This window comes from Chlamydotis macqueenii, chromosome 6 (genome assembly GCF_036417535.1).
Source record: "Chlamydotis macqueenii isolate bChlMac1 chromosome 6, bChlMac1.mat, whole genome shotgun sequence".
Classification (NCBI taxonomy): Eukaryota; Metazoa; Chordata; class Aves; order Otidiformes; family Otididae; genus Chlamydotis; species Chlamydotis macqueenii.
Window position 1 is genome coordinate 42,250,001 of NC_141561.1, and position 60,948 is coordinate 42,310,948.

At 49.6% G+C, this 60,948-nt stretch overlaps 1 protein-coding gene across 1 annotated transcript; it reads right to left on the reverse strand.

Moving 5' to 3' along the window:
* Positions 1-33,027: 33,027 nt before the first annotated feature.
* On the reverse strand, positions 33,028-47,169 carry ASB1 (ankyrin repeat and SOCS box containing 1). Its single transcript, XM_086751150.1, has 5 exons — positions 47,040-47,169; positions 46,778-46,919; positions 44,564-44,866; positions 39,735-40,120; positions 33,028-37,760 (listed from the first exon to the last, which is right to left on the reverse strand). The coding sequence occupies exons 1-5, from the start codon at positions 47,101-47,103 to the stop codon at positions 37,627-37,629; spliced, it is 1,029 nt and encodes a 342-aa protein (XP_086607276.1). The 5' UTR covers positions 47,104-47,169; the 3' UTR covers positions 33,028-37,626.
* Positions 47,170-60,948: the final 13,779 nt, after the last annotated feature.

Here is a 60,948-nt window from a genome sequence, read left to right on the forward strand (position 1 = left end):
CCTAAGGTGGTAGCTTCTGTAGGAAACTGCTAGAAGTCGCTCCCCTTTGTTCAGGGGACTTGGCCAGGCCTAGGGCGGACCCGCTGCTGGCCAAGGCCGAGCCGATTGGTAGCAGAATGTCCCGTGATAACGCCTCTGCGATAACGTATTTAAGAATGGGAAAACAGAAAAAAAAAGAGAGAGAAGAGAAGATGTGAAGAAGCTGAGCGGGGGCAGAGGTGCAGAGGGGGAGGCGCAGGCCTCATGGGCCTTGCAGGCCTCACCCTCTGGCCTCTCGCCAGGCAGCCGACTGGGCCTGACTCGGTCCAGCCCGGCTGCAAGAAGTGGAAAGGAGATGAGAAGTGAATAAGATGTAAAAAAGATCCTGAGAGACATCTACCAGCCTGTTGTGAGGAACGGCTGCAGACACCAAGGTCAGTTCAGAAGGAGGGGGAGGAGTAATGCGGCTCCTGGCCAAGATTCCCCTGCAGCCTGTGGTGACGACCATGGTGGAGCAGGTTGTCCCCCTGCAGCCCATGGAGGTCCACGGAGGAGCAGAGATCCACTTGGAGCCCGTGAAGGACCCCGTACTGGGGGAGGTGGATGCCTGAAGGCAGCTGTGGCCCGTGGAGGGCCCGCTGGGACAGCTGTTCTAGAGGGACTGCACCCGTGGAAGAGATGACCCACGCCGGAGCAGTTCCACGAAGGACTGTGGCCCATGGGAGGGACCCCATGATGGAGCAGGGGAGGAATGTGAGGAGTTCTTCCCCCGACCATGAAGCAGCAGCGTAAAACAACGTATAATGAACTGACTGCACTGCAACCCCCATTCCCTCTTCCCCCCTGTGCCGCTTGGGAGGGGAGGGGAAGGTAGTAGAGATAATGTTAAGATTGGGAAGAGGGAGGGGTGGATGGAGGTTATCTTGTTCTCTGTCTCATTATCCTGCTGTTTGTAGTAATAAATGAATAGTTTTCCCCAAGTCGAGTCTGTTTTCCCCGTGACGGTAACTTCAAGGATTTCTCCCTGTCCTTATCTCAAACCTCGAGCCGTTTTTCCTTATATTTTCTCTCCCTGTTCTCTCGGAGGGTGGGGGGAGTGAGAGAGAGACTGCGTAGTCTGGTCCGATCGGGGCTGAAGTACGACAATTGGTTATGCATCAACAGCTAGATCTCTTTGTGCCTTTACCTGCTCAGACAGAGCTGTCTGCTGTCAGAAGCACTCCTGACCTAAGATCGTACACTACTCTCTTAATCAGCTCCACGTATACAATTTGGTTCCCGATCTCAGGTTGTGCCCGTCTCTTTTCTGCACTTCTTGTGGCATCTTCATTTCCCAGACTCACCCCTATCCATCCATTACACTCCTGTCCTAGCCCTTGGCCAAGAAAACATCTCTTGGAACTAGTCATGAGAGAAAAACTGTTATTCAATGCCTTTTTTTCCCCTTCAGACATCATCTACTGCATCCAATTCTGCAGCCTTCCAGCCACTTGGTTCTGCCCTTGAACAATACTGCAATTAACTAAGTGTGGGAATGACAATGTGGCTCATTTGAGGTTTTGTTTTCACTCAGATGAGAGTTAATCTCCCCTGCGAGTTCGAACATTTCTTCTCCTGATGAATTGTTTATTTTTTGATTTTGGATGATTTCTAAGAATAGCAGTTTGGGTTCCATAAAAATTTACTCTTGTGCTTTGATTCATTGCATTTAAAGACGCTGTTGTCATTCTCCCAAGTGTTGGCATGCAGTATTTGACAATCTTCAATGGAGAAAATTCCTAGAATATAAGAACAAGACCTTGCACTTTGACTTCATTTTCTTTTCCTTTTTCTGCAGATGCAAAATGGATGTTTATTTTTCATTAGCAATGCCACAGGATTTTTGAAAGTGTGTTCCGTTCAGTTTTTATATTGACTCTTTTTTCCGGCGTTAGATTTGCCCAGGCTTTTAGGCTTTGTTCTCTGCGGATGTTGTTCTAGTGGGCCAGCACTCCCGTAGGAAACACAACCATGGCCTTGATGTGTTGTGTAGTTTCCACAGTGGTATGAGTTTGTTGAACTGAGGGAACTGGTTTGGGACTAAGCAGTAGCCAGCGACTCAACAGCTACAGTGGTTGCCTTGAAGGCAAGCGCCTTCTCCTCCATCTGTGTAATGGCATTGCAGGGTCAGAAGACAGCAGGGCAGCCTGTGTAAGCCCGCTGATGGGGATGGCACCTGCAGTGGGTCTCTTTGTGGTCCCAGATCCCCTTCCATGGTGGAGCTCTTTCCAATTCTACACAGACTGGAGCATCACCTGAGCAGGACATACTGTGCAGCAGGAGCTCAGAGCAGGAGGTTGGATGGAGCAGCCGACGGTCGGCATTGCCCCATGGTGATCCATGGAGGTGCTCCGGCGGGTCTGCAACCACCCTGTGAGATCTGTCATCGCCATCGGGGCTAGCCCTGACTCCAACGCTTGCACAGCAAATGAAGGAGATGCTAAAGCAGGGGTAGCATGAGCTTTTCTTGCCCTTTGCTGGCAGAATGTGCAAGTGGGAATCCCTTCACACAGCCTACACATGAAGAGCAAAAATTATCACAGTAGAGGTTTCTACCCTGAACCCTGCAGATTTTCTCATAACTGATGTAAATCTCTGGTTTGTCTGCCCCCTACTTCCAGCACCAGAGACACCTTTGCCATGACATTTACCACACAGCATTAGCTCTGCCCACTCATTTTTTTAATGCCTTTTGACCCAAGTAACTTCATGAGAATCCCCAGTCACCCAAATTGTTTTGACTGATGCCATCTCACCCTAGCACCAAAGGTTTTATTTTTGTTTATTTTTGTTTTTAAGACAAGCTTTCCTCATCTTTCACCCTGCTGGGGTAACATCAGGTTCCTGCAAGTGCTAGAGAGCTTCCTGGTGGCCTGATCTTCAAGCCAGCATCCACCCACATTTGTGGCGCCTTTGAACCGCTTATAAATAGACCGTGTTCATGCAGCTGCTTCATGTGCAACCATGGGACCAAGGGGAAGTGGCTCAGTTCTCAGGCACAATGTACAGGCCCTGGTGTCATCCCGGCCATCCATCAACGCTGAAGCCCTTATGAAATCCAGAAGAGATCCTGACATGCGATTTGCTCACTCCATCATAAGGGACTTGGGGGTGGGGAGAACATTTTTTTTAGGGAAGCGAGCGAGCAAGCAAACTGGCAGAACTCCTGCCACAAGGAATGAATTTGCACACACACTTTGATCCCTTTATGATTTTTTTATTTGTGTTAGCCACATCCTCTTCGCTGCACCACTCAGCAAAAGATGCTTTAAATTACATGAGGCTTGGAAAACACTCTCTTTGTGGCTCCCTCCCCCGCAGCCTTGCCTGCCCCCAAGGCTTAGTATTGGTCTGGTAGCCAGAGCCTTGCCTAACATGAAACTGGCACAAATGAAAAGGCGGATAAATAAACGTCCAGGAATCTTGTTTGTCATATTTAATCCATCACGTTTCCCAAACAGCCTGGTCAAAAAATTCTGCAGCAGTGTTTACATCACCCTGATTGAAAGCTACATCCGTGCATATAAATACCATTCCTGGATGTAGTTTCACATGAAGGCAGCCATAGTCCCATCTGCCCTCATCATTGGAAAAAAAAAAAAACCAACAAACCCCAAACCCTTCTTATTCCTTCTTTCTCTCATTGCTCCCCAATCCAGCCTCCACCACTTGCACACTCATTTTTTTTCCCCTTCTTTTTCTCAACTCTTCCGGTGAGGCTTGCCCAACTCTGTGATTTCCTGGTATACACAATGGATGATGAGCAAGTGGAATTCATGCAACCGTGAGGAGACGGTTAATCACCGTGCTAAGGAAGATGGCACAATGCAAGCACTGAGACATGCAACCTCATAGAGCTGTGCACCGTCACCAGCCACGTGTCTGGTACCGTGCGTTGGGGCTGGGAGCAGTGACCCTGCTTCGAGGTGGGGAAAAACCACCAGAAACACACGTCAAGTTGGTGCAAATGAGAGATGCTTTCCATTCAAGCAACTGGAAGGTGCAACTGGAAAAGGAAAAAAGCTATTTTAATGGTAGATCAAGGAGTGTGAGGTAGTCACTGACCCTCCATCCAGGCGATCAAGGGCAAGCGATTTCCATTTAGAAAGGATGTTTAGAGAGTCCGACACCTCCTCATGCCGTGGGCCACCGAACGCTTCTGAACAGATCCAGCTCTTCACCAGAATAAACAGCTAAGAAAAAAAAAATTTAAAAAGGAAAAGGAAATTCCAACCTGCTTGGTTGATCAGATGGTATGTTTTGTCTCCTCCAAAACAAAGTGTTCATCTTGTTTCATGGTCTTTTTCTGTTAAAAGAAAACCAACCAAAACTGTCCTTTTCCATCCTCACCTTCCCCCCACCCCCAACTTTTTTTCCTGTGGCCAAAATTATTCATCACACTGGACACAAATCATCCCCTGAAAATTGTGGGTTTTCTGCGGTAAATGGTTTCACCAGAAAACATCACACTACGTTGCCTCCAGCGGTTCTCATCCCACTCAGATACAGATATTTCTATAAAATATAAAACACTTTGCGCACTCAACTCCCCTTATAGAATGAGCCTGATATTGCAGTGCACTTTGACACTGCCACACAGTTAAATAACTGCAATTTAAACCTTACCCTGATTTGGTGGCATGATTTTTAATCTCATTGTCCAGAGGTTGGATTTTGCAAAGGAACTGGAGACGAACATCCTAGGAGTGAAAGGCTTTGAAAAGAACAGGCTCTGACTTGGACATGCCCTTGGGTCTGGGGCAATTTCTGAGCCCTCGTCATTGAAAATCTCCACCCCCAAAAGGAAATAGCACCTGTTTTATTCAGCCAAGCAGCACAGACATTTCCCAGGTGCCTCTTAACAACCCTTGGAATGAAAATAAGGCTGTCGGATGATGCATCACAGATAAATCAGTGTTTTGCCTGTAAGAAAATACCCGTCTTTCTATTTATAGGTGCTGCTAGCACCCCTATTTCTGAAATGAGGGCCTTGCGGAGGAGTAAGACACCACTGTTTCAAGCAACAGCAAACCATATAACTTTATAAGAAGGTTTTAATCCCAGTAAAAAATAAAAGAGTGTAAACCCACTTTTACCCTTCCTCCTTCACCTCTTGCCTACCCGAAAGCAGGAGCTGCTTCTGGCCTCCAGATGTCAAACCCACAGGCTCTTCTCCTCTTGCTATTTTTGCCGTCCACTTTGATCTTTTGCAAATGGCTGCCTGGGGAAGCGAGGGGGAGGCACATGGGGCTGGTGGGGTGGTGGATGCTGCCGCGCCCCCTCCGAGCCCACGGGCTTCACCCCCTCGTTTCCCTTTGCTCTTCCTATGGAGGGGAGGGAAACCTACCTGAAAGGTGGGGTGGAAAAAAGGGAGAGAGGTGGGGGAGCAGTGGGGGGAAGAGATGGACGGCAGGGCTGGGAGGATGCGAAAAGGGAAGAGTGATGGGCAAGAAGGGAGCTGCTGGGTGGGCATGGCTGAGCGGAAGTGGGGCATCCCAAAATAAATCTCACCTGCTTCAGGGACATTTGATCACCCTGGGCTTTCCTTTTCCCAGTACCAAGGGTTAAACACCACACCACTAAAGACAAGGCTATATAGACACATAGCAGTGTAAGTACGGCAACATATGAATCACTCGCTACTGGGGGGGGTGCTTGACCTCCAGGCATTCCTGAGAGAGATGGGATTCCCTTTCAAAGGTGGCTGAGTGATGCCCAGAGCAGTGTCTCTGTCATAATTCATTGCACGATCAATGGGAGGAATCACCCCATAGAGTCTTTGACCAACTCATACCTTGAAATCCACCCTCTCTCCAATAAAAAAATAAAAATTACATCTTTTTTCATGCAATACCATACAAGGAAAATGAAATTACACTGTCAACGGGACTCATTCCTGGAGCAAAGGAAGCAATGATCAGGCACTGTCCAGGCTGCCCAGGGCAGTGGTGGAGTCACCATCCCTGGAGGTGTTCAAAGAATGTGTCGACATGGCACTGCAGGACATGGTTTAGTTGGCATGGTGGTGTTGGGCTGCCGGTTGGACTTGATGATCTTGGACATTTCTTCCAACCTTAAGATTCTATTCTGTTCTGTTCTACTGTTCTACAACTGGGGACTCAATGTCCAGTTCAAGAGTCATGAATATATTTTTTCTGCTTTCCTGCCAATGCTTTATTGTTGTGGTGTGTAATGTAGGAGAGGTTTCACAGCACAGCTTAGCCTGCCTTGAGAGCCTCATTCAACAGCTCCAGGCTGGCAATAGTGCTGAGAGGACTGTGTGTCTTGATGCTTTTATTGCCAAAAAAGAGACAGCAGAGAAAGCAATTTTTCATATGGACACCTTTGCCCTTTAGTTTCCAAAGAGATCACTGCATTTTAACAGCAAATATTCCGATTCAGTGTGCTCCAGGAAAAACTTCTTTCCCATGGACTTTTCAACCTTTTTGGCCAGTGAAAAAAGTGTTGGGTCAAGTTCATGTGCATTTTCCTCAGGAGCAGCAAATTTAAGACCTGACTGTGTCATCCTTGCATTGTCTGACCTGAGACTGAGGAGGTGACTTCAATGCTCTAAGTCAATGGGAATAAATCTTAAAAACTCCACTTGGCTGAGCCCGACTCTGAAGGCTGCACAAATGACCTAGGTGCCCGCTAGTACAGATGGTGCTGGTGCAGGTCTTGGGCAGGAGAAAAAGCCTGTTGTTCCTCCACAACCATGCTTCCTACCTCTCTAGTCACGCTCCTCGAGCTCCATTTCTTGCCTAAAGTGGGGTATCTTGGGATAACGTGTTGCCAAGCTTGTTACCGTGATGGATATTACAACGTGATGTCCCTCTGCTGCAAGGGGCTCTCGGCAGCAGCATCTCACCAGGAACCTCCCCAAAATCTAGCTCCATCAGCAACATCTCAGCCCCTTGACCCAATCCAGCTCTGTCAGCAGAGATCCTGGCACAGCTCGGCTGCCGTCTTCCTCCCGCAGCTGGCCACACCACTTCCCACCACTGGGGACGTACACCTCGGCATCCTTGCAAGCCCGGTGTAGCCCAGACAGCCTGCCAGCCTGCAGGCAGGTTCACGCTCAGAAAGGCAGTGATTTTTCCTGCGGCCAGGGCACACAGATGTGGCAAAAGGTTGCTGAGGCATCCTGAAGCCTGGTAAACCATTTTCCAACTGGATAGGGGTAAACTGTGAGAAGCAATAGCAAGCTTGGGAGTTGTGTCAAAGCATGAGAGTGGTCCTCTCACGTAAGCCCAGACCTCAGCTGAGATGGGTAGGAGAGCCTGACCCCAATTCCTGAGGAATCCACAGCTGGAGGTGACCAATGTCTCTTGGGGTGACCGATAACCAGGCTCAAAACACAGGCAATCAAGACATCGAAGGGAGATGGCATGGCTTTTCAGAAACTGAAGCCAGAGCAGTGCTTTGGCTGGGGAGCACTAAGATGATTTAGAAGGTAAAACACTTGCATCTGTGTCAAATTTCCCTTTCCTCCCACCCCGTTACCTGTTCTTCTCCAGCCCTCCCTTACAACTCCCGACCCACTCCCAGCCACCGTCACCTCGTTGCTCATTGTGGCACGGGCCAGGGTGACAACAGGCGGATTTTTGCAGGTGTCAAGGGGTTGCACAACGAGCGCTCCACAAGTCAGAGCTCCCCATGACCACCTCCCCATCCTGGGAGGAGCTCGCCTTCATCTGGAGGTCGAGGGACTGTGCCATCCTCCTCGGGGATGCTGCTTCCTCCAAGGCATCCACCACCTACCTTCTCCCAGGCATGTAATTTTCAGTAAAAAACTAAAAACAGTGTCAACAATGTGCAAACCAGTGTTCCCTACATATACATACATGTACATACATATATATCCTCGATGTGACGCTGAAACTACTTGGTGTTCTCTGCTTAAAAGCTTCAGTTCTGCCCCAAGGCGCTTGCGAAAACGAGCCCATGATACGTGTTACAGACAGATACCACCACGAAAACCTCCTCTCCTGCAGCTGCAGCGGTTCTTTCCCTTGCGAACCTATCAAGTTGAGATCAAAATTCGCTCCCTCCAAACGAATTCCTGCGTCTCTGCTAGCCACATATTTGTGGCTGTTTAGTATTCCCAATTTAGACATTGGCAGAAACAAAGAATAAGTGAGTATAAGAACACATATGCTGAGAAACGCAGTGCTGAAGGGTATCCCACCCTCAATTTAAGCAGTAGAACTAAAATATCTTGTGTGTGTGTATGTGTGTACACGCATATGCACATGTGCGCTTAAGCAAACACTAGATCTGCAAACCACTGAGCAATTGCTTCTCCTGTGTCACATTTGGAAAAGTGCTAATGCCTTGCGGGAAATGTGGAAAAAAGGTAAATATTTTGTCCCAAAGCAACGTAGCTTACCATCGTGCTTGTCTGACTTTCTCCTCCCTTGCAGCAAACACTTGCGCTGAACACTTCTGCTTTCTCCACGTCTAAACTAATTCTGTCCCTTTGAGCCCAGCCTAACTGGGAGGAGGCTTTTTCCAGGTATGCTTTTAATGCTTCAAAAATCATCAATTCCTATGACCAGCCATCTTCTTGGGGGAAAAAAAAAATCAAGCCCTATCCAAGTCGATTTCCAGGGAAAGGGCTAGAGTTGCAAGAATTGGACACAAATCACCCCATTTCTTAGACTGATGAGAGGGAGGGGATGGTTCCCCTTGCAGAAATAGCCAGTTTAGGGCTGGTGCCCATCTGGGCTGTCATCTCGAGGACCACCACACACTGCGAATGGCTTGGCAGGTGCAGAAAGACACTACGGGCCCCCTTTTTCAGGGAGAAGTTGATGGTCCCCCACACGGGGAAATACACTCAGCAAGGAATTTCATCAAAAATGTTACGTCAGTGAAAAAATTTTTTGCAATTTTAGCAAACCTTGCATGGAAAAATTGAGACCTTGACACCAGAATAACGCTGCCCAACAAACACCATCTATAAAATATTTCGTCAAACATCCGAAAGAGCTAGGAGAACCCACACACTAGCCCAGTGGACGTTCTCAGTTTAACAGGTTCCTACCGCACTGGGCTTTATGAGACCCTCCTGTATTTTGGGATATATTTTGGCTTTGCCATCAAGGAAAATGCTCTTGCCAAAAGTTAGTATTACCTCAGAGGCTACTTGTTATAAGAAGGCACCAGGCAAAAGTGCTGTCCTGGGATTGAAGAATTCTGCAGATGCTCTCATGTCACAATGGGGGAGCACCAAAATGCTTCTGAGACAATATGGTATTCCTCAGCCATACCTTCACCTACCCATTTCACTGCATTGCTAGGGCCGTTACTCACATGTGCCGCGAGCTCTCAAGCTCTCACTGTGCTCAGGACTGGAAAAACAGAGAGATATACCTCTCTCCAAACACTGCAGGCTATTTCTCCTTTTTTTTTTTTTTTTTTTTCCCTTTGTTTGTATGGAAAACTGGCTCCAGCTAAGTGAGCTATGGAAGATTGCAGGGGAGCTGGTGGCACTCCTGAGAAGAGGATCTGACGTGTCACGCAGAGGTTTTGAAGCAAGTGATGCGTCGTGGTCCACAGGTTAAGGTGAGGTGGGAAACAGGGCCCCAAGTCTTTGTTGTAGGGGGGTCTTATTCAGAAGCCTGGGAGCAGGAGAAGGGACACTAGTCTCAACGCAGGGAAGATCTGAGCCTGAAAGGAAGGATCCCTACCACCAGTGGATGGGACAACACTCTCCAGTGGGAAGAATTTGATGACCACAGCCATATTGGGATCCCTACCAGCTGCCTCTACTCAGTGAGCTTAACTTCAGCAAAGAGATGAGACACAGGTGGTCAAAAAAAAAAAAAAAGGCTCAACGTAAACATTTGCCCAGACACACTTTTCCCCAATGATTTCTGTTCTCTCTAGCTGGAGATAACACCATGTGGTTGCTTGCCACACCCTTCAGAGTCATCACTGATGAGGATGGGTGGCTTTTCTTGGACAGCCAGCAACCTCTCAGGACGATGAGCTCTGAGGCCACGGAGGGCTAAAGGCCATGAGGGAATACGTGCTCCAAGGATGAATTTATGGACCCTAATAAAACTGCTGGGGGAGGAAAGATAATCACGGCAAACTGAAAAATGTTTCAGCATTTGCATTCCTCTACCTTCTGTTCTAGAGGCGGGGAGATGCTCTCCCTCACGTCCTGCCAAGAGCAGAAATGGCCGTAAAACTGCTGATATCATTTTCAGTTCCTCTCTCCACTTTGAATCTGCAAATCTCATCCCCGCTTCCCTCTCAGAGAGTAGGAAATGGTTCAGGTTAAACGAGCGTGGAAGATGGAAAGCCTGGAACTGGAATAATTTCCCGCTGGCCTTCCAGGGGCTCCGACGGGAAAAGCCCCCAGGCACAACCAGAGAATGAAATCTCCTGCCAGGTCTTCTCCCACTTACACCTCCTGGTGCTTCACCTCACAGGGTCTGCTTTAGCACTTAGGCGGTGGGTCAGAGTTGGGGGAGAAGGTTGCTTTTCTTTCCTTCAACCTTTGCAAATGGGCTTCCAGGGCAAACAAAAAGAATTGGCTCAGGCGAGGGCAAGAGCTGAAAGGCATTGCTTGACAGGTGGAGGTGTCACCGTTCCCATCACTCCTCCAGTTTCTCATTGCCAACGCACTCGCCTCTTGAAGGAAATGTACTCCCTGAAGGTCCAGCTGCTAGCCTCCGGGGTTATCATCTGGAGGATGGTCGCACTTTGTGAGCACAATTCTTGTGCTTGCACCTTTCAGGGTTGAATCCGCTTCAACACATGGTTGGGATGCCCAGAGGAACCAAAGGATGTTGAGTAAGTAGAGTTATGCTTCAAAAAGCAGATGAAGGTTTCCAAGAAGCAAGTGTGAGGAAGAGGGAGGGATGACAGGAGGAGGGAGGGATGACAGGGAAGTCATGTCTGAAAATTCAAGGCGTCTGTTCCCTTGACCACACAGCAGCAGAAAATGAGCTGATTGAAACAAAGGGCAGTGCAGCTTTTATTGGAAGATGACAGCATTTTAGTGGAAGACCCAGAAGAGAAAGCCACCAAGGCCTCTGGAAGAGGTTTGCGTGGAGGGTGTCTCCAGAGAAGTACCGTCACTAAGGAGCCCCTGAGCCTGGTTTGCTGCAGGTCTTTCATCAGTGAGGCTCCAGCTGGAGATCTGGGACTCAAGCTCCTCCGTGCCAGACATTGTACAAACACTTCAAAAGTCATCCTGCCCGACGGGGTTGGGGCTCTGCTTATTTAAGACATCCTCCACGCATGTAGGCACTGACTTTACTCCCAACACTGGCCGAGAAAACAGCCCTTTCCCCCATCTTGCAGGACTACACATCACCTTCACAAGCACTAGCTCTGTGTGTTAAGCACCAGGCCGGCCTTCTCTCCAGATGAACAGGAGGCAATTCCAACGCTCTGGCAAAGCCGCCTGGAGACAGGTGACAGACCCCCAAGGCTACACCTAAATCTGTCATATAGCACGCCCTCCTTCCCTTAGCACTCACATATTGATATTGTTGGGGGGAAAGGAAAAAAAATAAATAAAGCAGCCCTGGCTGTCCCTGTAGGTCCCAGAGGAAACGGTTTTATAGGACTCTGGTGGATGCAGAAAATAACTTCCACTTAACGGCAGGCACTGGCTTAGCATTTGCCGGCCCGAGACAGATCAAACACTTCAGAGCAATTCCCAAGTTATTGGTCCTCCAGCTCAGAGGTTCCCAGCCAAATCTTTATCCTCTGCTTCTAAAAGCTGGTTCTACTTTACATTCAGGAATAATATCCCTAAAAACACACATTTATGAACGAGCAATACTTTCCTCGCTCCGCAAAAGCCCGGCACCAGGCTGGAGTCCAGGATGCAGCGGCATTTCCTGCAAAGGTGCGGAGCGTTTGCATCCAGACCCCTCAAGAGATCTGGGAGTCAGACCCAGCCTAGCACTGCTGCCTTTGCAAACCAGCTGTTGGGATGCATGCTCTCCAGCCTCACGGAGTTAACGAGTGTCTGCACAGAGCATTTTTAGTTCTCGTGACACTCCATCTCTGGTCGAGCCAACAAGCTTGAGCCAACCTATGTGGATGGGACATTTACTGATACCTGGGCTTCTGATTGGGCTGAGGGTTCAGAAACGATGCCCAAGCTGGATGAGAAGAGCAGATTAATCTTGGTGGCCAAAACCTTCACACTTTGGGAAAGGCCATGTGCAGCCCGGAGAAAGAAAAACGGCGCAAGGTAAATGGAAAACTCTCACCCAGAGCGTGCTGCGTTAATCGGCACCAGCTGGCGCTCTGCTAATATTTTGATAAAGTTCTTTTTTCTCTCCAGAACAGAAACTTTACTGACGCTTTTTTTTTTCCCTCCCCCACCCCTTCCCTGCCCTTTCCTTCTGTCATAGTTCTGGCATGGTGTAAAGGGGAACATACATAGCAGACACAAATGCTGGATGAGAGAACAGAAAAATAGAGGAGGATAAGAAACCACTCAGCTTCACTGACACATCGAAACCCGGATTATATCCTGTTGCAATAAGGGCATGGACTCCGTGGATGGTGTACCGGAGACCTTTATTGTCCGTCAGCATCACTCTTTTATATCTTTTCCAAGTTCCATGCGAAGTGCACGCGCCTGAGCATCTAATTCGATTGGTAGCAATATACTCTTCACACGCCTTAAACTTCATTTGGATTGGTTATAGATTTTTAGTTGTCTTTACTATTTTTCCTTTGGTATTTACTTATCTTGTTCTAATTGCTGTTTTTTGTTATTGAGCAAGTGGCATTCAAGGACATAGGTCAAATTCTTCAATATCAGACAGCTGTGCTGCACTCTCTGTTCCCACAATATCCCAACACTAAGCTGTCTGTCTCTCCTCCCTCCATCCCTACCCCATGCCCACACCTCACTGTCCCACAGCCTCCCTCACAGGAGGGACACACATAGAAAGTTGAGCTCATACGTTCAATTAAGGAAATGAAGAGGAATCAATGTGCCTACTCATTACACAACCCACACTAAATTGCTCTTTCCAGCCAATGCCTAGAGAAGTGCTGGAGAAGCCGTTGGTCTTGGTTTGCCCAACATAACCAGCCTCCTAAACAGTCGTGGTCATTTCGTCAAATCTGAGGGAGGGTTTGATTTCAGGAATATATCAGTTTTATGCTGATGGCATGTAGGAGAAAAGAAAAAAGAAATTATGTCAATGTCTTACAATGTGACTTTTAAAAAATGTCTTATTTTCTGCTTTAAAAATTATATTAGAGCCATGAACGTTGGAATTAAGCCACATTTTAGCCAAGTAGCGTCTGTTCAAGCAGTGCCTGCTTACTGCCACAGATGGTCAGCAAGCTGCAAGAAGGGGGCTGCCCCACGAAGAGGGGGACAACTCAGGAACCAGGGGATACCCCGGTGCAGGTGGGTCCCACATCAACAGCATGCTGTCCCATAGCATCTGCACTGAGTCCTGTCACCTGGTTCATGGAAGAAACCTTCTGGAAGTCCACTGCTTGCATTCAGCTGCCATTTATCTATGTCCCTCCCACAGAGCCAGTAGAGTTTATTTTTTTTTTAATCTGCTGTTGGATAACAAGACAAATGTCCATTCTGGGTCTCATTTTGAAGAGATTTAAACTAGAAACAAATGTACTGGACAGGATGAATGAATGCGTGTGTGCATCCCATTCCAGCATTTCTGACTAAAGCAAGGAAGAGTAGCTGGCTTCCATTTTATTTTTCCAGGGAGCTGCTTTTGAGCTAAGAAATGGAAGTACCTCAGCAAAGGAGGGGATCCTTGCAGTAAGACATGACTTCTGCAGGGAGGAGTAAAACATATGTGAGAAAATATAGCTGAAAACACGCAAAATACAAGGAAAGTGACTCTTGTCTACTTCCCCTGCCTCCTGGCTTGGTCCCCTGGGGTGGGCTGAAGTGCTCAGAAGGAGAATAGGACACCATCTCAGTGAAAGCTGAGTTAATTGTGGAGGAAGGACATGCTCTTGGATGCCTTTGGAAGCTCAAAGACAGTATTTGCAAGGTGGAGATTGGCTCCTGAACAGAGACCAGAACCACCTAGGGAAAGAAGAGGAAGAAAACAAACCAGGGGTGAAGCTGAGCAGCAGAGGAAGGTAGGGTGAAGATCAAAGGAGAAGGGCAGGTTGAGAGAGCCACCACACTGCCTCTGGAGTCGAGGAGCCCTCCAGTTCTGTTGGGTCTTCCTCCATTGGTCCCGGCACAAGTGCGCATCTATTTGGACAGCTGAGTGTCGCTGACCCAAGGCACTCGGAGTGGTTGGTGGGCTCAGCCATCGCCGGTTGCTCGCTGGCCTGGGATGCTCCCAGGGGCTCTCCAGGGCAGCCCCAAGCCTGTGTGTGGTCAGGGCGCTGCCTTCCCTTCCAGAGCAAGAGATTACAAAGAGCACAGCTGAGAAACTCAAAATGCATCAGAAGGAAGTAAAATGGGAGCTGGGGAACTCAGCAGTGCAAGTGCCTGGGGCACTAGTATTAATCAATAGGGTCTATTGATTGGTGACATTGGCGACGCATCTGTATTTAATGACTGTCCCAGGAGTCTTTATACTCTCTACAGCTGAAAAATGTGACCAGATCACCCCAGCCCATCCCAGGCTAGCAGAAGCAGGACAGAGGCGAGCCATCATGCCACAGGAGCGAAGAGTTTGTCACCCCATCTGTCACCTCTTGCACACAGGACTGGGGGCTGCCATCTCAAGACAAATACCCGATACTGGGTGCTTGTCTCCACCCGGCCAGCCAGCTGCTGAGGTATGTGAGGAAGCCTCTTCCCAGCTCTCCTATTAGCTTCTGACTGCCTGTTTCTTTTGACCAGGAGGTGCTGTAAATATCTAAGCTAGAGTCCAGGCATTGCCTTTTCTCCAGCTACTGTGAAAATCCCCTTCCTAATCTCCGCTTTGGAGCTGATGGATCCCAATCTCGGGATTGCTTATTGCTCCCAATCTCACTGTTGCTTATTTTATTGGCAGGAACTGATACAGCAGGCAGGGCATGCTGGAAGACTCCAAATGTCATTAAATACTCTTGGAGGCCAGTGTTACCTTCTGATGCTCCTGAGTTTGGAAAACAGCTGAACTCATCAGGCCACAGTGTCACCCTCAGCGAGGTCCCATCCGAAACTCCTCACCATTTTAATTTCTCTTAGCTTACTACCCTGCTTTACTTCACTTGTTAGGTTTGGCATCTCTTTTTCACTATTTTTGGAGGATTCTAGAACACTTTTCTGATTTTGGCCATGTTCATCTTCTTATAATTATTAATAATATTTTTCCTGCAGTCACTGGACTCATTCCCATGTTGGCTGCAAGGCTTCAACATCAATCATCGTTTAATTCAATCTTCCTCTCTTCCAGGAGCACCTTCTCATAACACCGCCGTATTACTGCTGCAAATCCATGGAAAATAAAAGCTGGCAGAACCAGGGGGTCTGACTTACAGAAAGCTCCTTGAAATATATCCCTATGTATGCCTTGTATCACAAATGCTTCCTCTCTCTCTTCCATGAAACAAAAGGTCCCCCATACCATGTGTCTGATAGGTCACAGGGGGAGCCCCAAAACCTCAGAAGGCTTAAAATCCGATTTTTCTCCCTGCAAGTTCAGGATCTGGACGCCTGCTGCAGTGGGATATCAATGTTAGAGCAGAAGGGATATTTGGAGCTGTACTGAACTGATTAAGTCTCCCATAACTGGGGCCAGTCAAAGATTCACCTCTGGAGCCCTAGGAACAAAGAGAAGTCCCGAGGTCCCAGCAAAGAGGAGGAAATGTGCCTACCAGAGCAAAGGAAGGAAAAAAAAAAAAAAAGGCTAGAAGGAGAATTGGAAGGAGAATTAAGTTTTCCTGAGCTTGACAAATAATCCAGAGTCCTTTCTTTTCTCCTTTGGTATTGAACTGAACACGACACAGAAAATGTGTCATGTCAAAATCCACTGTCTTCCACAGTTTGCAATTAATTAACACCCAAGAAACAGCAGCCTTAGGTGAAATGAAGGCTACATAATTTGGTCTCCCTGTGCCTTATACAATGTGATGACGAGGTTCCTCCTGCCCTCAGGCCCTGGCTGCACTTGGTGCTCAGGCTTCGCATTATTGGCTCATAAGTTGACCAAACCCCATGAGGCTCTCTCAGGACAATAGCTCAGCCCCTCTGTTGCATGCAAAAGCATTTGCGTGGATGTCTGCATTCACCCTGACTCCAGTGTGAGTCTGCCAGCAGATAACAGGTCAGAAGCTGATGTGGATGGAGAAGGGAGGACATCACTGCTGGCCCATGCATGGACAATGGATAGAGAGAGAGAAAGGAAAGTTACGCATCCCAGCTGAGTAAACATTAGACTGCAGCTGGCCAGAAGACTGACTCTGAGAGAGAAAGGACCTGCACAAAGGAAGAAGGAGGGAGAGAGATTTCTGAAGGTAAACACGATACTCATTTCAAGTCAACTACAACCAGATCCCTTGGTGTGCTCTACCAAGACTGATCTCAGTGGGGAAATCCACAGCTGGGCACGGTGAGAGTAAACTCCATATGTTGCAACCACAATCATCCCCCAGTAAGTGGAGACCCAGGCAAACTGGAGATACAGAAGACTACTGAAGATAAAGAGGTACGGTTGGCTGCCAGTGCTTCAGCAGCCTTGAAACTGTTGGTGTCTCAAAGGAAATGCCTTGCAGAATCCAAATCTATTGTTCATCATCAAGACTCTTAAAAAATGTGAAAGAGTGAATGCATACAACTAGCCATACTGTGGAGCAACCTAGCTGCCAAGGTGCATATGTCGTATCGCATCAGCTAAAGGAAAAAATAAATCAGACCCAAGCCTGGTTTCCATCTATGTGTAGTTCAGGTCACCCATGGCCATCAGAGCCCTTCCTTGTCGCTACCTAGCTGCCTGGCTAGAGTCCTATGCAGAGAAACAGGACACTTAAGGCTTAGATGAAATTAAGGCCATCCAACTCTGCCCTTTGGTGTCCCTGTTCCTTAGGATGTAATGATGAAGTTCATCCCACCATCAGGCCCTTCATTCCCATAATGCCATCCTTAATATGCTGCATGGCATTAGCGTGTTGTGGTACTGCCTCAAGATGAGCACAAGCATGTGTCCTTGCTCCCAGGGAGAAGGGATGAATTAGAAGACCTGTGGCATAAAACGTCTTTCCAGACTTCTGGATCTATCCCTGGAGGGGTGACTGAGTGGGGCCCCTCCTCAGATGCTGGCGGAGGAATGGGGACCTCACCCCATTTTGCAAGAATGCAAATGACCCAGCCTGAGACCTGAGGCATGGGCTGAGCTTTGCACCCAGGTGGCAGGGAGCAGGGCAGGTCTTGCACCATGAGAGGCTTCCAGAGAAGGGAACCAGGCCCTGCCAAGCAGAACACGAGCCAGTCCTCTTCCCTCCAGCCAAGATACACCCCTCATCTTTGCTGCAAGGAAAGAGGAGCATGGAGCTGTACCTGCAGAACACAAGCCCAGCATGAGCAAAGGCATTTCTGAAGCACGTCCCCAAGCCAATGGTTTTCCAGGTGGAATCTGCAGCATTTCATCGTTGCAGAGGTATTTCTGCCCTTCTCCCCCGGCACAGCAGCGCAAGGTAGCACGGGGAAACACGTGGCGGGGAAAGCGACAGCTGAGTTAACCCAGCACTCATCACCACGCCCTTGAGCATCCTGCAAGTGCTCTCTCCACACGTCTGCATGGTGCGCGTTGTCCAGGTGGTCTCTGACAGCACAAGGCAAGCCAGACCTTCTACTGACGATCCTCCCACTTTCTCCCAACTACCCTAGGTCCTGCCCCAACAATCTGCTAGCTGCAAATGCTGCTACCAGCGAGGTCCCAAGCTCACTGAGATGCAGATTTGATGGATGCACAGCACAGGCCCACAGCACCCAGCCCACCCATGAGGACCCTCATTCAGGGGGCTCCTTTGGGAGTCTTCACTCCGGCAGGCACCCAGAGCCCTCATCCACTTGGGAGGCCAAGATGAAACATGGCCACCAAATGGCATCGCTCTGTCTCCAAGGCTGACTGCTCAACTCGTTGCCTCTCTAAAGGTGAGGCATACACAAACTGAACCTTTGCTCTTATCCTCATGACATAGCTTCTAGGAAGCCATGGTTTGCATGGCCAAGTAGGTAGAAAAAGCCTCAGTATAAATATGACCTTCCCCCAGACCACCTCCAAACTTTAATAAAAGAATCAAAAAATTCATGACTTTATTAGTGTTGGATACCTGGAGTATCAGGGACACTTAGTGAACAATCCAGACCGAATGGAATTGTTATATTTGTGAGCAGCAGGCCTCAAGGACATCGCTAAAGCCACCTGTAAGAAAGTACTGAAGCCACCTGTGAGAAAATAATGAGGCCGCCTGTGAGAAAGTAATGAAGCTTCCTGTGAGAAAGTAAACAAAGCAAGTACAGCTTGTTCCTGTAAGACAGCATCACTCCGCTCACTTAGAATCACAGAATCACAGGATGGTTTGGGTGGGAAGAGACTTTTAAAGGCCATCCAGTCATAGAATCATAGAATCACATGGTTGGATGGGACCTATAAGATCATCTAGTCCAACCGTCTTCCCACTACCATTGCTGCCACAGCTACTAAACCTTATCCTGTAGCTTCTCATCAAGCCGCCTCTTGAACACTGCCAGGGACGGAGACTCCACCACCTCCCTGGGCAAGCCGTTCCAGTGCCTTACCACTCTTTGAGAGAAAAAGTTTTTCCTCAAGTCCAATCTAAACCTCCTCTGGTACAACTTGTGGCCATTTCCTCGGGTTCTGCTTGTTGCCTGGAAGAAGTGGCCAAACCCCTGTTCATCACAACCTGCCTTCAGGAAGCTATAGAGTGCAATGAGGTCTCCCCTGAGCCTCCTCTTCTGCAGACTAAACAATCCCAACTCTCTCAGCCGCTCCTCATAAGACTTGTGCTCCAGACCCCTCACCAGCTTTGTTGCCCTTCTCTGGACAGGTTCCAGGGCCTCAATGTCTTTCTTGTAGTGAGGGGCCCAAAACTGAACACAATACTCAAGGTGCGGCCTCACCAGTGCCGAATACAGGGGGATGATTACCTCCCTGCTCCTGCTGGCCACACTATTTCTAATGCAGGCCAGGATGCCATTGGCCCTCTTGGCCACCTGGGCACACTGTCGGCTCATGTTCAGCTGAGCATCAACCAACACCCCCAGGTCCCTTTCCTCTTCACAGTCCTCCAGCCACTCAGCTCCGAGCCTATAGCGCTGCATGGGGTTATTGTGGCCAAAGTGCAGGACCCGACACTTGGCCTTGTTGAACCTCATGCCATTCAGCTCAGCCCAGTGATCCAGCCTATCCAGATCCCTCTGAAGGGCCTCCCTACCCTCAGGCAGATCAACAGTCCAACCCTCCCTGCACGGAGCAGGGACATCTCCAAATGGATCAGGTTGCTCAGAGCCCCGGCCAACCTGGCCTGGAATGTTTCCAGGGATGGGGCATCCACCATCCCTTGTACTTCAACCATTCCTTTGCGCTTCACCATCCCTCTGTCTCCTCTCCTTCATCCTTGAGGAGACAGCTCTCACGGAGACTGTGCAACACTCATCCCTCTCACCAGTCACCAGAACTCATCATAGAATCATAGAATGGTTAGGGTTGGAAGGGACCCTCAAAGGTCATCTAGTCCAACCCCCCTGCAAGGAGCAGGGACATCCCTGACTAGATCAGGTTGCTCAGAGCCTCATCCAGCCTGGCCTTGAACGTTTCCAGGGATGGGGCATCCACCGCCTCTCTGGGAAACCTGGGACAGTGTTCTACAACTCACATTGTAAAAATTTTTTTCCTAATATCCATTCTGAATCTACCTCCCTCTATTTTAAAACCAGTACCTGTCATCCTATCACAACAGGCCCTACTGAACAGCCTCGCCCCATCTTTCCTGTAGCCCCCTTGAGGTACTTGAAGACCACTATCAGGTCTCCCCAGAGACTCCTCCAGGCTGAACAGCCCGAACTCTCTCAGCCTGTCCTCATAAGAGAGGTGCTCCAGCCCTCTGATCATCTTCCTGGCCCTCCTCTGGACCCTCTCCAACTGGCCCATGTCCTTCTTATGTTGGGGGCTCCAGAATTGGATGCAGCACTCCAGGGGGGGTCTCACCAGAGCAGAGCAGAGGGGGAGAATCCCCTCCCGCAATCTGCTGGCCACGCTTCTCTTGATGCAGCCCAGGATGCGGTTGGCCTTCTGGGCCGCAAGGTCGGACTGCCTGCTCACGTTGAGCTTCTCGTCCACCAGCACTCCCAAGTCCTTCTCCTCAGGGCTACTCTCAATCCATTCCCCCCCAGCCTGGATTTGTGCCTGGGATTGCCACGACCCACGCGCAGGACCTTGCACTTGGCCTGGTTGAACTTCATGAGGTTGGCACGGGCCCACCTCTCCAGCCTGCCAAGGTCCCTCTGGATGGCATCCCTCCCTTCCAGCGTGTCAACGGCACCACACAGCTTGGTGTCGTCGGCGAACTTGCTGAGGGTGCACTTTACCCCACTTTCCATGTCGCCCGACAAAGATGTTGAACAGGGCCGGGCCCAACACGGACCCTTGAGGGACACCACTCGTGACCGGTCTCCACAAGGACATTGAGCAGTTGACCACCACTCTCTGAGTGCGGCCATCCATCCATCCAACTCCTTACCCACTGAGTGGTCCGTCCATCAAACCCATGTCTCTCCAGTTTAGAGAGAAGGATGTCATGTGGGACAGTGTCAAAAGCCTTGCACAAATCCGTTGATGATATCCGTTGCTTGTGCCTTGTCCACCGATGCAGTCACCCCGTCATAGAAGGCCACCAAATTGGTCAGGCACGATCTGCCCTTGGTGAAGCCATGTGGGCTGTCACCAACCACCTCCTTGCTCTCCATGTGCCTTAGCATGGTTTCCAGGAGAATCTGCTCCATGACCTTGCCAGGCACAGAGGTGAGGCCGACCGGCCTGGAGTTGGCTGGGTCTTCCTTGTTCCCCTTTTTAAAAATTGGGGTTATGTTTCCTCTCTTCCAGTCATCGGGGACCTCACCAGAATGCCACAGCTTCTCAAATATGATGGCCAGTGGCTTGGCAACTTCATCCGCCAGTTCCCTCAGGACCCGCGGATGGATCTCATCAGGTCCCATGGACTTGTGCACCTTCAGATTCCTCAGATGTTCCCGAACCTGCTCTTCAAGTACAGTGGGTGGTTCTTCATCCTCCCAGTCCCTGCTTGCACCTTCTACAGCTTGGGTGGTGGGACAAGAGCTCTTGTCAGTGAAGACTGAGGCAAAAAAGTCATTGAGCACCTCAGCCTTCTTCATGTCTTGGGTAACCAGGACACCGGCTTCCTTCCGGAGGGTGCCTACATTCTCCTTTGACTTTCGTTTGTCCCCTACATACCTATAGAAACTTTTCTTGTTGATTTTTTATATCCCTGGCCAGATTCAATTCCGTCAGGGCTTTAGCCTTCCTCACCCGATCCCTGGGCCACTCGCGCAGCCTCTTTGTAGTCCTCCCAGGCTACCTGTCCCAGCTTCCATGCTCTGTAGGCTTCCTTCTTCACTTTCAGTTGGTCCAGGAGCTCCTCGCTCATCCATGCAGGCCTCCTGGCCTTTTAGCCCGACTTGTTCTTCGTCAGGATGCACCTCTGCTGAGCTTGGAGGAGGTGCTCCTTGAATGTGGACCAACTTTCCTGGGCCCCTCTTCCCTCCAGGGCCGCCTCCCATGGCACTTTGCCCATCAGGTCCCTGAAGAGGCCGAAGTCCGCCTTCCTGAAGTCTAGGGCAGAGAGATTGCCATGTAGTTTCCTCGCTGCCCCGTGGATCTTGAACTCCACCATGTCGTGGTCGTTGCAGCCAAGGCTGTCCTTCATTTTCACACCCCACGCCAGCCCCTCCCTGTTGGTGAGCACAAGGTCGAGCATGGCACCCCTCCTCGTCAGCTCCTCTATCGCCTGCAGGAGGAAGTTGTCGTCCACGCATTCCAGGAACCTCCTGGACTGCCTGTGCCCTGCCGTGTTGTCTCTCCAACAGATGTCAGGGTGGTTGAAGTCCCCCATGAGGACCAGGGCCTGTGACCGTGAGGCTGTTCCTGTCTGGCTATAGAGCACCTCATCTGCTCTGTCCTCCTGGCCAGGCGGCCTGTAACAGACCCCCACCGTAACGTCCCCTGTCCGTCCCCGTCCTCTAATCTTGACCCATAAGCTCTCTGTCAGCTCCTTTTTCCTCATCTTTCCTTCTCCTAAACCCTGAGCCACTCTTCTTCTCCAGTGACTCTAAGAGTGGCTTGTGGCTGTCCAGTCTGCCACAGTACACAGAAACTCCAGCAATAAAAAGGAAAACATCCCACAGATATTGATATAATCATAGCACTTCAATAGTAGACAAAACACAAGTAATGTGCATGCATCCACCTCTTCTCCTGCCTATAAATATTCTTACACAAAATCATCAAGCAATGTCTTCTGGGAAACCCTAAAACTATTTTAAAAAAAATAAATGGGCTATAAGATATTGCCAAAAGGAAAAGTACCAAATGAGCAAAGTGATGTGTCATTCCCAACAGGCTTCCCTGGAGGCAGGGGAGCAATTTGAGGCAGAGGGAGCTGAAGGATGCTACTAGAGAAGGTAGCTGATGGGGGCCTGTATAAAACCTTCCTGAGGAACCTGCCTTAGCGGCTTTTCCCAGAGCATTACACAGTAAAAACCGGCAATGAAACAGCACAGCTTGTCTCCGAACCCCCTCGCCTTTCCTGAATCGAGCAGCACGACGATATGTTAAGGCATCGGTGAGTTTTCCGATAGTAAACAAGGGCAACCTTCGTTTTGGACACCTGGGGTCCAACACAAGGCAAGTTGCAAGAGAAAGAAAAGCAGCACTGTGCAATCAGATGAAAACTCTTTTTTAGGCCGCATTAAGAACCTGAATTTCCCATTCCTTTGCCTGCTCTACCAAGAGGTTTCCCTGCCCTCCGTAGCCCTGCACCGCGCAGCAAGTCAGCCCAAAGTGATTACAGCACTGGGCGAAAATCAGATGAAATTCACTTGTTTCCCATTTGCGCTCGAAACGAAGCAAACTTGGGCTTTTCTTTGGGGTGAAACCAAAGCACAAAGGACAACATGGGGGGTGAGGAAAGAGTAGACAGGGAAACATGTAAGCTGAAGTGAAAAACGGGGTTTTTTTCCTGAACGGACATGAACCCAAATTGCTGACCTCCATGCATCCAAGACCCTCTTCGCACCAGCCTGTGGCGCATAAATCTAACACTGAACTTGGAACCGAGCTTCAACAGGGTTTAAACCACACGCAATTAGCCCGATTAAAGGATTTTTTTTTTCCCAAGGCTTGGCTAGGTCCTGGCTGCATTTTAACGGGGAGAAAACTTGCGTTGCCAGCAGATGTTGCCACTTTTGCAGCGGGCTGTAGTTTGGGGCCACATATGCTTGGAAAAGTTGCGTGCTCGGGCTGTTAGCAACGGCGGGGAAAAGGTCCACTGTAAAGATGAAATGCATTAAAGAAGCTCACATGCTTTCTGATTGTGCTGTGCCAGGCATCAGTAAATGCAACCAGCTGAAATTGCCTCCAAAAAAAAAATAAAAGCCGGGGGGGAGGGTGGTGGTGGGGTGGGACCGCTGGAACCCAGAATTATTTAAAAAGAAAACAGAACCTGGAAACATTGCCGAGTGAAACCAGATTTTGGTGATTATTTTGTAATTATTTGTGGTTAAAGGGTCAGAAAAAATTCCAGTATTTAAATGTGCTTATTTGTTTGTTTGTTTGTTTGAGTGCAATTGCTAATGGTGATGGTTAATGGAAAACAAAAAAAGGAAGAAACGTGTACAAGTGACGTGCAGCACCTGCCCCCCGCTTTACTTCCCACGTCAACCGACAAAAACCATAGTCTTACAGCTGCGGGCTTTGCATGGACTTTGTTCATAAACCTGTCTTTCAAATCCTGGGTAGCTGCCAGGAAAGCCTCTATTCCAAAAAAAAAAAAAAAATTAAAAAAGATATCCTGAAAGGTTGTGAAATACATTTCCCTGTAGGCCATACACCATCTCTGTTGTTGGCATGGAGAGCAAGGGAAAAAAAAAGCACATTTCCTCCTCATTGTACTTTTAAGAATGAATATGGGATGCTCTGAAATGGCTCTGCACCCCTTTGAAGCTCTGCCTTCAGTCTGAAAGAGATCTCAGGAGTCCAAGTGTGTTTGTGAGCAACAAAACTTGTGCCTTGACAAACCCATGGCGAGACGCAAGGTCTCAAGCTTCCCCTAACTCTCCCCTGGCATCCTTGCCTGTCATCTGCCAAACCCGTGGCCTGTGCTTCTCAAACGGCCCCTGCTCCTCAAATGCCTTGGATCGGACCAGACCAAGGCCTCTCAAGGTCCCAGTCATGAAGTCTCAGATGTGCCTAACGGTGGTACAACACTTCCTACCACCCTCAGCTCCTGGAAGAGCAGCTGCTGCCTGAGGCTGTTCCTGTTTTCCACTGGAAGCCACCCAAGCTATGAACAACCACCATGGGTGGGCATCGCAACATCTAAGGTGACCTGAGACCTTCTGGGTTCCTTCCTAAACACAGGAGCCTCGTACATGGAACTCCTCTGAGTTGCTCAGGGCAGTAGCGCTGGGAGATGTGACAGAGGTCCCATATCCTTCTGGAGCGGTGGTGGGAGACATGGCAGTCTAACTCACTTGTCCTGAGGTGGCAACACCTTTGAGGAACTGAATCCAAACCAGGACGCCTGAGATGCTTTTTCCATCCAGCAACCTTATCCTGGCCCCTGCACATGACACGTTTGGGGAGGGTTGTGTCCTTCCCCTGCAGCGTGGCACGGTGAAGAGCAGAGCACCGCTTAAACTACAGCTGGATGGGTTCGGGTCAGAAATTAGAGAAAACTTCCTATCAGGAAAGACAAACAAGCATGGTGATTCATTTTCTGGAGACAAGCTGGCTCAAGCCTTTCTACCTGGCCAAGCAATCTGCTTTCCAAAGGAAGAAAGGGACAGGAGAGGTCTGGGACTCCTTGGAGAACATGGAGGTTAGGGGAAATGCTGAAGGAGCCCGTCAGGACTTACTGGGATGGCAAATGTTGACCATGGGAGCAGCAGCAGCTTCCTCCTTTGTCTCTACCCTTCGTGCCAGGGGGTCCCCAGAGCAGTGGTGGCTGTTGCAGCAGGGATGCTCTGTCTTTCCGAAGGGACCTGGACCCATCTGGTGATCCTGGCCAGTCAGAAAGATCCCGTTGAGGCGATAATTGCCAAAGGGCCACTTGGCAACCGCCTCTTTGCAGTCACCAACGGGCATTGGCGTTAGCGGGATTTGTAGCGAAGCTTTATCTGTTGCCTGCAATTGTAATTTGTGCTTCATAGGCCATAAAACTCCAAGTTTTTCAGGCAGAGAGGGGAAAAAAAAAAGTGACGATTGACTGTTACTGCTGCTTCTTTTTTTTCCACTCGAGCTGTTCCTTTTGCAGTTGTAACCAAATAGTAACCAAACAGACTGTCTAATGGCCAGCGCTGTTTATTCCAAAACAGTATGGGTTTCCCATTTGTAACTCAAAAACCAGAGGGTGCAACTTCACTTGCTTGGCACGGAGCATGGCCGAGCTTCTAGGAAGGAAAACTGAGGAGAACTATCTCTGCCTGAAGAAGGAGCCATGAAATGAGCTGCCTTTCACTTTTGGTGAATGATCTGGTTTTTAAATGCACAGCCTAAGCTGCAAAACCACCATTTGTTTCCTGAAGTGGGTATTTACTAGATTCTGCATAATTAAATCCTTTTTATTTCCACTTAAAAATTCATTTTTCTTGCCCCATGCACAGACGGGCTTCTGATTACCCTTGAAATTGGGTAATTGAAATGAGCTTCATCAATACCAAAGGAAAAAGAACCCACAGAGTCACAGAGAAATATTAGCCCATATAATTTCACGTGAGACGGAGGGTAAAATCGGAACAAACTCACTATCAGACTGAAACCCGGCCACCCACCTCGAGTGCCGCAGCTATTTAACGGCCTGCAGCAACACATCGAAGCCAGAAAGACGGGGTTGGTAAGGCGTGGGTTTCTCCATAGTCTCATTGGTTTTTCCATATTCTTGTTGATTTATCCATATTCTCGTTGATTTCTGAAAACCTGAAAAATGTTGGCACCTTTACCTTGCAAAGCAATGCCATTGAGGGGGGAAGCATCCAAGCTCTGGCGTATTACTCAGTGCTGGCGTATTATTCAGTGCAGGTAAGACCTGGGGTTGGACCTTGCATTTCCAAGAAAGGCATGAAGCAATGCAAAGGTGCAAACGAAGGCTCAGGAGAAAAGAACCACCATCTCACACAGCGCAAGCCAGGACCGGATCCCACCTCAGCTACAGGGAAGACCCCGCGGAAAGGACAACAGGTAGGTGTCAGATGATGTAAGGGCGATTGAGGGAAGCCTTCTCATGAGGAACACCCAGAATTGGAACAAAATGCGTGAGAAGAGGGTGGGTTGACTGGGAGGAGGTTCAATGCACATCCCTGGGAAGAGGTTAGACGAGGAATGCAGCAAGCATGCAGGCAAGCGCCGGGGTGGGATGGACTGGGCAGAAGCACAGGGTCCAGCCCAGCCGCAGCACAAGGGACCACGAAGCATTTTGGCAAGCAGACCCTCTGCAGGAGCCAAAGGGCAGAGCAGGGAAGCTTCCTTGTAGTCCAATTACCTCGGCAGGAATCTAAAAGATATTCCCATTGCCTGCGAAGGCACGTGCCAAGTCTGGTGTTTGTGTCTGTGTTTATTTCTCAGAGAGTTTCTTTCTCTGCACCCCAGGGAACTGGCTGGATGCAAGCTTTGGTCTTCTCATGGAATAAGAATTAACTCTTGGATCTTGGCAGCATCCGGAGGAGTCCGGCTCCTGCTGAACTGCAGCCTGACGAAAGTCCCAAAAGCCACAAGACACCTGAAAGGCAAATGCTGCATGCCTCCCATCTGTCCAGAGACTCAAAGAACCCGGGGCCATCTCTGTCCTGTGGCATTGTGTTGCACAGGGGGCCACGAAGCGTTGTCCTCCTGCTATAGACATAATCCTTCAGACTGCTGCGAGCTCGAAGGGCCCATGATCCACAGCTCCGTGTCAAATTTGAAGGTGGTTATGGGAAGCAGTTCAAAAACAAGAGGCAAAGGTGCAGTGCTGTCTCAGACTTCAGAATAAAATGGTGTTTGCGCATGCTCAATTTTCCACTGGGCTTTTAAATTCCTAAACTAATTAAAATCTCCTGGTACAAACTGGTTTTGCTTCTCCAATGGACCGCGTTGACTTGCACGAAGGGAGGCTCAAGCCCCAACCTGTCAGAGGCTACTTCTGTTCTAAGAGAGGGTGAGTAACAGCTGAAACACGTGGGGACTTCAACACTTGGGGTAGTTTGGCAAAAAAAAAAATGCTTTCTCCCTGCCCTCAGCGGGGATAAACCACTGTCAGTGCTCGGTGGTTGCAGGGAAATGAATCGCCAGTCTGGGACTTCCCGCATCCCAGCATCACACATTCCTGCTGGCAGTGAATCACACGGAGCAGGCATGGCATTTGCCCACAGCGACCCAGCTTGGACTCGGGGAAGTCAGGGCAGAGCGGGGGAAAGCGATGTGAAGGAAAAAATCTGAGTCACTAAGAAAACGGGTCTGGAGGCTCCTGTGCTCAGGAGGACCTGAGTACTGCATGTGCCTCAGCCACGTCAAGCCAGGCAGCTCATTGCTCTCTCCCTTTTCTTGTTGCTGGCTGCAGAGAAGGCAAAAAGGCAGCTTTAGACGCATGAAAAAGAAACCGCTGATGCACCGATGCACACCTAGAGTCATCTGGACAGAAACATCAAGAATATCTTCTTGCGAGCAGCAGATGCTTCAGGGCCAAGAGGGGCTGTAGACTCAAAATGCCAACTGCTCAGGGGCCAAACGGGGCACCCACGCAGCCAGCAGCGTTTATCCAGCTCCATCTAGGAGCCTAAACCTCACTTTAAAGGGAGGTGGTCTCTGGAAGAACACAAGATCTATCTGATTTGTAATCTAATCTTCTAACGACATTCACGGCATGTAAACTGTTTTCCATGGAAATCTATCTGCGGAATGATATGCAAGCCAGATGCCTTGATTTAATTAGCCCATATAATATCCTGAGTTATGTTCAAACATCTGACCCATGCTAACAAGAGTGGGTACTTCAAAGCCGGGTGAATCATTTTTCATACCAGAGAACAGGAACATCAGAAGAGCCAAATTCACAGCGGACACCCATTGACGTCCCGTTTGCCAGTGCATTTTACCATTTTTACTGATCCTGTAAATGAATGCATCGCCAGTGAAGTAATTTCTTCCAAACGGCAGGGTAGCGCTGCCCATATTCCCACCAGAACCTGAAGAGGATCCTATGTGAGAGCATGTCCCATCAAGGCTGCCCAGCGAATTCGGTGCTGGTTCGGCATGGAATGATGCATACCCACCATGCTGCCGTGGCGTTTCAAAGGCTCTCTGCCGGGAAGCAGAAACAAACCTGCAGCAGCTCAACCAGCACAGAGCTCCTTTCAGTGTTATGGAAGTCTGCACCCACAAATAACCTTTCACTGTCCTGTTTTTTTTGTCTTTGGCTAGCACAGCATTGTGGGATTCATATTTACCTGCCCCTCATTTCTTTTGGCCCCCCTTGATGCACGGACACATCCAGAGAGCAAAGAGGAACGAGGTTCACGCACCAGCAATGAGAACAGTAAAACGTCCCAGCATTGTTTGCACTGGCACAAGGGGTTTTGCTGATATCTTTGCATCACTCATAGTCCATGATGCACGAAATATTTACGGTTATCACCAAACCAAAAGTTCATGGAGTAAACCCAAAGTTCACGGAACACCCAGCAAGAACAACTCCCAGGAAGAGAGACCAGACGCTGTCTCAGGCTACCAAGTTTAAAATAACACTCCACTTACATATTTCACAGTTGGCCTTCAGGCTACAGTTCTGGTTTAAATGATGGGCAGTTGGGACAGAACACTGCAGTATCACACCACGAAGGCCAGGGAGCTGGTGAAGCAGGCAGGGAAAGAGCAGCTGGCACGCATGAAGATGCAGATGACCCACCTCTAGACTGGTGGCCATCGCTGACGAAGGTAAAAAAGAACCTCTGCTTTGACGTTTTGGCTTTAATGAAGTCACGCAAACGGAGATAGGTAATTATAGGACCTGGTATTGGGGGTGGAGCTAGGGTAAGTGTAAAATTCTGCTTCCCTGGGCAGTATTTATAGGTTGCTTTGATGAAGGTAAGGACTCGAATGCCTTTAAACAACAGAAAGTCTTACAACACATTTACTAAAAGGCAAAATTCCTTTCTTGCTCGACAACAAGTATCTGGAGGTGTATGTCCAGGTGCTAGGTGGTATTGATATGTGAGGAAGAGTGCTGTTACACAGGTTCAAAGACGGCAGCATCTCAAGACTGAGTCAGGCTTTCCTTTCCACGGCCCAGAAGCTTCATCCTGCCCGGCCATGAGATGCCACCACGCACCAGTGCACGACCAAGTTTTCGTTGGTCATCTGTGCAAGATGGCAACACGCTGATATGCCCTGGATGGCTCTTCAGAGCATCAGTCTGTGAATCTCAGTGGTGCCCAAGCAACCTCTGAAAACATGCTTAGTGTCTATCACGGCACCCAATCTCTAACCTCATCCTAGGACAACGGGGAACAAAGCAAAACAGTTCTTATTAAAAAAAAAAATAATAATAATTTAAACAAGTTAATTTGATGTATGTCCCAATCAAGACAAGCTGCAGCTACCATTAGTAATTTGAAAATAAAAATTTAAAAAATTAAATTAAATTAAATGTTACATCTGTTGCATCACGAGACTTTCCACTACAGACAGTGGCATGGGATAACACCGATATCATCAAACACAAGAGAAAACTGTCAGAACCTGCTTGCATACTGATGCTCAGTGCCTACATGCGAAATGCTCAATTGTTGAGGTTTTCCAAAATTAAGACTTGTTGGTAAAAACTGTGTTTTGTGGGAAACGAAACAAGGGGTGAATCTATTATTACATTCCAGCTGCAAACAAAAAGAGGCTCAGAAAGGCCAGAAACACTCACAAAACAATTCACCCTACTCCCTGTGCCTCCCTAATCTTCCGTGCCTCCAAGCGGTACCACAGCACTCAGTGCTTTTAAAGAGATTTCTTATTTTAACTTCCCATTTATGAAGGCATTTTACCATCCTTCAACTCTTATTTTCTCTGAGCAAACACAGACCCCGCTTTGCAAAATGTTAAATAAATGGATGTCGCCAAATTTATTAAAATTAAAGGCAAGTGCAGAGTTGGCCAAGCAAATGACGGCTGGAAACCAGCTTCCAAAATTCCCTGAGCAGCTTTCAGATGATTGTGGAAAAATGCCATCAGAGAAAACGCCGTGTCTGCAAGCATCACCTCACCCTGGTGTGTTTGGAAAGCTTACGGAGAGCCTGTGCCACGGGGAGTGGACTGTGTACAGATCGTACATTATGCTGCTACCTTCTGGGGGACAGCCGAAGCCATCCATCAACGACAACGGCCGTCTCACTCCATCTTACCCAGCTTGGCTTTGTTTCGCTGACTTCCCAGTGACAGAAGTGTCCTATAAAAATATCTGGAGATGCCTGCTCCTGGGACCCACAGGTATGCGCCACCTTTCTTGCACAAAGCTTTAGGCCAAGGTTTATTTGAGCCCTGTGGTAAATCACAGCCTTTGCTAAACAGACATTTGATGGGAAAGGGGAATTTCCAGAGTTTTACCTGCAGCTTTTCACTCACGTGTGGGGTGTTTGGCCAGTACTTTCTGGGTTTGAATATTTTAGTACCTTTTTAGGATAAGGATCATGGCACACGTGAACTTCTGGCCAGGCACATTCAGGCTGGCTGATTTCTGTTGGAAAGATTCGTCGCACATTTTTACAAACACCAGATGCTCCATGATGGGAAAATAAAGCATACTTTCCAGTAAACAAAAGCAGATTTCATTTGTCTCTAAAGCATAAACAACAACAAAAAAAAAGTGAAAAAGAAGTGCAAAACAGAACAGCACAAGTCAGGCTCGTACGTATGTGTCAGCGGGGAAAAAGTGCTGAAAGCAGCGGGAAACACCGGTACCTGGAGACAGGTTAATGAGCTCCGCAGAGCGATGAGGTCTTGGGGGGGTTCAGCCTCCTCTCCCCTGCGCAGGACTGGCAGGGGCGCAGCAGCAGGCACCCCGCGTGCACCGCCCCATCTCTCCAGCACACCGCAGGCAAGCCTTGAACCTCTCATTTGTCTTCCAGGTTGCAACTCGTCGAGGACTGAGAGCTCATTTGGGAGGGAAGGGAAGCCCAAAGGAGCCAACAGGGAACAAGAAGAAAAAGTTAAACAAGCAGGGGCTTCCCCAGCAGCGGCCGGGGGAGTGGAAGTAACGCATGCTAGAGGAAACGCTTTGAGACTGCCCGAGATTTACTGCAGCCTTGGTCGGTTCTCACAGCCCAGAGCAAATATTCGAGCATCACACAGCACAAGGCAAAAAGTCTCTTCTCTTCCTTGCTGCTGCAGGAACAGGAACTCCGCATTATATCCTAAGATAAGATTAATGAGTGTGAGTAACAAGGGAAATGTTGCAGTGCTGTTACATAAACCAAGGGCAGACTCACCCATGAGTTCTTCTCCCCGGCCACACACAAAATTTGGGGAGAGGTGACCAGAGCCCCCAGCCTGGCTGCGCCAGAGAGGGGACAGGTTAACAGCACGCACAACCACAGCTGCAGCCTAGCAGCCCTTTGAACAATTCCACGTTTATTGTCCCCCGGTTTGCAGCTCAGACGCACAGATCTCTCTCAGTTGACCATAAATCTCCTGTTCTTTCTAAGCCGCAGGACAGGGATGCTATTGCTGACCCAGCAAGGTCGTGGGTACCAAGGTGGGGTGGCTACTGTAGAAGCTGGGGGGGGAGATGCGCTGGGAGGCAGGAGGGAGCCATTTCTGAGCCAGAGGAACAGCAAGGCTGGAAATGTTACAATTTCAAATTAGGGCTTGTTTGGCTTTGGCTTTAATCACCATAATTCCAAACAATTTGATCGTTTTCTTTCCATTTAGGAGAAAACTCTCTTTTTGCCTTTAGAGGAAATGCTGGCACCAGCTCAAACATCTCCCAAGTGACAATAGCAGGAATTCTAAAAAAGGGACTGTGCCCTTGACTGGAGACAGCTACAGGGACTAAATCCTCAGGTACCCGAAATGCTCATTCCACCTGAAGAACGCAGATCGCCTGGGTGTTGCAGACGGAGCCTGTACATCTGCTAATCTCTAGGAAGAAGAGCAACCACCAGAAATGCTCGCAGCTTAAGCATGTAGGGAGTTTTCCAATTAAAATGCTGGGGAAAAAAAAATGAAGTTATAAGAATCAAAATATTTTAAGTGATTACGCCAACTTCAGAGTACTTTCATGCCAGGAGCTGCATTTCCAGAGCTGGGCAGAAAGAACGCAGGAGCAGAAAGGAGAGCTCTGAAGAGCCTCCTTCAGCCTGTTTTGAAGGGGCAGGTGGAAAGCCAAGAGCCTTGGGCTGCCACAAGCAGCAGTGGGTGACAGCAGCCACCTTGCACCGGCACAAGCTGCCGTGGCACCCCGAGGACAGGGCAGGCCAGCAGCACCGAGGGGAGACATGAGCTTCTTAAAGAGGATTTGGAGGGGGAGAAGCTCCAGAGGGCACGTTCACAAAGGTTTGCATTCGCATTTGGCTGCCATGTCCCTGCTGAAAACTGTCCGGGGTGGCCAGGCAGGAGCTGGCGACAGCGCAGTGAACCCCTGCCCAGCCCCTGCCCTCGCAGGCAGCACGGTTCTCCGGCCCCCTCCAGTGGCTACAGAACATCCAGAGCCTCCCAGCCCAGCAGGATTTAGGCTTTTGCAAATCCAGCCGCTGCTCTTTACCGCACAGAGCTGTACTCCTCCTGCCTTCGGTGAAGCAAATGATCAGGCAGACAGCCATGCTCTTGCACTGGAACATCTTTATTGAGCAACGCCCAGGCCCACCACACATCCCTCCTCTCTGCTCTCACATCCCATCTCGCTGCTGCATGCAATTGTTTTACCCTGGACAAAACCAACAGATTGCCGACTAGCACTTCTTGAAGCCGGACTCTCACTTCTACTCTGCCCTGGGCAGGCTCTTACACTGCTTTCTTCACTGGAACAGGACGGGCTAAAAAGATGCTGTACCTCAAAGGCTGGTTGTGGTACAAAAAGTGCTTTACTTGACGTTGGGGATGGGGAAAAACAAAACAAAAGAAAACAAAAACACTTCAACACATCAACAGATGCTGTTCCTCTGTCTTTTGCAAAACTCCCAAATAGCAGGAAATTATATTTGAGTACCAGCATTTCATGCTCTGGAAATCCCCGATAGCAACAGAGACAAGAAGAGAGCCCGCATGAAAAAGACTGCTTTGGACCCGCTCTGCTATTCCAGATCCGTTTCGGTTCTTTAAGAATTTTCCAAATGTTGTTATCCCATCCCATCCAAGCTTACAGCAAGGCCACACAACACACACTTTATGTATTACACACAATCATAACGGATATTCTTCAATACAGGGGATGCACACTGCAGAAATGTTTAATTTCCCACCCACGGCTTCGTGATGCTCATTTGTTTCTCACGATATCTAAGCACACCCCATGGACAACACGGAAAAGAACAGCTTTACGAAAGACAATGCTTTGTACACAGGAAGAAAGGGTGAAGTCTGAGTTAAGGCAAAAAGCAGTGCTGTTTACACAGTGTGAAGATAAATAATGTGCCCATATTACTCGGATTTCACATTGGAAGACTGTTGTTTCTCCGGTTTAAAAGGACAGGGACAGCCAGAGGGTATAGGTTTTGGCCCTGCAGGACTGGACAGCAAGGTCTATGAACATCACAAATCTATTTTGAGATTCATTATCATCTCTCTACAACGAAAATTCCACATCTTCCAAGTGTGCATATCAAACCACCCCACTTCAGCACAGCTGGGTTTATGTGGCCTATGTCCACAGGGACTATGCCAGCAGCAATTTTTGCACTTCTAGCTTTGTGTCATATCAGCTGTCCTCCTCAGCCGGACTCCCTCCAGGCCCTCCAGCTGAAAGAAAGACCACCCAGGTTTAACACCGAGACCTTTGCAGGAGGCACAGTCTCTCAGTTAAGACAGGAGCTGGATGGGTAGTCCAGGTAAACATCTCCTGCACTTCAAAGCTTTGATTCTGCAAATGTCCATGTGATTGTTGAACCCAGCTTGCTGTTGGGTTGGGAGAACCATCCTTTGACCTGTGGATCAGAGGCTGGAGATAGCCGTGGTCAGGGGAATCCTTTGGCCTCCACATCTGTTGGATCTGAAGACCCATGCAGTCCTTCAAGCTTGAGGTTAAAAGAACTACCCAAACACACAATGTTCATGTGCAGAGGCTTAGCTTTAACCATTTGCTTGAGCTACATCAGGCACTGAGCTAACAACTAAATTCTCTGAATTTATTTGGGCCACGCTCCATCTTTCACGCCACGGCATTTCACTGTAGCTCATTCCAGGTGGAGACAGCTCTCTCCAGAGGAGCATATGCCTTCCACATGCACCCAGCCACCCTCTCCCAAAAGGCACCAACGTGTGACCGGTTTGCAAAACTGCCTGAACAAATAAAATTCAAGGGAGGAAAAGTCAACCCAAAGAAGCCGTTGCTGTGGCGGTTTCCCAAGACAACCTCCCTCATTTTCTGCCTCTACACTGGAGCTAGAGAATATGGTCGGCCCGTGCTCCTGCAAAACATTACAGTTCCACCAGCAAGGTGACAAGAAGCTTTACAACCTGTTTGCATCTTTCAGGCATGTTAACACTTCTATAAAGCAAGCGCACAACTCTCAGGCAACACGCTGTCGGGCTGCCCTGACCTCCAGCACAGTGAAAACCTAAACCATCTGCAAGCCTGAAAAGGAAACAGTGCAAAACTGCTGCCTTCCCACCTTGAAAGCATGCCTACTGCTACATATCCCTGCCGTTACATCTCACCTTATGAGGGCTTTGAAAGTATCCTTTACTTTGGTATCTGAGCATTGAGTGTAAACACCACACTGTTCTTAGCAGTGCAAATTCTGCCACCTTATCCTAAAATCAGTGAGCAGAGCCACTGGGGGGCCAGCTGCACCTTCCAGGCCTGGCCCTGGAACTGAAATAACAGGAAGCAATCAGGGATTGCATTTTTCCTGCCCTTCCTCCTTCTCTGAAAGCATCCTGGAATGGTATGTTCTTCAGCAGATAACAAAGCATACAAGAAAGTGCATTGTTGCTTATCGAACCCCACCCTAAACGCATCCCATAGTGGGAGGACCAGAAACTGAGCTGTGATTTTTGCATTCATTTATGCCTCTGGAAGAAGAACGTTTTGTAACTAAGGTCAAGACTTATGGGGCAAATCTACGGGGCAGCCTTGAGGATCTGCTCCTACAGAGGCAGGATGACCAGGGCTGTCGGCCAAAGGCATCCGAAATCAAAATGCAAGGCAGCTTAAACAACCCCACTTGCCTGTTACCACAGTGGGTCAAGGGGAAGAGCAATCCGAGCTAGATCCTGCTCCCAGGAGGGGCTGTCCTTGCCATCCCATGCTTAACTCGGCTCTCAACAATAGGTTCCTAGGCACTAATACAATACAATAAATAAATCCCCAATATCTTTAGGATCACAGTTGGTGAAATACCCTTGCCAACTGCATGGGCTTGGGAAGAACATCTGGCAAACAAAAATTGTCCAAAAAATCAACTTACAACACAGGCACTGGAAAGAACTTGGCTCAGGAAAGTAAAAACAAGTACCAATCATCACCTGGGTTTTTACTCAAGATCCTGAGGGACCATCATCTCTATCCTTCTAAAGTTGCTATTTTGACAATGTTTCCTACACAGCGACCACATCTAAGGAGCGGGCTGACCCCGAGATCCCCACGAAAGGCTGTCGGCCACTGCAGAACGACACTGCTCTGTGAGCTTGTGACATGAAGGCAAACAGCAATGTGGAGGCACTGGAAATGAAAGGAGTCCAGGCTGCTGGATGCAATGCTGCATGTAGAAGCACGTAACCTCCTCATTCTTTAAGAAAAGACAAAATGTCCTTTCTTCTCCCTTTTCCACAATGCTGGTAGAAGCGGTGTGGAAACAAAAAGACCTGTTAATGGATCTGGGAGGGTTTTCTCTGGTCATACTGCCACTGTGGGATATGGAGTAAAAGGTAGGCAGGAGCTTCTACTTCTATGTGCTGCGTATTGTCAACTACTTTACCAGACCTTTACCACACCATAATCACTGCAATACTGCAAGCAGGCAGTCCAGATATCATTTTTGGTGTCTTTTTCTTCATAATCACACAGACATATTCACAGGCATTGTGTCAAGCGCCACCCAGCACAGCAACACAAGTGTTTCATTTCGCAACCTCTCTGCTGTTGCTCCTGGTCACTCCCAAGTATTCAAATCCATTTTACAGTAAAGATTAATTTAGCCATTGCTTTTTCAAAAAATACCCCCAAAATCTTTCAGGTTCACGTGCTGGCTTCATCTGAGTATCAGAATCCTTGTCCCACCACCACTGCAGTGGCAAGTGAACCACAGGGATAGCATCCCCACAGCAGCTACCTCTTTCCAGGGGCAAAACGACCTCTTCGTCTCCTCTCCACATTTTCTCATTCACGCTACGGCAGTGCTCACAAGACGTGACCCAGTCCCAGGCAGTCAGGAAGAGGACCAGCCAGTCCCTGCCTTGTCCGTCACAGCGCTGAAGGGAGAGCCAAGCTGCCACAGCAGATCTGGTGCTCTGCAGAAACGACTCGGACAGGACAGGATCACTTATTCTACCACTCTCCCACCTGTGCGACGGGGCTGCTACACAAAGTAAGCCAAGCCAGCAGGTACCTTGCAGCACGTAGAGACATGGATACAACTCTCCAAGTAACGCACGGCACTGGACAAGAAACCCAATGCATTTCACACCAGAAGAGCACAGAAGAAAATACATCCACATTTACAGCAGCAATCACAAACTTCATATGGAAGAGAAAGGCCAGGCACTGACAGCAGAAAGAGAACTGTTGTACAACAGAAAGTGCTGTTGCAAAACCCTTACAAAGGTGAGGTGACAGTCCACTAGATGCTACAGGACGAGGAAAGGCTTAAATACGGACACTTTCCCGAGGGAGAAGTGCCACTGAGACCCAAGGTGTGTGTAACACGGAGCAGTAACAGAGGTAGAGTCATAACAAATGGACATATGCTAACAGCTGCAGGGTACGTTGTGTTTGCTCACCTAACAGCCACACACGCTTACTGACCTCAGCGCCCAGGCGGCTGCAAACAAGAGATCACCAAGTAGATAACCGGTAGCGTAAGAACAGACACACGAAATCACTGCACCCTAAGTCTGGAGGGCAAAATCAGAGGGGGAGGGAATTAGGTGCACTCCGTGAGCAACACAGTGTTTCACTCTGGGGAAAGGGTTGGGATTGGCACCTGGCTTTATCAACGCACTCGTTTACCAAATCAAACCGTCTCGGAAAGCAGCCAGTTGCCTTTTAACTGTGTTGGTGAAGTAAAAATTGTTTAATGGGGTCTGGGATTGGAAGGATATGGATCAGATCCAGACGAGATTTGCCAAGTATTCTTCTTACAGCAATGCGGCAGAGAGACAAGAGGCTCCGGGTGCGGCCTGCAACAAAGAAAGCAGAGAAGAACGACTGAGGGACAGAGAGAGGAAGAGAGAGGGATCACAGTGTGTAAATTGTGCTGAGCTCTGCCCGACAGCTCAGGAGCCATCTACCCCTTCCAAATGCTGAGACCACATCCCGCCCAGCAACACGAAGGCAGCGCCGGAGAGAGGAGCATGTACAAACCCTCCCCGGGAGGTGGCCAAACCTTTTGGCCAAAAGTCTGGAGCAACGACAGCTGCCACCCGGGCAGTCTGGAAGGGCGAGCCGGGGGCTGGACAAGGTTTTCACCTCGGAGCCAGTCCCTGCATGACAGTTCAAGAGATGAACCCGCACCAGGGGAGGCTGTGAGCAGTTTTAAACTAATCAGATTATTTTAAAATTATGTGGACTCTATTTTTGTTCTAAACCACTCTCTGGGAATCAACAGCACTGACAGCCAGCTCAGGTTCGATTCCAACTTTCTTTTGAGTTCATGGAGAGCTCTTCCAGCACAGGGACAAGGGGACGGTGGCGTCCACACTGATACAGGAACTGGACCTCCAAGGCACCACTCCATTACCCCGCATGCTCTACCTGAGGACTCCCATTTGCCTCCTAAACTCAGGCCTAATGGAAACCACCTGCTCCAGCTTATGTGCATCTCTTCTCAGCAAAAGTCCAGGCAGGTTTAAAAACAGGCACATGCAAAGCTGAATAACGCTGGGATGGGGGCTGGGGGTTATATCCCACATCCTGAATCCCTTTCAAATTTCTCTGGAGTTCAAGGGAAACCCCACTTCCCGCCCTGGTGCAAAGCCCTGGTCTTCACCAGCTGAGTCTGGCGGTTTTACGAGGTGCTGCCCTTGCTGGAGCAAGGGCGCGCGCTGTACTGACACTGCTTTCGTTATTAAAAGAAAGAACTAGCAGGTAAATTTAGGCATGTTCAGGCTCTGGTTTACTTCTTTTGTAACTCATTTGCTTCCCAGAGGATGCCAAATTCAAAAAGCCAGCTTTTTCCCACCTTTTTCCACCACTGCCCAAGCTCCCTCCTGCCACTTGCTACCACCATTTGTGGCTTTACTTCCCAAGGAGCCTGTCCAGATACAACTACCCCTTGGATCCCTCCCTAGGTCCTCCTGGAGAGCATGAGGTCGCTGAAGAACAGTGAGAGCACATCTGCGTGGCTCTGGAAAACTGGGTCTCACTGGATTCGCCATAACCTGCCTGAGGTTTGCAGACCCAAAGCCCAGTTCTGATAGGACCCCCCTGCTGAAACCTTGCCTCAGGCTGTGGAGGACACCACTAGGCAATGGAAAAGAGCTGGGAGAAAGATAAAAAACATCTAGTTGCAGAGGCTAGGCTGCCAATAGGCATCATTGGTAGCTGAAGGACTCAAGAGGGAAATCCCGTGAACATACAAAATGCAACAGAATAAAAACAGGGAGTCCAGCTGGAGGCTTACGGGGAAGCCGTTGGGTTGAGTCATCAGTGCTGACAGAGCTGGAGGCAGGCAGCAGCTCGGCAACACCGAGGATCCGTGCCAGGGAGCAGCAGAGGCCAGCACCACAGGCCTCTCCTGCCTGATACCTGCCTGGCCAGCAGCACTTTGGGAGACATATCGGGGTGGTGGAGTCATTAATACTCAGCTAACAGCTAGTTAAATCCCCGTTATCTTCTCTGTGCCTGTAATTGTTTTACACTTTTAAGTTAGGGACAAACTTTTCAGCAAGGCCTGTTGTGATAAGACAAGGGGTAATGGTTTTTAAATAGAAGGAGGTAGGCTGGATATAAGGAAGAGTTGTTTTACACTGAGGGTGGTGGAGCACTGGCCCAGGTTGCCCAGAGAGCTGGTGGATGCCCCATCCCTGGAAACATTCAAGGCTAGGTTGGACGGGGCTCAGAGCAACCTGATCTGGTTGGAGATGTCCCTGCTTCTTGCAGGGGGGCTGGACTGGATAAAACCAGCACCACAGCAGTAAGCCAAACCCACCTACCCCTTGCTTGTTTGAACACCTGCAGAGCCTCAGGGTTGACTCTGACTCTTCCTGTGGATTCAACTCCCAAGGCCTCCACTTTCACCAGGTTCAGATTGGCTCCAAAGTCAATCAAGAGGTGGACAAACGCAGCTTCACAGCCATGCCGCAGGACAGCATCCATCACACATACCGGGGAGCCCCGGGAGAAGCCCTGGATGTTGATGGGCCCACAGCAGTTAAAATCCGGGTTGGCTCCTGCCTGGAGCAGCAGCCGGAAGCACTGGAGGTTGTGGTAGGCAGCGCTGATGTACAGCGGGCAGACCACCAGCGTGGTGAGGGGTCGCTGGGAGAGGCTGGGGACGCGGGAAGCCAGGTGGTGATTCACGTCCACGTCTGCGCCATACCTGGGTGGGGGAGAGAGAAGAGCAGAGATTTGGAAACAAGGGCAACAGCGCCGCGACTGCATCCCAGGGTGACAGACTGGCGGTGGATGGGGCTGAAGGACACCCGAGGGCAAGCACTCTGCCTGTCTTTGGTACCTCTGGGGCCCACCTCTCAAGAACCATCCATACCTACCCTGAGAGGGGCCTGGCAGGGCTTCTGAGTGGCAGTGTGCTGTGATCTTCAAGAAGCAAAGCTGTTTCTCTGCCCGCAACAGCCCAGGCCCAGGAGAGAGTAGCTGAGAAACATTCTCCCTTGCCCTCCCGAAGGAAGTGCCAACCATCTTGGCAAAGGAACAGCTCAGCCCAGGGTCAGCACCACGTAATGCTGAATGCTAACAAGCCAGCTGAGGAGCAGGGATGTTTCCAGATGACTCAGTTGAAGAGATGCAGTGAAATAACTACCCCGCCAGGATAAAACAGGCCAATAAGCAATACAGGCAATCAATGTGACTGTCACAAAGAGCAGGGAAATGGAAACAGAAATCTGCGCTCAGCAGTGAAACATTCATGACAAAATCCTGCTCCCAAAAGAGCTAAGGTGGTTGTAATCCCATCAGAAATCCCACCAGGGAGCTAAAGAGATCTTTTCCCTAGTATTCAGCTCAGCTGAAGGGATGTATCCACCAACTCTGAGCATGCAGGAAACTGGGAAAACACAAAATAATTGTGTCAGACCTTCTGCTCTCCCCATCCGTCCCGCTCAGCTCCCCTCACAAGCTGTATATCGTAACAGACACCGCACGAGAGGCTACAGCTCACTGTCCGGCACTCCAGGTGCTGATGGGGAGACCTCTACGAGCTGCAGCAGCAAACCTCTCCAGCCTTCTGCAACTTGCTCCTGCCTCACCACGCCCCACAGAGAAACCCGTACCTGACATCTTCGCTGCATGGTGCCACGGTGTCCCAGCTGCTCCAGCAGCCCTGCGGCCACAGAGCAAAGCGGGCCTGGGCTTGCCACAGCTTGCCACAGCTTGCACAGCCTAAAGCCCTGCTCAGCGGACATCAGCATCATCATGAAACAGAAGCAGCGCCTGCAGCATGCTTTGTTTCGGTAAGTACAGATGGCACTAAGTTGTGAACAAGCAGAAAACAGGGCTTACTGGCTTTGGTTCTTTTCATTTTTTTTGTAGAAAGCAAAGAATGTGGCCAAATAAATGGGAGCAAAAAGGCCAAGTGTCACTCTCTGGAAAAGCATGGAATTTCAAAAATGACAATGCTGCAGAAAGAAGAGACAGCAGAAGTGAACATTTATTTCCCCCAGGCTGGGTAACACCCAAGCAGTTGGGATGTCATAACTCCATCTACTTCACATGTACCTTGGATGGGAAGAAGGAGGAAGACAACGCAATTCCCTAAGGAGTAGCTGGCTTTAATTGCAGCGTTGCAGAACACGCAAAGCCTGGGCCCTTCTCCCCACAGAGGGATAAAAGATTCCTTCACCCACCAGTCCCCCTCCCAAAACTGCAAACTGAGCGTTCAGAGAAATTTATTTTTCTGTCTTCCTAGACAGCACGATATTCCCTTCTGCAGTTAAGAAAACAAATAAGGAAACCACCTGGGGACAAATCCTGCCTCAAGGCAAGCACGGCTCTCGCTGAACCCAGTAGGAGCTGGTCCTATCCAGCAGATACTTGACCAAATGCTTCTGTTCTGAAGACGGGAATAGTCTCATTTAAATTAAGCACACACACACAGAACAAGGGCCAAGGAAACTTGTCCAAGAGCTGCAAATGGCATGCAGCGTATTTTTACCCCAACGCTCATGATCTCTCAAGCATGAACATCTTGGCTGAGATCTCAGGAGACCAGTGGGGTGGAAGAACACAGGAACAGGAGACGGAGCTGGGCAGTAACACCACTGCCGAGCGCGAGCTGGTCCTCGGACTGGCCACAGGACCGCATTTTGCTTCCCAAGCCAAGCAGCTGGCCCAGGGATCACCACACACTAAGGGAACATTCCCACCTTTTGGGGATTTCCACAGCACTTTGCTGAATCCGCATGACTTCACCTATGCTGGAGCACAGAGAAGGTGTCTGTTCTCTACAATCGCACGTGTTCCCTGCAGATAAGCCTCTTAAAATGAGACTACACGAGCATTTGGACAGAGTTGTCTGTGCTGCTGTGGGGCTTCGTAGGGCTGTTGTAGGGCCACTGCCTCCCATGGCCATGGTCCTGACCAGACAGCACGGTACCCCTTCATTTCAGTCCTTTTTTTTTCATTATTGTCATCAAAATTCTTGATGGAAACACCCAATTCAAAGCAAAATACAAAATTCTGCTTTTATCATCGTTAGGCATTCACCTGAAACATTGGGACAATTTGTCAGATCTCTTTTTCACCCTTTTTAGTGCGGCAAGAGGATCCCCTCATCCTTAATACGCTGGGTCAGCCCCAGTTACGCTGCAAGTACAACGCAACAGTCCGATCCCATCGCAGCATGATCACATCACAAGCTGTTAGGAAGGTAATCTATATCCTGGCAATATAACCATAAATATTTCCGCCAGCTGTCCCGTAAAGTGGATCACCATTCCATAGCTATGTGTGTATTTACTATTAATGGATACAATTTCACCTACTGCTTGGTTAGCTGGCTCAGCGATTGTGGTAGGATTCAGAAATCCTGATTGTGCTACCATATGATTAATAATTAAAAAAAAAAAGGCAAAAAAAACCCCAAACCTACGTGATGTTTAGACACCTGCAGCAAGCCTGACTGGGTTGGGCTTTCTCTTCAGGACACTGAGGCTCTCTCGAGCTGAATATGCTGAAATATTTCCTTATATCTCAGTATAAGTGTCTTCCTCGTTGCATTCCCCTGCCAAACCAGGCTCTGTGTGAGCCTTGTAACATAAGACCGCATTTTAAAGCGAGCAACTCTGAACAGATCTGTGAAAATCCGTACTCCAAGATATCTGAAATTTTGGGCAATCTGACAATTTAGTATTAGCTTAGCAGCCTTGAGAGAGACATTGTCTAATAAAAAGATATTGGACAAACTCCAGTTAATTTTTAATCCTGAAAGTTTTCCAAAATCTTGCTTTTAATATTGCTGGCAAGCTATCCCAAGGAGCAGACACATAAATCAATGCATCAGCTCTCCATGTGCTGCCGAAACACCGTTTGCTACATTTCAGCCTGCCTCAGTGAATATATCGGGGGAGATTCTCGGAACGCAGCCTGTGAGCTGAACCCCATACCCAAAGCACGCGGCGATGGCGACACCCTTCTCTCAGCTTGCTGAGAAAGGAGCAAGGAGGGGGCGCCGTTCTTTCTCCTTGCCAGCTTCCTCAGAGTTGCACTTGTATGAAAACTAACTTCCCCGCATGTAAAAAGGAAAGGAGAAAATCCCCAAGTATTTTGAAATTTTTCTATTCAAATCCTTTTGGTTGTTATTTTCTAGCATTTGCGGTTGTCGAAGGGAGTTCTTGGAGAGCGTTTCTGTGTGAATCCAAATACATTTTCTTCTCTTTTACTATTTCTTTCCACAACCTGTATTTCACCCTTATGACCCCTTATTATTTGGCACCAATGGCCCATACAGTTGTCCAGCACCGTCCCTTACACAAAAAGCTTCCAATTCAGAAGGAAGTATCACGGCATGCCACAGAAGAAACGCAAGTTTGCCCAGCCTACTGCTAGAGACCTTGAGTCCACTCACTGCTGGTGCTGCAGAGGGAGTTTCCTGAGGGACAGGAGGTCACCAGCCACTCACCACCCAGCTACAGTTACTGTTCATCGCCTCACGCCCAGGCCGTCGCTCCCTGCCCCAGAGATGCCCCTTTGACAGGGCCGTGCATCAGGTGTCTGGCAAGAGAAGACTGAACTGGATGGGTGTCCTAGCGATGGGCAAACACCAGGCAGCCAAGAGCAGCCAGTGCCAGTGACAAGCGTCTCTCCTCCCAGGGACGGACACAATAGTCAGAGCAGCAGAGTTCAGCAAAGGAGAGACGCATTTCCAGACAACTCCTGGTTCCCTGGGGGATCCACCTCACTCGTAAGTTCAGCCAAGGGTGTGGAGCAGGCAGTCAAGATGGAGGTGGAGGGGAAGATACTTTGTAAGGTTTGGATGTGACTGAACAGCAGATGGTGGGCTCAGAAACGGAGACTCCCCTCTTGCGCTTTCTCTTAGGAGAAAAGGCATGGAGGTCACACAGCAGGGCACAGACCTCTTGCCAAGTTCAAGTGATGGGGAAGACAAGGACGGACAGGCACCTCTCCACCCTCTCTCCCGCCCATCTTTTGGCCACCTTCACTAGGCCTCTGGAGGCACTGGGCACGCGAGGAGAAAACAGATGCTCTGAGCCCCATGGGAGAAAAAGATCCCAAGGGAAGAAGAGAAGAGGGTAGAGCCATCCCTCTCCCCACCAGGACCATCTCCAGCCCACACCCAAGCTCTCACCTGATCAGCTCCCGGAGAATGTCTGCTCGGCCCACACGTGCCGCATGGTAGACAGGGGTGCTGCGGTGATGCCGGCTGCCGTTGGGGTCAGCCCCGGCTTCCAGGAGGATCTTGGCACACTCGAGGTGCCCGTTGACCACAGCTACGTAGAGGGCGGTCTGCCCCTTCACATCCACCAGGTCGATCTCGGCTCCTTTCTGGAGGAGGAAGTCGACGCAGGGGCCATGGCCAGCGGTGGCAGCAATGCGCAGCGGCGTGCAGGGTAGCCAGCCACAGCACCACACCGACTTCTCATTGATCCGGCTGGCATCGAGGGCGGGGTGTAAAGCACTGGGTCAGAGAGGGCCTCCTGCCACCTTGCACCACCCCACCGACCCCAGGCCTGGAGGAGGACGCTGGGACAGCCCTAACAGCTCCCTTGAAGTTTTTCCTCCCTATTTTTTGGCACTTTATAGCAGCCCTGAAAAGCTTCTGGCAATAGGCACTGCACGTAGGTAGCCAGAGACTATGGCACGTACCGAGCAGTGCCTGGAAGCTGGGCTTTATCCCAGCTTTGCTGTGTCAGGAGCTGCACAACGCACAGTGAGGGACAAACTGTCTCAAAACTCAGTCAAAATTACCAGTTAAAAAAAAAACAACTCTCTACTTTCTTTTTTAAAGGGAGATATCCCAAATCAGAAGCAACCAAGCTGGGGACCTGCACAGTTTAATTCAAGCTGCTCCAAAAGGGGCAGAAGGTTGTCAAAGCAGCAGGGAAACAGCAAGAGGACAAAAGAGGAGGGGAGCAACATACAGAAACACAGGTGTACATCCATATCACACCGCTGGCAACACACACACTCAGCCAGGCACCATAGGATGACACAAACACAAATTCAGGAAAACTCAGCCCTGCCAGCAAGGAACAAGTCCGGGAGGTGCGGCCATCCTGCACTGAGCAGGGTAAGTAGGCCATTACATCTGTTACATCCTTGTTGGATGGCTGTACTGGCACAAAAGCCTCCTCCAATTTCTAGCAGAGACAGCTCTGGCTGGCGGCTCCTTAGGTCCCCTCTGAAATAACCTGTAATAGTTGTCATGCTCACCCAGATCTCAGGTTAGCCCTACAAATCGCATCAACATCCAGACCTCACTCCCAAATTCTCAGCAAATCACTGCGCATACTATTTTAGCAGGAACACACAGAGAGGAAAGGTCTTCTTAAAGCCAACGCAGGTTGGAAAAGTGCTCTTTAGCCAGCACAGCAGTGGATTTGCTCTTCTAGCTCACTCCTCGCAGGCCCACGTAACTAGTACCGGACAAAGCTGGTTTTATACAGCACATTTACAGAGTTTGCTAGGAGAGCAACGCCGCAATTTTTTTCTTCAACCACGTTTTAGGAAGAGTAGTGGTATAAATCCCACATTGAGCCTTTGGCTGTCAGGTCTTATGACAGAAGTGCTCCCTTTAACTTTGGAGGTTTGGAGATCTCCACCCCATACCTACCCCCAAATTAAGGAGGTGACCTCTCTGCTCACTCCACCCGTGTGATGGTGCTGTGGGTCCAGCCCTGCTCCTCTCGCCAAACTGCAGGGAAGGATGCCTGGCCCTGCTGCCACAGGGCTGCCACGTGGCATGGGACAAAAATAAGGCAAAAATCGCAGACGGAGGGTCTGAAGAGCCCCAGCTGCCCACTTGGCAAAAAGAGGGGCTCGCTCATTCTCATTTTTGCTGAGAGGACACTTTCTTTTCAAGACTAGGATATATTTTGCACTCTAAGCAGTTTTCTCCAGGGTGCAGGAAAATTAATTAACTATCCCCCCCGGTCACAGACTTAGCACTGGGCAGATTTTGTAACACAAGGTGTTTCAGGTTTATACTCGACTGTCATCCCTTTCGTATGTTTTTCCCATTACATGCAGGCTCCTGTTTTGGTGGGATCACGTTCCCACCCCGACCCAACAAGAGCTCGTGCGAGGCCACTGCACGCTTTGCGAACTTTCTTCAGGTCTGGCTCCCAGACCGGGCGGGGATGGATTTCGGGGGCAGGTGGAGCATCCTCCCGACTTGGCACCTCTCCCCCTAAAAACAGAGCGGGATGAGGGGGCTGGGGGGGGTCCAAAAGGAGCATGCTGTGGGGACGGTGTGGGGCGAGCAGCCCCCAGGGGAGGTCAGCCAAATGAAGCACGGCCTGGCAGCGCTGTAAGGGGAGCGGCGAAGAGCCCACCCCCTCACCTTTGGAAGCTCTCCTCCTGCAGCAGGCTCTTGAGGGTGGGCAGGTCCCCCACGTAGGCCGCGTCGTGCAGGCGGGTGTCCTCGCAATGCTCCAGCGGGTGGTCGCAGAACTGCTCCCGCAGCCACTCCTTCAGGTTACGACCTGCGCTGGAGAGGCAGCGGGAGGGGAAGCCGGGCTGAGCCTCGTCCCCTTCCCCGGCACACCGTGAACCCGAATGGAGCCCACCCGCACCGCCGCCGCCCCCCACCCCACGTTACCTACCTGCCTGCCCGCCCGAGGCGGAGGCGGCAGCGGCGGGGGGGTCGGGCGGGCCACCCTCCGCCATCACCGCCGCCCCGTTGGGCCTTCCCGCCCCCGCCGAGCGCCGGCTCCCCCCACCCGCCGCCGCCTCTCTCCCTCCCTCCCCGGGCCGGCCTGATTGGTGCCTGCCCGGCCCGGCAGCTTCCTGCCTCCGCGTTAAGGTGGTTTGGGTTTTTGTTTGGTTTGGTTTTGGCTTTTTTTTTTTCAGCGGGAGGGAGGCTGGCCCGGCCCGGCTTCTCCGGGCTCCACTCAGCCCGGCCGGGCAGGCAGAAGCAGGCAGAAGCGGTCTCTTCCATCAGAGGGCTTTTTGAGGTGTTCCCGCCTGAAAACAGGGAGCTCAGTCTCTGGTAGAAGGGGCCTGAACGGGCTCCGTCTTCCATCAACGGGCCAAAATGGGGCTGATAAATTAAACAAATGAACTACGCTGTCTCCGCTCCCTGGAGCGGCCTCACGGCCACCGCCCACACCTCCGCAGGAGACGCACCAAGCCTGTGAAAGCTGGTGTAGCAGACAACTTCGCTCTTCTGAGGCGAGAGGAGGTTTTTCCCCCAGCTAAAAGCTGCGGAGAAGTTTTTCCGTGATCCTGTTTTTCCTCAGCGCAGCTCCCTGCAGCCTTTCTTCAGCCCTGATGGAGCAACAACCCCGCTGAGGGTGGGAGAGCAGCAGCGGGCTGGGAGCAAGCAGAAAGGCAACTTGGTGGTAAAAACACCCCCGAGAAACAGCACGGCCGAGCAAAAAGTCGCCACTGTGCTTAAAACCCCACCAGGCAGCATCAAATATAGCATGCCCAAAGCGGGGCCCGTGAAGGAGCAGGGGACACATGAGGTGGCAGCGTGAAGGGAAACGGTGCCAAAATGTCCGCAAGGAGAGCGGTCAGCACCCAACCCGACCTCCTTCCTGGGCGACGCTGGCAGGCCAGCTGCCGTAGCAAGCTTGTCGTGTTGGTGCCCCGGCACAGAGCCACTCTCTGAGCCGTTGAAACGATGCCCTCGGCTTCCAAGCGCACGTTTTCAAGTCCCCGGTGCTAGAGGGGGAATGGTGGTAATCCGTCTGGCTTTCCTGCCGCTCCGCTACTGCTGTTCGGGGGCAGGATATCAGTCCACAGACGCCAGACTCTGTCTACAAACACAGTTTCCTGTAACTTATTATTTGGGCTTGAGCGGTCCGGAGGAGAGAGGCATGATCTGCAAATCGAAGCTTGGTGGAAGATCAAAAGGGGAAAGGAATCGATGGGATTTTCAGAAGCCATCGGTGCTGGCTAGCATTGCCACCTTCCCCTGCCGGCAGTCCTTATGCCATTAGACAAGGCAGACCCTGGGGCCAAGAAACGTCCCCTGGAATGAATTGGCTGCTGGTCTGGAAACCTGAGTCAATGTCTGTTTGGCCCTCCTTGAGTCAAAGGGACCAGATCTGGAAACCATACAACGGGGCTCGGTGGATCTCCAGCCCTCAGCTTGGCCTGTGCTCCCCCACGTTTGTGAAAGGCTTTCTAGGATTGGGATGGGCTCAGGCAGGGCTTTCTGAGGGTGGGCTTGCCTACCCATCTCCCACTCTTTAAGAGACGCCTTTGCTGAGTTTGTGAGCCTCCCATGCTCCCTGGGACCACAGAGCAGACCCACCACCCTTCAGTGGGCTCCGCTGCAAGCAGCACATTCCTTCCTTTGTTTCTAACCCTGATTTACAGCTGCATCCAGCTACAGCTCTGTGTGACCTGCTCAGCAGCAGGGAGGCAGCCATACGCATCTCAGTTCCCTGTTGCTACGCCTGACGATAGCGCAAGACAGAGCAGAGCAGCTTTCTAGCTGCTCCGTCGTCTGCAGCCTTTACAGATTTAATGGGACCAGATTTAATGAGCTCCTCCAGCTGCACAGCATTGTGTTGGACTGCTGGCCAGCAATGAGGTCTCATCCAGAGGAAAAAGGCATGTTAGTCCACAGACTCTCATGCACATGGCCGCCGACCAAAAGCCGTAATGCCTGCGTGCACAAGGGGATCGTTACTCCAAGGGACAGAAACCTTTGTACTTTAGTGCCTTCCCAGCAAGAACCCAATGCCAGTTTTCAAAGCTCTGAGGAACAGGCCACTCCTGCCCGGCACAATTTTTCTTTAAAATAGATTTGTTTACTCACTCTGTGTCATCTGGAGCCAATGCTTCACTCTTCTCCCATGGGTAAAGTGTAGACAGGCAAGGAGGGGGAGTGGAGGACGCAGCAGTGTTTACTTGTAACATGGTAGTTGTCCCAGTGGACAAAGCAGAGCCCCAGATCGGAGCTGGGGCTGGTAAACAGGGCAGACGAAGCTGGAACGCCAGTGCCTGCATCGCTCGTCACTTGAGGCTCATTCGGTTCTTCTCACAGAAAATGCCCCCATTTAACCACTCTCTTCTCTCTCATCCACATATTTTTATCTTTTTACGTGCTTACAGACACGCTGCAATGAAAGGCAAGAAGTTTTTACATACCATACCCCATTATACTTTCTAGCAGAAGTTTTATCTCCTGAACTAGGTTTTTTTTTTCTTTTTTTTTTTTGTTTTTTTTTTCCTTAAATGCACATGAAAATCGGCCCATCCCAAGATGACCTAACAAGTTCTGACACAGGGGTGGTGGAAAGGGAATGATTGTGATTGCTGTCTCAGTTTCAGAAATGCTCAGCCCTGCAAAGCTAAGAGGATGTGTCTAAGAGAAATCTTAGGTGTCTAAGAGAAATCCTGTGAATAAATACAAGGTAATGTAAGCCTCTATCACTCTGAGAGCAATGGAAGAATAAAAATTGGCAAATTGGCATTTGGCCAAGCCTGGAGAGATCATTTTAGGTCCAGCATACCTGACGGCTCCTGCCAGACATGTCTCTTACAAGCTGAGGGCACAGGCTGAGGGCAGCCCTGGCTGCTCTTCCAGCCTATCCCACCAGCAGGTTGGACTAGGTGACCTCCTGAGGTTCCTCCCAGCCTAAATTATCCCATGGTCCTGATAATAATCAGCCAATGCTTCCTGTATCTGGAACAGCACTAAAATCCGTGGACTGTCTCTAAAGATCACAAAAGGCAGTTGATGCTCATTTGAGGTACACCGGGCAGCTCCTCCACTGGCACAAGACAGCAGAGCTCCAGAGGGATTGGGATCTGCTGACTCGCTGCCCTGGCCAGGCCCACCAGCAGAAGGGACAAGCATCCAGGGCAGGTGAGCTCACTTGGCCCCTCTTCCCTCCATGGCCAGCAGTTCATTATCTGTGGGTGGCCTTTCAGACTGCTGCGCTGATCCCACCCCACTTGAAAACCAATCCACCCAGCAACTGGGGCCTCATGACTCTCTCAAGGAGAGCTTCCAGTCTCTAAAAATAGCCAGTAATCCAACACAGCCAACACACACTGACTCGCTCATTAGGCAAGACCTTTTCTCCAGCTCCTAACAGTGAAAATGAAAAAGAAAAAAGAAAAAAAAAAAGGCATCCTCTAGAGGAGCCCTCAGGCATGGGCAGCTAGCTCAGCCGTCCCACCACATTCACTAACATGTCCAGCTGCCTCTCCTGAGCAGACACATCCTCCCATGTGCCATCTCTCCCAACCGTGCTCCTCATTCTCCAAGCGAAATGGGGAGTTCACCCACCCTAGCCCCATCCCACTGCTGAAAACAGAGTGCTGGACCCCCAACAAGCACCATTCCCATCAGAAAAGAATCAGCCTGTCTCTTGGGGCACTGCTGGAGAGTCCCTGCCCTGCAGAGACCTGGGCATGTGCCCTCCCACCTGCCCCTTTCCACATGGCCCACCTTCCCACCACCCACCAGCCCCCACAGCCGCCTTCTGCGAGGTGGAAGCCCCCGTGAGCAGCACGCACTGGTACAGCTCAGAGCGTGGGGCGTGGATGTACAAAGACCCGTTAACCCTTCTTTCTGTGTTTTGTCACTAGGATTACTGCAAACAAGAGTTTCCCATTTCAGAGCGGTGAGAGGCCCCCTCTGCAGACCTAGGCAGTCCGTCTCACCTGAACGTGTTGGAGGAGAGGAGAGGGTGCAGGGGTGAACTCCTATTAACCCACTGCTTTTGCTGCCTGGAATTAAGCCAGCGGCTGCGTTCGGTGCCAGACTCATAGCACAGGACTGAGAAGAGAAATGCACCTCCATCTCTCTCGTTTCTGGATTAACAAGGACGTCTTGAGAGAGTACTGTAGCCAGGCTGAGCCCTCTCTTCTGTGACGGAGAAGGATAATTATTTATACCTGGTGCTAAAATGAGTGGTGAGCCCCACCACCACCTCCAAGGCCCTTTCCAGAGGCACCACTTTTCAAATCCCCCCCGAGTTTCCTCCCAGACATGCCAAGCAGCAGAAGAAAGCTGCATTATGAAATACCTAGCAATTCTAACTGCTTCGGTGCCAGAGTAACAGTTGAGCTATTCTTAAAAAAAAAAAAAAAAGGAAAGAAAAAGAAAGAAAAAAAAAAAGAAAGAAAAAGAAAGAAAAAAAAAGAAAGAAAAAGAAAGAAAAAAAGAAAAAAATGCCGTAACCATAACTGTAATTCACACTTAGCTCAGTCTATAAAACTTCTCCCTTCCTGGATCTAAGCCAGCAGCTTGAATTTTTAGTGAACTCCAATGTTAAGTTGCCCTGGTGATAAATGCATCTGTGGGGAAAGGTGGGGCGGGGGGGGGAATCCTCCGTCCCCCCATTTTTAGCCCAGCTCAACATTTTTCTGCAGAATTTGTGTGGTTTCTAGAGTGGACATGAAGATGTACATTAACAAGGGGCTGCAACAGCGATCAGGAATGAGAGATGGGAGGAGAACTTAATTCCAGCATCCGGGACTGTCGTTAGGACCGGGGCTGTAATCTCAGGGAAGACAACGGATAGGTTACGTAGAGTCCAGTAGTTAATTATGCTGTAAACGTGCCTTGATGTGCCTAAATATGACTGTTTTCAGGGAAAAGAGGCGGGACTGAAGCATCAGCTATATTTTGGTGTATTTTGACCTTCCATCAGGTGTCCAGGACTTTGCCCCTTCAATGTGGATCATGAGAAAGTGGAAGGCAGGGAGCGGAGGTTATACCGTAACCCCACAGAAAGGCAGAGGCTGGAAAATTCCACTCGTCTGTCATCTTCAGCATGGCACAAAATGAGACAGAGATGAACTGTAACCCTGCTGCTCCCAGCAGGCTGGTACAATCAGTCCTGTGAGGAAAGAGGGTTAAAATCCAGTCAAGAACCGCCAGGGTAAACACAGGTAAAATCGGTAAGCCTGGGTGTGGGTGCTGGCAGGTTGTGAACGTCTCGCCTGCATGGGGGATGCCAGTCCCAACACAGTCCCAAAGAAAAGTTTACACTGGCTTCACCATGCAACAACACCGTTAAGGCAAAATGGCCAAAAAAAAGTTATGTTTCATACTGGTTGTGCCCAGATGCCCAGAGAGGTGTGGGTGACACTGCATCTCCGATCCTTGGATGCTTGCTGTATTTTTAGCCTTGACCAGAGGGTGCCTGTTTATAAGGAAACAGGACAGTCATTGTCCTACACGCCCCTTTCATTTCTCCCAGTAAAATTATGGGACCACCTCCAAGAGAGCTGGATTTCGTGCTTTTTTCCTCATTCTTTTCCTAGCCTTTATTTTTGTTAAGAGCATGAAAGGCTCCAGCTCTAGAAATCCTTTTTTGGTAGCCCAGTCCTGTCCTGCAGGAACTCCTCAGGAGAACCTAGCTCAAAGCAGGAAGGACCCAAGGAAGGGCTTGCACCAGTCTGGTCTCTCAGGCATGCCCAGCGCGTGAGAGAGGATGCAGCCCGTAGCTTGGCCACAGGTCCCCAGGACATGGAGCAAGCGAGCTTACAGGTATTTTCTCTCCCAGGCACATTACTGTGATCAGGCCATCACCAAGAGCTTGAGGCACCATCAGAGACATCCCCAGCATGAGGCAGGGGAGGGGAACACCAGTGGAGGTGTTATCACCGTTTTCCAGGAGAAGTGGCCATCTGGAGCCTTCCTCCGATGGCAGATGTGGGAATATCAAAGGAGAAACAGGCGCCTCCTTTACCTCAGTCAACAAACGAAACACCTCCTTGCAGGCAGGTTAGAAAATAACATAAAATCTGCTGAGGACAGGTTTCCATTGATGGCAAAGAGCTGCCCAGAAATGAGTCACGCAATCAGACCTCCCCCACTCTCACCAGGGGATTTGCAGACAAAAGGGATTTATTTCTATTTTTTGCTATTTTTTCTCTTCAGAAAATATTCTTTTTTTTTATGGGAAAATAAAACTAGAAAGCTTTTTCCCCCTTCGTTTTTGCCCTTTGAACAACTTCTTTCACCACCTGTGTGGAACTGTCAGGAGAAATACCTCGAGGAAAAGCAAGAGCAGGAATAAAGAAAGGAGCTGTTAAGAGCTTGGGAGGAGAAAAGCTCATTTCCAACATACACAACGCATGTGCAAGATGCTTCCCTGTCCCTCCCTCTTTCTCCGAGTGTGGCCATTGTCCACTTCATCCTGCTGCCCTGAGCAAAGCCATCTTCAGCACACTTTCCCCAGGGCTGCACCCCATCCCTTGCAGAGAAGAGGAAGACAGGGTCCACCAAGCAACAAGATGGGGCAGGTTTCACCCTCGGGTGGGTGGTTCCTCTTGTACTCGCTCTCAGTGTTGGAAAATGCCAAAGACACTGTGCTGAATAGCAAACCAAACGGCTAAAGCCCCCAGAGGGTTTTCCATTTATAACGTTAAGTAAGGAAATAGAATGTTAGGAGCAGTATCCTGGCTGTTAAATAATCAGAGGAAAATAAGTCAGCTATGGAAAGTATATCTGCATGGAAGCGGGGACGGGAACCACTATTGGCAGTGAGAACTGTCCCACAGCAGGGATTGTTGGTTAAAGCAATAAGCAGAGGTGATGTGGGATGGGAGATCCAGCTCTATCAAGTGCCTGATGCTCAGCCTCTGGTGTTTTTCCCCCTCACATGTTGCACCCGCAGCTCTCATTCCTTTCACCACGTAGATGTTTCCCTAACAATGGAAATCATTCCGTTTCCTACATTTCCTTCAACAAACCAAAGAGCCTATTTGCACTCTCGGGAACAATTTTTAAAGTAGGTATTTCAGTTAGGTTCAGAGATGTTGGCTCCAGTGGGACCAAAATTAATCCCAAATTGAAAAAAAGAAGAAACTGTGACACAATTTGCTGGATAATGTGGGAATGTTTGTCCTTCACTTTGCTAGCAGCATGGCTGAAGGTGCTTGGCATGAAGTAGCAAGACCAGTTTGTCGGAAAGCAAGGCTGCAACTTAAGAAGCTGAGGGCAACACAAGTAGGAAGAAAGCAGACTACCACTCATAGGATCCAGGTTCCCACCGCTGCCTCTAGCTTCGTGATCTTTGGCAGGACTCTGATGCTCCCCGAGCCACTGTCCCCCCACCTCAGCTGGAAGATGGAGATTTGCTAACCACCACACCATGGAAAGCAGAGCCAGAGATGCTGTAAAAGGCACTCAGCTTTCCTTCAAAAATATATTGGGGGTCTCATCACTGGGTAGAAAATTTTGAAATTGTGAATGGGAAGGCAAAAATGAAAGAAATGCATGGGTTGATTTTAATCTGATACTTTGCAAAATCAAGTTCAGATCAGAAAGAGAGACCTGACTCCTGATTTCCCAATACTCACAATGCTGGCATGACACTTTGCCGTAGTTCAGGCCCGATCGGGACCAGACTACGCAGTCTCTCTCTCACTCCCCCCACCCTCCAAGAGAAGAGGGGGAGATGATATAAGGAAAAACGGCTCGAGGTTTAAGATAAGGACAGGGAGAGATCCTTAAAGTTACCGTTACGGGCAAAACAGACTCGACTTGGGGAAAACTATTCATTTATTACTAAAACTAGCAGGATAATGAGACAGAGAACAAGATAACCTCCCCCCACCCCTCCCTCTTCCCAAGCTTAACATTATCTCTACTACCTTCCCCCGCCAGGCGGCACAGGGGGGAAGAGGGAATGGGGGTCGCGGTCAGTTCGTCACACATTGTTTTACGCCGCTGCTTCATAGTCAGGGGAAGAACTCCTCACATTCCTCCCCTGCGCCGTTGTGGGGTCCCACCCACGGGCCACAGTCCTTCGTGGAACTGCTCCGGCGTGGGTCATCTCTTCCACGGGGTGCAGCCCCTCCAGAACGGCTGCTCCAGCGGGGCCTCCGTGGGCCACAGCCTCCTTCAGGCACCCGCCTGCCCCGGCGTGGGGTCCTCCCCGGGCTGCAGGGGGATCTCTGCTCCTCCGTGGGCTCCATGGGCTGCAGGGGGACAACCTGCTCCACCATGGTCGTCACCATGGGCTGCAGGGGAATCTTGGCCAGGAGCTGCATTACTGCTCCCCCTCTTTCTTCACTGACTTTGGTGTCTGCAGCCGTTCCTCTCACAAGAAATTTTTCACAACAGGCTGACAGACACCTCTCAGGATCTCTTCACATCTCATTCACATCTCATCTCCTCTCCACTTCTTGCAGCCAGGCCGGGCCGAGTTGGGCCCAGTCGGCTGCCCGGCGGGAGGCCAGAGGGTGAGGCCTGCAAGGCTCAACAAGGCTCGCGCCTCCCCCTCTCTGCCCCTGCTCAGCTGCTTCACATCTTCTCTTTTTTTTCTGTTTTCCCCTTCTTAAATACGTTATCGCAGAGGCGTTATCACGGGACATTCTGCTACCAATCAGCTCGGCCTTGGCCAGCAGCAGGTCCGCCCTAGGCCTGGCTGAGTCCACTGAACTTCCAGTAGTTTCCTGCAGAAGCTGCCACCTTAGGTCCCCCCTCACTAAACAAAACCACAACACACTTCCTCTGCCTTTTGGCTTTGGTTGAAGGTCTCTCAGGCAAGGAACATAGTTTATTCCGTGAGTGTTCAGTGCCAGGCCAAAAGGGAACTGGAATTGCCCTGAACTACTGGCATTTGGACACATCTGGCTTTTCTGCATCAGTCCACTCACAGTGCACGTTGCCAGGCTTTCATACGGCCCTGCAAAGATGCAAAATGTCCCAAATCAGTGTTTTTCTCCTGACACCCAGAGAAGTCATACTATGAATGGTTCATAAAAATCGTAGAATGGTTTGGGTTGGAAGAGGCCTTTAAAGATCATCTAGTTCAACCCATCAAGACATTTCAGGCAGCCCAGATCCAGGCCCGAGGGCGCAGCTCCCAGTGACTTGGAATAGGACTGCTGTCTCGAGGTCTGCCACGAAATTTGGTCTCACCAGCATCAAGCAACAAACTCATAAACCTGCATTTGTGATAAAAATCTCACCGAGTGCCTCATGGCAGCATCTACACCTTCACCTTCCTTCAGAGGCTGTGCTTTTGGAGATGCCCGGCTTCACTGCTGCATCCAGCTTGGAACAGGCATCAGGATCTCCACAGTGTGGGACATCTATGGAGAAAGCACACCATGAAGGTTCTGGCAAAAGCTAGAAAAATGCCGTTAACTAAAAAACAAGCACGGGGCTATGCAAAACTGGGAGACTGCTTCATAATGTGCTCACATAAACAGATGAATTAAGCCTGCTCTCCAGACAGCTTTCGCTGTATCTGCCTTGCGACTGCTTGACTTTCCCACCTTAACACTGTGCTCTTAGCATGCTTTTTTTTCTTTTTCCCCCGTGCATTGTATATAGAAAATACCGCCGCCCGCCCGCACCTCGGCTCTGCAGTAAGAGAATCCCAGTGTTGAGTGAGTGCAGGCACTTACCGGCTGACACAGCGTCCCCTTTGCAGTCACAAGGGTCTCTTTATAGAGCAGCTCTCCAGGCGCACGGGACCTGGACCAGCCTAACCAAATCAGCAGAGAAAAATAAACATCCTTCTCTTGGAAGTGCCGAGCACCATTTCATTAAGCCAGGCTACGACTGCGAAGGAGCCGGATGTATATTTATTGAATTGAGCCCTAGGAGAATAAAAGGGGAAAAGAAGCCCCCGGCTGTTACAGTGAGGGGGGATTTAAGGAAACTAAACAAAGCAAGAACTACCCCCCTACTCAAATCCCAATGCTAAAAGAAAGAAACTACAAAGTCATTTTCAGATGTGATTTCTGCGGAGAGTAACATGAACGTGCTGCAGTTTTAAAACAATTAAATGAAGAAAGGTGTCTTTTGGAAAGAGGGGCACAAGAATTATGAGCGTGATTCCAGCCAGCGGCATTCCTGCCTGTTTTATGGCACGCTCTGGATGCCGGCCTACCTCCGAGGTGGAGTGTGAACATAAAACATTTCCCCAATTGTTTTCCCCGTTCAGACGCGGCGATGCTGAACAGCTGCGAAGCGGCACACGGGTGGTGTTCCTGGCCTGGCTTTCACTCACAGTGGCAGGGTGCGAGGGTTTAGAGCTAATTAAGAAATGAAAATTGACTCTCGACTCCACACATTTAACCACCTCCCCTTGCTCCCAGCCCTTCCCAGGGAAGGGGTTTCAGTTTCAAGGTGCTGCAAATCAACCCGTTCATTTTTCTCTACCTCTTTTGACTCTTTTTCTTTTTTTTTTTTCTTGCTGGAAGTGGCTCCGGAGAGGCTATTTAAAATATTTTGGTTACCAAAAATCAGCTTCCAGTAAAGAAATAACATGGACTGTCCTGATAATCCCTCTTACAGTATCTCCTTCCTCCCTGGAGTGCTAACAGCGATGCAACATTTCTTTTAACAAATGACCCTGAGTTCTTACCTCTCCCCTCAAAAAGAGGTCCTGGACTGGAGATGTGTTAGAAATGTCACCCTGCTTCGCTTGAGGGAGGTACGGAAAATGTGGCCAGTTGTGCCTGAAGGACATCGCAATGTTTCATTTGTGATCAGAAAGCAATGGCAGCAATAAAACACATATTGTAGTTAGACAGGTATAGAGGTGTAATTCTGGCTTTTAGCTTGTATCCCTACTAAGAAAGAATAAAAAGTAAAATGAAGTAACCAAAGAAAAACTAAAAGGTACCCAAATCAGCTGTAATAAATTATAAGATGAGAGATGGCCTGTGTAAGGGGCACGCAGAGGAGGGCAGGCGAGGATGTTTCTTTGCCACTGCGCTGATTCCCTCCTGCAAGGGCCCAGCAAAACACATCCCCCAGGCCCTCCTGATGGTCTTGGATGTCTCTTCCAACCTTAAGATTCTATGACTTTAAGTCACTCCCTGAAATGACAGAGCGATGCCCCTCCACCCAGCTGCACCGAATCCGCAAGAGCTGCCTGACCTGACGGGCAACATCGCCAGATGCCACCAGACGAACAGCATCTCTAGCACCTCCTGCTATCTCAGCCCCACTTTTAATAACAGCAGCATCCCTTCCTCAGGTCAGGAGTATCACATTACACAGTCCTTCTGGTGTGAGGAGTGGGAAGGGAAGACAGAATAGCCTCTCAAGAATATTTTAGCCGGGCTATAAATACTGATGGAGCAGGCTGCCTTCCCTTCTAGGTGCTTCACAAAGCTTCTCCAAAAGCAGGAAAACACACGAGGACAAAAGCTACCTCCCTCGTTTGGCATCAGGCCGCAACATCTCCGCGCCCTCGCGGACCCTTTCCCGGGCAGAAAAGGGGTGTTGTAGCCTAAGCACTTTGCAAAGCTGGGTGAGTAGATTTCCACACATTGCTGGACTGGGGCGGCGGGGCCTGGGGTGTGCAGGCAGGGGGTCGGAGATAATTATTATCCCTAATTATCTGAGCAGATTTGGGAGCACCAGTGCACCCCGTTCAGCACAGAGATGGACCAATAGAAACCTCTTAAGGCTTTGTTCCCCAAAGCGCAAAAGTTAAACTCTAATACAATGCAGTTGCCTCTTTCTTTTTTTTTTTTTGGTGGAACAAAAGCTAAAACCAAAGAAAATGGCAAGAAAAGTAGAAAAACTACAGTCATCAGCACCTGGTTATTGCCAGAATCCATGGGGCATGGAATCTGATATCTTTATCGGGTCAGGGTACAAGACCCGGTACAAGTACAAGAAGTCCAGATTATGCCAGATTTTCAAAGCCTTTTTAACAGTGCAGACAACTGAAAAGCTGAGTACTCCAGTCTCAGCCTTATTAAAGGCTATTTTCATAACCATAAACTAGCAGAACAATGTCTCATTTTATAATTAATACATATTGTTATTAATAGATTTAAACAAAGCTGGCTTTCATTCCTTTATTTAGTGGTGCATTTGGTGAAGCACTTAAAGGGGGCCATTCCAGCGTACACATATAACTGTTTTAATTACATCCTGTGAATTTATTTTTCCAGGGAGAAATATTTCTCAGGGAAAATGTCTATAAAAGTAACTTTAGAAGCAATGTAATTTTGTTGTGTTTCCTATAGGAAATCTGTTTAGTTTAAGTCCCAGGTCCTAACACTCTCTTTTACGCAGCAGTGTGACCTGAAGAATGCTGCTGACAGCCGCGTTAAGTCCTTCTGTCTCTTCTGAAATGAAATTGCTGATGGATTTGTGAGTCATATCTTGATGGGACTTTGCCTCCTCCCTCTCGACTGGATTTTGTCAGGAGGATGGCTCCTTCACAGACACTCTCCACGAAAGGAGGCATCTTGCTTTAATGGGCACGCCAGGTGTTGATTTAAGCACCCATGTTGGTGTTGCATTTGTGAGTTATTTTTACCATCATTTATTTAACCAAGGACAGCCCCACAGGAGCTTGACTGTAGTTTCCCAGATATAGGAAGAAAAACTTTATGGATTTCACAGCCATCAAAGTGAGAGTTCCCAGGAAATGTATCCTGCAGGAGGGGCTTTGGTCAGGCTTGAGCGTTTATTTCTTTCCCCTAGGAATCAACAAAGACAGCTGGAAACGCCAGCCCATGGCCACTCTGTCACCCTTAAACTCCTCATTTCTGGGGCTTGCACCTATCATTTCACCCTCTAACTTCATCTTGACCTTGGAGAGTTAGAAATTAGCGACATTTCATTCTTCTGCCAAGTCCATGTTTCTGTGGGTGACTGAACACAGACTTCGGGGACAGGCGCGCTGTGGGTCCTTGGTCCTGCCTGTCTCTTCTCTGCAGACCACAGCCGGCTCCCCATTCAGCACAAGTCTGTCCCTGTCTGGCAGCTTTGCTTGGGTTCTGCTTGTGGGTCTGGTTGTGGCTAGATCTTCAGCAGCTTTGACTTCTAACACAAGGTGATAGAAAAACTGTTAGCTCCCTGCTGCTGGAGCCTGCAAATCAGCTTTTCCTTCCCTGATAACTTACTCCATCCCACTTAGCTCTTCCAGGCTCACATTTTGCCCTGTGCCTTATCATCGAGGAAGAGCACACGTACCCCCGTACGCCAGTAAAAAGACTCTGTGAGGTACCAGCACTGTGATGTCCCGCTTGGAAAACCTTTCTCGGACTCACTTGGTTTTCTTCTAGGAGGCTTGAAACAAGGGCTGCTGCCAGACACCCAGATCCCAGTGCTGCAGCAAAGGAAGTGCATGAGGACATAGGACAGTCACAGCTGGCAGGCAAATAGGCTCAGGTTAAACAAGGGAAGAGTCGATTGCACTTCCCAGACGCTGGGCTCTGTACGGCTGGAAACAGTCCAGGTTTGTGCATGGTCCTTGAAGAAAAGCCCACATGTTTGGAAATTTCTGATGGTAACAGTTGTCCTAATAAAACATAGTCCTTCAGCTTAAGAGGCGACAGTGTCCTCAAAATTAATTACATTAATTTCCTTCTGCTACATATTTGGTCCTAATTAATTCTCTTGGGCTGATTTGGCATTGCTTTCAAATCAGCCCTACCTTACATGCTGTGCCACCAGATCCTTTGTCAGAAAAGTCCTCTTCCTTCCTTTTCCACTCCACCATGAAATCAGAAGTAAACGGAGCATGGTTTCATGCAGGTAGGTCTGATCAGCCCTCTGTGAACTTATTCAGCTCTTGCTGCTGTGAGGTTTCACCACCTTGAAAATTA

Coding starts and splice junctions, on each gene's coding strand:
- ASB1 (XM_086751150.1), bottom strand. CDS start 47,103: ATGGCGGAGGGTGGCCCGCCCGACCCCCCCGCCGCTGCCGCCTCCGCC. Junction 44,867..46,777: donor CAGGAGGAGAGCTTCCAAAG/GTGAGGGGGTGG, acceptor CCTCGATGCCAG/CCGGATCAATGAGAAGTCGG. Junction 37,761..39,734: donor GGTGTTCAAACAAGCAAGGG/GTAGGTGGGTTT, acceptor TCTTTGTTGCAG/GCCGCACCCGGAGCCTCTTG.